This window comes from Bombina bombina, chromosome 6 (genome assembly GCF_027579735.1).
Source record: "Bombina bombina isolate aBomBom1 chromosome 6, aBomBom1.pri, whole genome shotgun sequence".
NCBI classification, from domain to species: domain Eukaryota; kingdom Metazoa; phylum Chordata; class Amphibia; order Anura; family Bombinatoridae; genus Bombina; species Bombina bombina.
In genome coordinates, this window is record NC_069504.1 from 381,044,019 (window position 1) to 381,116,107 (window position 72,089).

Sequence of the window (72,089 nt, forward strand, 5' to 3'; positions counted from 1 at the left end):
GCTCAACGGCGCAGAGAGTCAGACGTGGTGGGTGTCAGTCAAGTCTGCTCTCTCTTACTACTACACTACATTACTGAACGAAGTCAGTCAGCAACCGGAGCGTAGAACTTGAAGACTACTTCTTGTTGTTATCTATATTTGGCAATTGGCGCATCTTTTAGGTAGGTGTCAGTGGCGGTGGCGGGCCTCAGCCTGGCGGCAGTGTGAGACAGAGACAGACTGTCTGTAGTAGTTCTATTTAGTAGTACGCGTACTTTACTTGTAATGTAAGTTACAGTAAGTTGACTGTTCTGGTGTTGTTGTGTTCGATTGTGTTGTTAACAGACTACTGTTGATGACTTAAAAAAACAGGCGCTATAACTTTTATAGTGACTGAGCCTGCTGGGGCCCTGGGCCAATCTTTTATTTTAGGCGGCACTAAGTTGAAGTTAGATAACTTGAGTTGAAGTTGAACTTGATAATTTATTACAACGAACTTGCAGCCTCGCTGCCAAAATAGTCAAGTCACTCACTTCCCTTGACTATAGAGGCAGCGAGGCTGCAAGTTCGTTGTAATAAATGTATAACAAGTTCAACTTCAACTCAAGTTATCTAACTTCAACTTAGTGCCACTGCCGCCTAAAATAAAAGATTGGCCCAGGGCCCCAGCAGGCTCAGTCACACGACAAGGAAGTTGGTTTCTTATTCAAGCTGTTTCTTATTCGTGAAATTCTGTTTCTTATTCATGGAAGTTGGTTTCTTATTCATTTTTTTTGTCAGACTGCTTTAAATTTACTTTAAAATAAAAACATAGGTTTTATTAAAATAATAATATGATTCATATAAATGTAGTTACACAGAGGTGGAATCTCTTTATATAACAGATATACAAACTTGAAAAAAGGGCATACGTTGGCACCACTACAAATATTACTATTTTGAATAAATAACATATATTTTTAAAGGGTTAATAACCATTGGGCCACTGATTTCACTATGAATATATACAGGGTAGGTAGATCCCCCTCCATGCCATGCAATTGTTTTTAGCCTGGCCCAATGGTGTTTTTGACACAGAAATTGATGCCAACCCTGGCATAGGTGCTCTAAGTCTCATTTTTGAATAAGTAACATATATTTTCAAAGGGTTAATAGCCATTGGGCCACTGATTTTCACTATGAATATATACAAGGTAGATCCCCCTCCATGCCATGCAATTGTTTTTAGCCTGGCCCAATGGTGTTTTGGGCACAGAAATTGATGCCAACCCTGGCATAGGTGACATAATTCTCAATTTTGAATAAGTAACAGGTATTTTCAAAGGGTTAATAACCATTGGGCCACTGATTTCACTATGAATATCTACAGGGTAGATCCCCTCCATGCCATGCTATTGTTTTTAGCCTTGCCCAATGGTTATTAACCCTTTGAAAATATCTGTTACTTATTCAAAAATGAGAATTATGTCACCTATGCCAGGGTTGGCATCAATTTCTGTGCCCAAAACACCATTGGGCCAGGCTAAAAACAATTGCATGTCATGGAGGGAGATCTAACCTGTATATATTTATATTGAAATCAGTGGCCCAATGGTTATTAACCCTTTGAAAATATCTGTTACTTATTCAAAAATGAGAATTGTGTTACCTATGCCAGTGTTGGCATCAATTTCTGTGCCCAAAACACAATTGGGTCAGGCTAAAAACAATTGCATGTCATGGAAGGGGATCTGCCCTGTATATATTCATAGTGAAATCAGTGGCCCAATGGTTATTAACCCTTTGAAAGTATCTGTTACTTATTAAAAAATGAGAATTCTGTTATCTATGGCAGGGTTGCCATCAATTTCTGTGCCCAAAACACCATTGGGCCAGGCTAAAAACAATTGTAATATGTTTTCTTTCATGATTTAGAAAGAGCATGCAATTTTAAATAACTTTCCAATTTACATCTAATATCTGATTTTTTTTTCATTCTTTAAATATCCTTTGTTGAAAAGCATATCTAAATATGCTCATAAGCTACTGAGCATATTTAGATATGAATTTCAACAAAGGATATCTGGTTTTCTTCATTCTTTTGATATCCTTTGTTGAAAAGCATATCTAAATATGCTCGGTGGCTACTGAGCATATTTAGATATGATTTTCAGCAAAGGATATCTGGTTTTCTTCATTCTTTTTATATCCTTTGTTGAAAAGCATATCTAAATATGCTCAGTAGCTACTGAGCATATTTAGATATGAATTTCAACAAAGGATATCTGGTTTTCTTCATTCTTTTGATATCCTTTGTTGAAATTCATATCTAAATATGCTCAGTAGCTACTAAGCATATTTAGATATGCTTTCCAACAAAGGATATCAAAAGAATGAAGAAAATCAGATATCCTTTGTTGAAAATCATATCTAAATATGCTCATTAGCTACTGAGCATATTTAGATATGCTTTTCAACAAAGGATATCAAAAGAATGAAAGAAATCAGATATCCTTTGTTGAAATTCATATCTAAATATGCTCAGTAGCTACTGAGCATATTTAGATATGCTTTTCAACAAAGGATATAGAAAGAATGAAGAAAACCAGATATCCTTTGTTGAAAATCATATCTAAATATGCTCAGTAGATACTGAATGGTGGCTGCATATAGATATTGGCTCGCCCATGTGCAATTGCTATTTCTTCAACAAAGGATATCTAAAGAATGAAGGCGTATCCGATTCCTAGACACTGCCTCACCAGCCTCTGAAGTCACTGCACATCACTGTTATGTACTATGATGTGGAAACATATATATTGTTGGATTGTATTTGTAAAGTTTATTTTAATAAATGGATGATCTATTTTGATCTTTGTGGGGGAGATATTCTGTGGTTATAGCCCTTTAGAAACACTTATGACATGATTTATCTATCAATGCAGACAAAACGATTAGATTATGAACAACCTCAAAGTAAAATTATTCATATATATATATATATATATATATATATATATATATATAGAGAGAGAGAGAGAGAGAGAGAGAGAGAGAGAGAGAGAGAGAGAGAGAGAGAGAGAGAGAGAGAGAGAGAGAGAGAGAGAGAGAGAGAGAGAGAGAGAGAGAGAGAGAGAGAGGGAGAGGGAGAGAGTTTATTTCAAGATTATTTTAATAACAGTTTTCAGTGTAAGTTTATGTGCTTGAATTAGTTGGAACTGCAATCTAATAGTTCTTTTGTCTGGAACAAATGTCTTGCAATTGCTAATTAAATTGAGGAAATATTTTTGTTATACTAAGGGCCAAATTATGAGTGAAGTGCAAAATTGCGCTTTCGTGAACGCTATATTTGGGCTCCACTCGCATTGCTGGGACGCTTTGTACTCACAAGAGTGCACTTCCATAGGCTCCAATGGGAGCCTCGTTCTCATGCCATGAGACACGGCATGAGAACCTAACTCAGCGAAGGGGGTAAGTTGTGCGACAATGGGGAGCTAATTGAAATATATATGTATATGCTTATATACATATATATTTATCTGTTTATATGTGTGTAGGAGTAAAGCTTAATCGGAGAACTGTTAGGCTAATAAATTTATTAAGAATATCTTATCATATTGTCAGCGGGTAAAGCTTTAGAAGTAAAAGCCAACTTCGGTCGGTCCCAATAGAGAAAATCTATCAGGCAATAGTAGCAAATTTACTTTAAAGAAGTAGTTAGGCATTTAAAGAGCAACGAGTTATAAGGTTTTTACATAACTTGATGGACAAATACCTACTAAATAATACAATTTTAACACTTAAATTCGAAGAGTTAGAAAACCGGTGTAGAAGAAATAATTTAAGAATTTTAGGAATACTGGAAACAATCAAATAAGGAGAACTAGCGATATTTATAGAAACACAAATCCCTAATCTGTTAGGTATCAGTATGGAAAATGGCCCATTTCTAACAGAGAGAGCTTATAGGGGCCGAATTATCAAGCTCTGAATTGAGCTTGATGCCCCTGTTTCTGTGCGAGACTTCATGCTAGCCAGAAACAGCAGTTATAAAACAGCGGTCTAAAGGCTCCATAAGTGGGTCTGCAATCTGCTTGATCCTATACGATCGGGCTGATTGACACCCTCTGCTAGCGGCCGATTGGCTGCAAATCTACAGTGGGGGGCATTGCACAAGCAGTTCTGGTGAACTGCTTGTGCAATGTTAAATGCAGACAGCATATGCTGTCAGCATTCAGCAATGTCTGTCAGCATGATACGCTACAGCGTATCATGTCGGATAGACATTGATAAAACGTCCCCATAGAATCAACCTGAGGGATTATAACCCAAAGAGAGATAACCTTAGACCAGTAATAGTGACATTTTTAAACTATAGAGCAAAAGCAAATTTTTAAACTATAGAGCAAAAGATTTTTAATATTTACAAACTCTTTAATATTCTAAGGTAACAAGATCTCTATTTATCAGGATTACGCTGCTGAAACTGTTAAAGCAAGGAAAGAGCTCATTCCAGCTTGCAATGAATTGAATAATAAGGGCTTCAAAGCTTATCTTCAAAGCTTATCTTCCACTAAAGGAAGAAATATTTTAATTTCTTGACTCTGTTAAGATTTAGTGTTGCTTGAGTGGTGTCAGGGGGTGGAACGGAAGAATAATAAGGACCATAAGTATGCACAGTAGTTTTTCTCCCAGACTCTCTTTATTAACAGGAGAATAGACACGTCTCAACACTACACTGTTTTCTCACATTTTTCTAAGTAGAGTTAAATACAATAGATTAGTTTTTACACTATTTTAGTAAATAAGGATTCACACAATCATTCACTTTTTTTTCTCCATTACACTCTTGCAAGACTATACAACATATCACTTTTTTTTCTCTATTACACTCTTGCAAGACTATACAACATATCACTTTTTTTTCTCCATTACACTCTTGCAAGACTATACAACATATCACTTTTTTTTCTCCATTACACTCTTGCAAGACTATACAACATATCACTTTTTTTTCTCCATTACACTCTCACAAGACTATACAACATATCACTTTTTTTTCTCCATTACACTCTCACAAGACTATACAACATATCACTTTTTTTTCTCCATTACACTCTCACAAGACTATACAACATATCACTTTTTTTTCTCCATTACACTCTCACAAGACTATACAACATATCACTTTTTTTTTCTCCATTACACTCTCACAAGACTATACAACATATCACTTTTTTTTCTCCATTACACTCTCACAAGACTATACAACATATCACTTTTTTTTCTCCATTACACTCTCACAAGACTATACAACATATCACTTTTTTTTTCTCCATTACACTCTCACAAGACTATACAACATATCACTTTTTTTTCTCCATTACACTCTCACAAGACTATACAACATATCACTTTAATGTTGTTTTCACATCTTTCTAAGTAAATTTATTCTCTGATCTGACTTTACAATACCACTTAGTAGTAAAGAACATAAAGCATAGGGTGACCATATTGCCGCTTTAAAAAGGGACACATATGAAACATACATATGTCAGGGATGTTTTCAGGGCTGTTCAAAGAAATGTGGTGTATAAGAACCCTGATATATGCATTTTTCATATGTGTCCCTTTTTAAAGCGGCAATATAGTCACCCTAATCAAGCAACACATATATTTTTACACCTCTCAAGTTAACACAAAGCCACTTACCTTTTTTTTTCTTCTCCTTCCTTCCTCCTCTCTTCCATCCCTAAAAAAACCTTAGCCCTTTAATGCATTAATATTATATTGTTTTAATGGTAAACCTAATATCATGGAATGTGGGAGGGATAAACTCCCCTATTAAAAGGAAATCTATTCTTAATCATTTAAAGAAAAGCGGTAACCCTGAAATAGTATTTCTTCAGGATACGTACTTACTGGATATAGAACATGCAAAATTGAAAGGGAATGGGTTAAAGAGTGCATATTTGTATCATATAAAAAATCAAGCAGAGGTATCTCAATTTTATTTAATAAAAAATTAGAGTATCAAGTAAATAAAGTAATTTGCGATGCACATGGGAGGTTTCTTATTGTACAGATATTGTTAAATAAAGAGATATTAACATTATGTTATATAAATGGGCCAAATGAGCCTAGCAGAAATTTCTGGGAATCGCTGTTTAAAATATTAACCAAATTCTTAGATACAAAAATGATTATAGGTGGTGATTAAAAATTGTCACATTGATAGATCAGGCGCCCAGAAGGATATAAAAGTGAAATTTAAAAGAAAAAAAGGGCTAATGGAAAAAAAAATGTATCTCTTCATTTATGAACTCCTTGAATCTGGTTGACTAATGGAGATATAAGAACCCAGCAGTAAAATAATACACATTTTTTTCAGGGAAATACCGTTCCTTTTCGATAATAGATTTGTTTTTAATATAAAAAAAATTGTACATCAAATAGCAGAAGCAAAAATTGGAGACATTGTAATTTCAGATCATGCCCCTATCCAAATAACACTGTCTCTATCTAATAAAGCAAAAAGCTGCCCTAGTTTTAAATTCCCCAAATTTTTATACGGATCAAAAAAAGGGAAACTGTAATACGCAAACTATTTGGGAAGCAGGTAAAGCAGTTGTAATGGGAAACAGTATTGCATTTGTTTCTGATTATAATAAAGTTTTACAAAAACAGTTCAAACAGCTTGGTGTTAAATTAGGGAAGTCATATGCTGACTATCTGGGGAATCACTCTTCAGTTAATTTGAGAGAATATTTAGCAGATAAAAAATAGATGAACATTTATCTTAGCCAACAAGCCACAAGGGATAAAAGAAAAAAAGCAAGGGAAATTATATAGATTTGGTAATCAGGCTGGTAGATACTTGGCTAATATGGTTACATTTCAGAAATCAGCAAATCATATCTTAACTAAAGATTCAGATAAAGGTCTAAAAAGAAAAAATAGAGATAATTTAGAGGAATTGTATACGAATCTGTACACATCAGAAAAAAAAAATACTTGGAAACACAAGGCCGTTAAATATTTTCAATCATTGAACCTGCCTTAAATCTCAAAGTTACAACAAGAACGGTTAAATAAGGCAATTTCAATAGAATAAGTGAAACAAAGTGATAACAGTAATATCGGATTTAGTGATAGGTAAGGCAACGGGGCCAGATGGTATTCCAATTGAATGGTACAATACATTAGAAGTTCATTTGGCTAAAATTTTTACAGAACTTTTTAATGCATATCTATCTGGTGATATTCGACCCTCACAGACCTTTTCGTCTGCTAATATTATAGTACTACCCAAACCGGGCAAACCCACTAAAGATAGCATCATACAGACCCATCTCGCTTCTTAATCAAGATTACAATATTTTAACAAAAATATTAGCTAACAGATTAAAGGAATATCTTCCAAATCTAATTCATAAAGATCAAGCTGGATTTATTCAGGCAAGATCGCCGGCTAAAAACATGAGGAAAGTCTTACATATAGTTAACCACTACTGTATTGGTTACTGTTCAATTTAACACTGGAACCCCTAGCCTTCAAATTAAGAGAGATCCCGTTTGGGATTTGCATAAATAAAGTAAGACACAATTTGGCACTTTTCGCTGACAATATGCTGATTTTTATTTGTAAACCCGAGGTATATTTGGATTCTATTATGAAAACCATTAACTCATTTGGTAAATTAGCAGGATATAAAGTCAATATTAATAAGTCAGAGATATTGTTGCTTAATAGAAATAAAGAGAAAGATCTAACCGACTTACCACTTATTGTAGTAAAAAAATCACTTAAATTACGTAGGAATTAAAATATCAAGTAACCCAAAAAACTTTTATAGAATAATTTTTTCACAGATTTTGGATTCTATTATTATTATTATTATACTTTATTTATAAAGCACAAACATATTCTGCAGCGATAGTCATGGGTACAATTCATTTAGAAAAAACAATATTATAAAACTTGTAAGAGACAAACAAAATTTTACAAACACATAGAGGAGGAATTAAGGACCTTATTCCCATGGGAACTTACAATCTAGAAGGGTAGGAGGTTGAGAAGCAGGAGGTGAGGACTGCAAGATTGAAAAAGATGTTAATGCAGAGTTAGATGAGGGAAATTTTAGGTAAGTGAAATTAATTTATTGAGTTGGGTCATAGGCTTCTCTGAACAAAAAAGTCTTCAGGGGGCATTTAAAAGAAGAAAGATTTGGGGAAAGCCTGACAGGACAAGGGAGAGTGTTCCAGAGGGTAGGTGCTGCACGTCCTGCAGTCTAGCATAGGAAGAGGTGATAGTCGAAGATGCAAGGGGCAGGTCATTATTGGATCTTAGTGGGCGGGCTGGAGTATACTTGTTAATTATAGAGGATAGGTAGTGGGGAGCAGTGTTGGTGAGAGCTTTGTATGAAAGGGTGAGAATTTTGAATTTAATTCTGCTGTGAATGGGGAGCCAATGAAGGGACTCGCAGAGAGGTGCAGCAGATACAGAGCATCAGGAAAGGTGAATTAGCCTGGCAGAGGCATTTAGGATGGATTGAAGGGGGGAGAGGTGGGAAAGAGGAAGGCCAGTAAGTAGGTTATTGCAGTAGTCAAGTCGGGAAATAACAACGGTGTGGATTATTTGCTTTGTGGTGTTAGTGCTCAGAAAAGTGCGAATGTTGGAAATATTGCGTAGGTGATTGCAGCAGGATGAGGAAAGTGATTGGATGTGGGTGACGAAGAATAGATTTGAGTCAAGTGTAACTCCGAGGCAGGGGACTTGGGGCGATGGGGAGATTGTGATGCCGTTAACAGAGATAGAAAAGTCAGAAGTTGGCATAGAGCTTGAGGGGGGATTAGAAGGAGCTCAGTCTTGGACATGTTAATCTTTAGGTGGTGAGAGGCCATCCAGGAAGAAATACCAGATAAGCAGTCACTGACATGAGAAAGGACAGAGGGAGAGAGAGCAGGGGTGGAGAGGTAGATCTAGGTGTCATCAGCATAGAGGTGGTATTTGAAGCCATAACTCTTGATAAGTTTACCCAGTGAAGAAGTATAAATGGAGAAGAGTAGAAGACCCAGAACAGATCCTTGAGGTACTCCAAAAGACAGAGGCATTTGAGAGGAGGAGTTACCAGCAAATGACACAGAAAAAGACCTGTGAGAAAGATAAGCGTGAATCCAAGAAAGAGCAGTGTCACAGAGGCCAAAAAAAATCTAAGGGTCTATAGGAGGAGGGGGTGGTCAACTGTGTCAAAGGCAGCTGATAGGTAAAGTAAGATGAGTATGGAGTAGTGTCCATTACTTTTAGCAGAAAGAAGATTATTAGCAACCTTGGTAAGGGCAGTCTCTGTTGAGTGTTTGGGGCGGAATCCAGATTGCAGGGGGTCAAGCAAGGAGTTGGTTGACAGGAAGTGGGTTAGGCAATTGTAAACTAGTTTTTCAAGGAGTTTTTATGTTAGTGAAAGCAGTGATGGGGCTGTAGCTTTCAGGAGAGTTAGGGTCAAGGGAGGGTTTTTGAGTATGGGAGTGTCCTTTGCATGTTTGAAAGAAGATGGGAATAAAACGGTAGAGAGAGATAGGTTGAAGATGTGAGTGAGAGCAGGAGTGAGGGTGGAAGACAGGGTGGGTATTAGATGGGAAGGGATAGGGTTGAGCGGGCAAGTAGTGAGGCGTTAGGAAGATAGTGGCGAAGATACTTCATTCTCAGGGGCTGGATGGAAAATGCAGAGGGTGGCAGAGGGAGTAACTGGACCTGTTGTTGGAAGTTTGCAGGTTGTTGTTGGATGTTGTTTTGGGTTGGAATGTGTTTTGTTTAAAAAGTCTGCCAGGTCTTGAGCACTAAAGACAGATGAGGGTGGTGGAGCAGGTGGGTAGAGGAGAGAGTTAACGGTGGAGAAGAGTCATTTAGGGTTTGAGAAAAGAGTAGATATGAGTGAAGAGAAGTAGGTTTGCTTGGCTAAATGAAGGGCAGAAGTGTATGAATGAAGAACAAACTTATAGTGTATGAAATCAGGTTCAGAATGAGTTTTTCATCAGGCACGCTCAGCAGTATGGGAGCATTTTTGTACATAGTGTGTTTGCTGAGAGTGCCAGGGCTGTAACTGATGGCGTGATGTTTTGCACAGTTGGGGAGGGGTAAGTGTGTCTAGTGCCGAGGAGAGAATTTTGTTGTAGTGGTATGTAGCTAGATCAGGGCAGGTTATAGTGGAAGTGTGAAGGAGAAGATTTTGAATGATTTTTTAAAATTGGAGTCGATCTACAGTGTGTAGATTTCTACAGGTGCAGGGGCGGGATGGAGAAGTGGGTTTAGCTGTTGAATTAATATTATCGGTGACCAGGTGATGGTCTGAAATAGGAAAAGGGCGACAGGTTAGGTCAGATAAAGAGCAGAGATAGGAAAATACCAGGATGATGGAGTGTCCATCACGGTGAGTATAGAATAGGGTGGATTGTGAAAGACCGAAAGAGGATGTTAATGAAAGAGGTTTAGAAGCAGCAGGGGCAGATGGATTATCAATGGGATTGTTGAAGTCCACAAGGATTATGGTTGGTATACTTGCAGAGAGAAAGTGAGGAAGCCAGGCGACAAAGTTGTCAAGAAATTGTGAGGTTGGTCCAGGAGGGCGATACATGACTGCCACTCTGAGTGAGAGGGGGGAGAACAGACAAATACAGTGGACTTCAAAGGAGGAGAAGTAGAGAGATAGGATTGGATGCAGGAGGGGGAGAACAGGATCCAAACACCGCCGCCTTGTTTCTCACTTTGGCATTCTATTGACCAAAACTTTAAACGCTGGATGTCCTTACCCATTCCATTAATGAGAAAAGCCCATGTAATTAAATTGATGATTTTCCCTAAACTTCTTTAACCCATGAATATGCTTCCCCTCCTAATCCCTAAAACAGATATTGTAAGAATATACAAAACATTTAATTCCTTTGTATGGGGAGGGAGAAAGACCTGTATCAGACTCAAAAAACTACAGGTGGCATCAGAATTGGTAGGGTTCGGAGTCCCAGATATCCACTACTTTAACCCCTTAAGGACCACAGCACTTTTCCATTTTCTAACCATTTGGGACCAGGGCTATTTTTACATTTCTGTGGTGTTTGTGTTTAGCTGTAATTTTCCTCTTACTCATATACTGTACCCACACATATTAAATACCGTTTTTCTCGCCATTAAATGGACTTTCGAATGATACAATTATTTTCATCATATCTTATAATTTACTATAATCTGTTACACATCTACAACCACCAAAAAAACAACCACACTAAATAGTTTCTAAATTTTTAGAAATACCCAATGTTTACATGTTCTTTGCTTTTTTTGCAAGTGATAGGGCAATAAATACAAGTAGAATTTTGCTATTTCCAAACCATTTTTTTTTTTCAAAATTAGCGATAGTTGGACATTGGAACACTGATATCTGTCAGGAATCCCTGAATATTGCTTGACATGTATATATTTTTTTAGAAGCCAACCCAAAGCATTGATCTAGGCCCATTTTGTTATATTTCATGCCACCATTTCACCGACAAATGCGATCAAATAAAAAAAATCGTTCACTTTTTCACAAAGTTTGTTTACAACTTTAGGTTTCTCATTGAAATTATTTAAAAACAGCTTGTGCAATTATGGCACAAATGGTTGTAAATGCTTCTCTGGGACCCCCTTTGTTCAGAAATAGCAGACTTATATGACTTTAGCATTGCTTTTTGGTAATTAGAAGACCGCTAAATGACGCTGCGCACCACACGTGTATTATGCCCAGTAGTGAAGGGGTTAATTAGGGAACTTGTAGGGAGCTTGTAGCATTAATTTGAGCTTTAGTATAGTGTAGTAGACAACCCAAAGTATTGATCTATGCCCATTTTGGTATATTTCATGCCACCATTTCACTGCCAAATGCGATCAAATAATAAAAAACTTTACATTTTTCACAATTTTAGGTTTCTCACTGAAATTATTTACAAACAGCTTGTGCAATTATGGCACAAATGGTTGTAAATTCTTCTCTGGGATCCCCTTTGTTCAGAAATAGAAGACATATATGGCTATGGTGTTTTGGTAATTAGAAGGCCGCTAAACATCGCTGCACACCATACTTGTATTATGCCCAGCAGTGAAGGGGTTAATTAGGTATCTCGTAGGGAGCTTGCAGGGTTAATTTTAGCTTTAGTGTAGAGATCAGCTTCCCACCTGACACATCCCACGCCCTGATCCCTCCCAAACAGCTCTCTTCCCTCCCCACCCCACAATTGTCCCCACCATCTTAATTACTGGCAGAAAGACTGCCAGTACTAATATATATATATATATATATATATATATATATATATATATATATATATATATATATATATATATATATCTTCCTTCCAAGAACGTAGGCACTCACTGGTCTTGTGAAAAAAATCCAATTTATTAATCCATAGAAAAAGAATTACATGATGTTTTGGTACATTTCTGTACCTTTATCAAATGTAACACAATAAAACATTAAAACTTCCTGGAAGTTTTAATACTTTATTGTGTTACATTTGATAAAGGTACAGGAATGTACCGAAACGTCATGTAATTCTTTTTCTATGGATTAATAAATTGGATTTTTTTCACAAGACCAGTGAGTGCCTACATTCTTGGAAGGAAGATGTATTATGGTTTGTAGTGCACCTTGGCAGTTGGAGCAAGTAAGATTGTGCTGTCCTTAACTTGGATTGTATATATAAATATATATATACAACAAAGGGGTTTTTTGGTTAAGCACACCACAAAAGGACTGTTTAATCTTAGCACACATATTGTGTGAGTGCTACTGAAGTGACCAAAACAATTACAAAACAACAAAAACTATCAGTGCACATCCAACCACTTAAGTCCACTCTTTCATGGCATATTTGTATATGCTTCTGTCTGTCAAATATACTTACATAGCTTCTAATAAGATTGGGATCAACATCTCGCAATAATATTGGTTTATATTTGAGCTGCAAAAACAAATATACTTCTATTTGCTAAATATACTTACATAGTTCAAATAAAATTGGGATTAACATCTCGCAATAAAATTGACTATATTTATGCTGCAAAAAATTGCCTGTTAAATATGCCTTTAAATTTAAATAAAAACTTCTTTGTGCTAAATATACTTACATAGTTCAAATAAGATTGGGATTAACATCTCACAATAATATTGACTTATATTTATGCTGCAAAAAATTGCCTGTTTAAATTTAAATAAAATAGGGATCTTAGTCACACAATATGATCATATTCTGCTAAGCCAGTCACCACTTACAAGGTGTCCCATATTAGACTGGTCCTAACTAACCAGTTTCCACACTGCAGCAAGTCATGTCTACACAGTCTGAAGCTTTTTAGCTTATTAAGTATATCACAATGTATCTGGAACACACCTGGTCTGGGTGGCGTGCATTAACCAAAGGGGAGGGATTTGGTCAGCTGCCTATTCAAAGATACAACAAAGGGGTTTTTTGGTTAAGCACTCCACAAAAGTACTGTTTAATCTTAGCACACATATTGTGGGAGTGCTACTGAAGTGACCAAAACAATTACAAAACAACAAAAAGTATCAGTGCACATCCAACCACTTACGTCCACTCTTTCATGGCATATTTGTATATGCTTCTGTCTGTCAAATATACTTACATAGCTTCTAATAAGATTGGGATCAACATCTCACAATAATATTGGCTTATATTTGAGCTGCAAAAACAAATATACTTCTATCTGCTAAATATACTTACATAGTTCAAATAAAATTGGTATTACCATATATATATATTTAAATACATATTCTGCTGTGTAGGATCCCCCCTTTGCCCACAACCTCCCTGATCCCCCCCCCCAACCGCTCTCTAACCCTCCCTCCCCCTCTACCTTTTTGTGTGCCATCATTAAATATGGTATTTTTAAAAATTTAAAATATTTTTCTGTAGTGTAGCTTCCCCCCTGCAATAACCAACCCCCCACCCCTCCCAGATCCCTTAGATAAAAAATTCCCCCCTCCTCTCTGCCACCTTATCTAAGCAAATTGTGCCATAGTGTAGCATTCCCACCCTCTCCCGCCCCGTGCACATGCACCCGTGCATGCTCCCGGCGCCCCCGCACGTGATCCCATTCTCCTCTGATGCACATCCTCCCATCGATGGCTGCCCACTCGCCTCCCTGCAATGGCTTCCACCCACCAACGATCGTGACCATCGATGGCCGATGCAGAGAGGGCCACAGAGTGGCTCTCTCTCCATCGGATGGCTAAATTTTTTTATTGCAGGATGCCTCAATATTGAGGCATCACTGCAATAACACGAAAGTGGCTGGAAGCGATCAGGATCGCTTCCACCGCTTGAAAACACCAAGGACATACAGGGTATGTCCTTGGTCGTTAACGACCATTTTTTGTAGAAAGTACCCTGTATGTCATTGGTCGTTAAGGGGATAATCTAGCAGCACTCTCAAAGGTGGCTATTGACTGGTTATTAGATATGGAAAACTTTTATGAGAACTCAGTAGATAATCAACAGTTGGGTGACATTTCTAAAGTATGGTTACTTCATCAAGCTTGGAAAGGACATTCCCCAGATAGTTAACAATAATATTTTGTTTGAAGACATACTTAGAGCTTAGATCAAGATACATAAAATAATGGGGTTTACACATATGTTTACAACTTACCTACCTATTAGTGGAAACCTGGACTTTCCACCAGGCATGAATACAAGTAATTTTCAGACAAGGGGGGAGGCTAAAATAAAGGCTATAGGGGATCTTATTGATCCCATGAAAAGAACAGTAATTTCCTTTACAGAATTACAATTTAAAAATTTTAGTAGATTATTAGTATTACGCCTATATACAACTTGTGCACTACATTAAAGCGATATTAAAGAAAGCCCCTAATTTAAATGCTCTACACTGTTTAAACAAAATTATCAGGCTCTTCAAAAGAGGAAACTTTTAATATTCAGAAACCTATAAAGCTCTGATCAATTCAAATAGGGGCAAGCAAATGTTATCCATTATTGAGGGTTGGAAGAAAGAAGCAGGATATATATTAACAACAGAGGAGGTAAACAGAAGTCTTACTTTTGTTCGCCAAAACACCTGTGATGCATACTTTAGAGAATCCCAAATGAAAATCCTTCATAGATTTTATGTTACCCCTAGGCTGGTGTGTAAATGGCTCCAATGTAAAAATGAATGTATTAAATGTAGAAGGGGAAACCAAAGCCTAAAACATTATATGTGGGAATGCAAGGATTCATTAACCCCTTAATGACCACAGCACTTTTCCATTTTCTGACCGTTTGGGACCAAGGCTATTTTTACATTTCTGCAGTGTTTGTGTTTAGCTGTAATTTTACTCTTACTAATTTACTGTACCCACACATATTATATACCGTTTTTCTCCCCATTAAATGGACTTTCTAAAGATACCATTATTTTCATCATATCTTATAATTTACTATAATAAAAATATAAAATATGAGGAAAAAATGGAAAAAAACACACTTTTTCTAACTTTGACCCCCAAAATCTGTTACACATCTGCAACCACCAAAAAACACTCATGCTAAATAGTTTCCAAATTTTGTCCTGAGTTTAGAAATACCCAATGTTTACATGTTCTTTGCTTTTTTTTGCAAGTTATAGGGCAATAAATACAAGAAGCTATTTCCAAACCACTTTTTTTCAAACTTAGCGCTAGTTACATTGGAACACTGATATCTTCCAGGAATCCCTGAATATCCCTTGACATGTATATATTTTTTTTTAGAAGACATCCCAAAGTATTGATGTAGGCCCATTTTGGTATATTTCATGCCACCATTTCACCGCCAAATGCGATCAAATAAAAAAAATTGTTCACTTTTTCACACATTTTGTTACAAACTTTAGGTTTCTCACTGAATTTATTTACAAACAGCTCGTGCAATTATGGCACAAATGGTTGTAAATGCTTCTCTGGAATCCCCTTTTTTCATAAATAGCAGACATATATAGATTTGGTGTTGCTTTTTGGTAATTAGAAGGCCGCTAAATTCCACTGCGCACCACACGTGTATTATGCCCAGCAATGAAGGGGTTAATTAGGGAGCATGTAGGGAGCTTGTAGGGTTAATTTTAGCTTTATTGTAGTGTAGTAGACAACCCTAAGTATTGATCTAGGCCCATTTTGGTATATTTCATGCCACCATTTCAACGCCAAATGCGATTAAATAAAAAAAAAAGTAAAATTTTTCACAATTTTAGGTTTCTCACTGAAATCATTTACAAACAGCTTGTGCAATTATGGCACAAATGGTTGTAAATGCTTCTCTGGGATCCCCTTTGTTGAGAAATAGCAGACATACATGGCTTTGGCGTTGCTTTTTGGTAATTAGAAGGCCGCTAAATGCCGCTGCGCATCACACGTGTATTATGGCTAGCAGTGAAGGGGTTAATTAGTTAGCATGTAGGGAGCTTGCAGGGTTAATTTTAGTTTTAGTGTAGAGATCAGCCTCCCACCTGACACATTACACCCCCTGATCCCTCCCAAACAGCTCTCTTCCCTCCCCCACCCCACAATTGTCCCCGCCATGTTAAGTACTGGCAGAAAGTCTGCCAGTACTAAAAAAAAAAGCTATCCTTGATAAAAAATAAATTAAAAAAAGGCATATTTACATATGCTGCTCTGGAGGATCCCCCCTTAGCCCCCAACCTCCCTGATACCCCCCAAACAGCTGTTTACCCATCCCCCTCTAACTTATTAGTAGCCATCTTTGGTACTGACAGCTGTCTGCCAGTACCCAGTTTATAGTAAAACATGTTTTTATTATTTTTTTTAAATAATTTTCTGTAGTGTAGCTTGCCCCCCCCCCAAAAGACCAACCCACCACCCCTCCCAGATCTCTTAGATCGACATATATTTAAATATATTTGGCAATCACTGCCACTTTTCTCCCATCATTTTTCTGTAGTGTAGCGGTTCCCATCCGCTTCCTACCCCCGCACGCGCCCGTGCGCGCACCCTCGTGCACGCGCGCGCACCCGCGCACACACTCGCGCACGCACCCAGCGTTCCCGCCCACGATCCCGCCCCCCTCCACATCATACGGCCCATCGATGGCCGCCCACCCGCCTCCCAGACTGGCTCCCACCCACCAACGAAACCGGCCATCGATGTCCGGTACAGAGAGGGCCACAGAGTGGCTCTCTCTGCATCGGATGGCCAAGGGGGGTTATTGCAGGATGCCTCGATGTTGAGGCATCACTGCAATAACCGGAAAACAGCTGGAAGCGAGCAGGATCGCTTCCAGCTGCTTTCCAGACCAAAGACGTACGCCACACGTCCTCGGTCATTAACTGTATTTTTTTTGAGTACGTGCGGCGTACGTCCTTGGTCGTTAAGGGGTTAATTATGGGCAAAGATTAGTTATTGGCTAAAAAAGCTGCTGAAAATAAATTTACAAATTGAGTATGGACATACTATTTATCTGTTTGACAATCGAGTAGGGAAATAAAAAAAATAGCTTTTTGCAATGGTGACGAGAAAAAGTATTTTAAAGGATTGGCTTTCCCCTAGTGTGCCAGATATAAGAGAGATTAAGTTAGCTTTAAGAGATCAATTAATAATTTAAGTATTTGATGTCTTATATGAAAAAGATCTAAGAATAGAGAAATTTATTAAAAAACGGGGCATATTATTTATGGAGTCAGACTTCCTCACTCGGTGTGGATGGACACATGAGACTTCCTCTATGGGCGGAGCGTGTCTTTCGCACTCAGAGTAGAAGAGTCGGCATTGACCTGCTGGTCAAGGAAAAATCGAGCCCTACACTGCCAATCCCCGTGGCCCTGGATCTGTTCCCGGGAGTTTTTGTTGGGCATTTTAGTCGTTTGTGAGCCTAAGCGGTGGAGTCTCACAATCGGCTGGAAGCCAGCGGTTGTACTGCAACATCCAAGCAAGGAGATCTAGATCCACTTGGGAGTGAGATATTGGAGGTAGCCAGTAACAGCACCCCTGTGCCATTGCACAGCAGACCTACAGTGTGGGCCAGACAGAAGGCATGTGGTATCATTTAACATTTGCGGAGAACATTGCTGGTAGATTGGGGTTTAAGTTGCAGGAGGATTTTGGGTGGCTTCCCCGCGACTGAAAGAGCCTTCCTGGTGAAAACACAGCACCCGGCTCAGGAATATCACACTTACTTGTCACTGCTGTTTTTTTGTTGAGCCTGGGGGGGGGGCCCATTTATCAAGCTCCGTAAGGAGCTTGTGGGCCCATGTTTCTGGCGAGTCTTCAAACTCGCCAGAAACACCAGTTATGAAGCAGCGGTCTAAAGACTGCTGCTCCATATCCCTGTCCGCCTGCTCTGATGATCGAGTACGATCGGGTTGATTGACATCTCCCTGCTGGTGGCAGTCAGCAGGGCGCGGCGTTGCACCATCAGCTCTTGTGAGCTGCTGGTGCAATGTTAAATGCGGAGAGCGTATTGCTCTCCGCATTCAGTGAGGTCTTGCGGACCTGATCCACACTGTTGGATAAGGTCTGCAAGACCTTTAATAAATAGGCCCCTGGATCTTGACCTACAGCAGTGAAGCCTGGAATCCAGCATCTTATGGTCCTGTAAGTATTCTGTTAACTCAATCTACATCTCGTTTCACCTTGCTGTTTAAATGTATTTATCTTGGCAGAGATAGTGACATTTTGCTATTTGCCTTATTTTACCTGTATTTGAATCTAAGATGATAAAATAGGCTTAACAATAGTGATGTCGCAAACTTAAAATATTGGGTTCGCGAACGGTGAACGCGAACTTCCCCAACTGTTCGCGAACGGGCGAACCGCCATAGACTTCAATAGGCAGGCGAATTTTAAAACCCACTGGGACTCTTTCTGGCCACAATAGTGATGGAAAAGTTGTTTCTAGGGGACTAACACCTGGACTGTGGCATGCCAGAGGGGGATCCATGGCAAAACTCCCATGGAAAATTACATAGTTGATGCAGAGTCTGGTTTTAATCCATAAAGGGCATAAATCACCTAACATTCCTAAATTGTTTGGAATAACATGCTTTAAAACATCAGGTATGATGTTGTATTGATCAGGTAGTGTAAGGGTTACGCCCGCTTCACAGTGACAGACCAAACTCCCCGTTTAACGCACCGCAAACAACTGCAAACAGTCCATTTGCACAACCGCAAACTCCCCATTTGCACAAGGTTGGATACCAAGCTAGCCATGTCCCATTCCTTGTCCTCACTGATGTCATTGAAGGTCTCTTCCTCCACCCAGCCACGTACAACACCAAGGGTCCCCAAAAGGTGACAACAAGCCCCCTGGGACGCCTGCTGTGTTTGGTCTTCCACCTCCTCAAAGCCACCTTCCTCCTATGACTCCTCTTCTTCAGACTCCTCTCTCTGCATTGCCTCTCTCTGCGTTATTTTAAGGTGTGTTAAGTAGTACTATTCCTATCAGTTTAATCCCTGTTACGTCCCCTATCAGGGGACGTGTATATGGCATCGATTTTAGGAACCGGGAGATGGGAAAAGATGCTTGGTCGGTCCTCCTACTTCAAATTTGGGGCACTGCGCGTGCAATCTAATGTGCCACCAGATAGGAGTGGTGTGTTAAGTAGTACTATTCTTATCAGTTTAATCCCTGTTACGTCCCCTATCAGGGGACGTGTATATGGCATCGAATTTAGGAACCGGGAGATGGAAAAAGATGCTTGGTCGGTCCTCCTACTTCAAATTTGGGGTACTGTGCGTGCAATCTAATGTGCCACCAGATAGGAGTGGTGTGTTAAGTAGTTCTATTCTTATCAGTTTAATCCCTGTTACGTCCCCTATCAGGGGACGTGTATATGGCATCGATTTTAGGAACCGGGAGATGGAAAAAGATGCTTGGTCGGTCCTCCTACTTCAAATTTGGGGCACTGCGCATGCAATCTAATGTGCCACCAGATAGGAGTGGTGTGTTAATGTCATAATTCCACCTTAACTTCCATCTGTCCACCTTTATTGTTGCCCTATAAAACAATATCAGCAACACCTGGTTGTTGCTTGATTATTGAAGTTGTGATCTGGATTGTATCCCTGAACTCTCAGCTTATCCTAAATTCAAGCCTCTACCTACATATGCTGATATACCTATGTATATTTCAACCTGCACATCTAATCTGAATTATCAGTTTACTCTCATTCAACATTCTTATCAACGGATCTGAGCTCTCTTTTGGCCGTAGCTGGAATCCTGACGTCATCCCTCACCGACTCTCGTCTGAGTCACAACCAACTAACAGACGCCGCTCAGAGCTTACGCGGCACACACTTCCCTGCAACATCCAGTAGCGTCTCTGTCACAGAGCCAGACGCCGCTTCGGTAGAACACCCCACGCTACTCCACTGTTCAGTAACTGCAAGTATTAACTTGTTTGCACTCTTAACCTGAACTATTTCTCAAGTAAGTGCTATTATTAATCTGTGCATATTGTCTCTCAAGCCTGAATCACATTTGCCGTATGTAACAGAACTTCCTTGTTATTTCATCGACCTCAGTCTTATCCATAAATTATCTCTAGAGAGTTTTCGTGTCTGATTCACAAATCTGTTCCTCAATTAACCCTAGAGTATCAAGCTATAACTTGTGGGGTAACCTAATTCTCATAGCTACTAATATAAATCTGCTAAATACCTTATGCATCACTCATTTAAAGCTATATGAGCTGAATATAAGGTATCAGCTACAAACCAAATATTTAAACTGTTAGAAATTTGGTTCATGATAGTTAAGTAGTACTATTCTTATCAGTTTAATCCCTGTTACGTCCCCTATCAGGGGACGTGTATATGGCATCGATTTTAGGAACCGGGAGATGGAAAAAGATGCTTGGTCGGTCCTCCTACTTCAAGTTTGGGGCACTGCGTGTGCAATCTAATGTGCCACCAGATAGGAGTGGTGTGTTAAGTAGTACTATTCTTATAAGTTTAATCCCTGTTACGTCCCCTTTCAGGGGACGTGTACATGGCATCGATTTTAGGAAACGGGAGATGAAAAAGATGCTTGGTCGGTCCTACTACTTAAAATTTGGTGCACTGCACGTGCAATCTAATGTGACACCAGATAGGAGTGGTGTTTTAAGTAGTACTATTCTTATCAGTTTAATCCCTGTTACGTCCCCTATCAGTGTTGTTTTTTTTTTAAATGTACACTACTGTTACACCAGATAAGAGTTGCACTGGGGTGACACTGCGCCCTGGCAGGCAGGCACTGAAACGCACACGTGTGAAGGAAACTGACTGCTATTATTTAACACAGTCAAAAAAGTTTTTTTTTTTTTTTTAAATGTACACTACTGTTACAACAGATATGAGTTGCACTGGGGTGACACTGTGCCCTGGCAGGCACTGAAACGCACACGTGTGAAGGAAACTGACTGCTATTATTTAACACAGTCAAAAAAGTGTTTTTCTTTTTAAATGTACACTACTGTTACACCAGATATGAGTTGCACTGGGGTGACACTGTTCCCTGGCAGGCACTGAAACGCACACTTGTGAAGGAAACTGACTGCTATTATTTAACACAGTCAAAAAAGTGTTTTTTTTTTTAAATGTACACTACTGTTACACCAGATATGAGTTGCACTGTGGTGACACTGTGCCCTGGCAGGCACTGAAACGCACACGTGTGAAGGAAACTGACTGCTATTATTTAACACAGTCAAAAAAGTTTTTTTTTTTTTTTAAATGTACACTACTGTTACACCAGATATGAGTTTCACTGGGGTGATACTGTGCCCTGGCAGGCACTGAAACGCACACATGTGAAGGAAACTCACTGCTATTATTTAACACAGTCAAAAAAGTGTTGTTTTTTTTAAATGTACACTACTGTTACACCAGATATGAGTTGCACTGTGGTGACACTGTGCCCTGGCAGGCACTGAAACGCACACGTGTGAAGGAAACTGACTGCTATTATTTAACACAGTCAAAAAAGTGTTGTTTTTTTTAAAATGTACACTACTCTTACACCAGATATGAGTTGCACTGGGGTGACACTGTGCCCTGGCAGGCAGGCACTGAAACGCACACGTGTGAAGGAAACTGACTGCTATTATTTAACACAGTCAAAAAAGTGTTGTTTTTTTAAATGTACACTACTGTTACACCAGATATGAGTTGCACTGGAGTGACACTGTGCCCTGGCAGGCACTGAAACGCACACGTGTGAAGGAAACTGACTGCTCTTATTGAACACAGTCAAAAAAGTGTTGTTTTTTTAAATGTACACTACTGTTACACCAGATATTAGTTGCACTGGGGTGACACTGTGCCCTGGCAGGCAGGCACTGAAATGCACACGTGTGAAGGAAACTGACTGCTATTATTTAACACAGTCAAAAAGTGTTGTTTTTTTTTAAAAATGTACACTACTGTTACACCAGATATGAGTTGCACTGGGGTGACACTGTGCCCTGGCAGGCAGGCAGGCAGGCACTGAAACGCACACGTGTGAAGGAAACTGACTGCTATTATTTAACACAGTCAAAAAAGTGTTGTTTTTTTAAATGTACACTACTGTTACACCACATATGAGTTGCACTGGGGTGACACTGTGCCCTGGCAGGCACTGAAACGCACATGTGTGAAGGAAAATGACAGCTATTATTTAACACAGTCAAAAAAGTGTTTTTTTTTTTTAAATGTACACTACTGTTACATCAGATATAAGTTGCACTGGGGTGACACTGTGCCCTGGCAGACACTGAAACGCACACGTGTGAAGGAAACTGACTGCTATTATTTAACACAGTCAAAAAAGTGTTGTTTTTTTTTAAAATGTACACTATTGTTACACCAGATATGAGTTGCACTGGGGTGGCACTGTGCCCTGGCAGGCAGGCAGGCAGGCACTGAAACGCACACGTGTGATGGAAACTGACTGCTATTATTTAACACAGTCAAAAAAGTGTTGTTTTTTTAAATGTACACTACTGTTACACCACATATGAGTTGCACTGGGGTGACACTGTGCCCTGGCAGGCACTGAAACGCACACGTGTGAAGGAAACTGACTGCTATTATTTAACACAGTCAAAAAACTGTTGTTTTTTTTAAATGTACACCACTGTTACACCAGATATGAGTTGCACTGGGGTGACACTGTGCCCTGGCAGGCACTGAAACGCACACATGTGAAGGAAACTGACTGCTATTATTTAACACAGTCAAAAAAGTGTTGTTTTTTTAAATGTACACTACTGTTACACCAGATATGAGTTGCACTGGGGTGACACTGTGCCCTGGCAGGCAGGCACTGAAACGCACACGTGTGAAGGAAACTGACTGCTATTATTTAACACAGTCAAAAAAGTGTTTTTTTTTTTTTTAAATGTACACTATTGTTACACCAGATATGAGTTGCACTGTGGTGACACTGTGCCCTGGCAGGCACTGAAACGCACACGTGTGAAGGAAACTGACTGCTATTATTTAACACAGTCAAAAAAGTGTTGTTTTTTTTAAAATGTACACTACTCTTACACCAGATATGAGTTGCACTGGGGTGACACTGTGCCCTGGCAGGCAGGCACTGAAACGCACACGTGTGAAGGAAACTGACTGCTATTATTTAACACAGTCAAAAAAGTTTTTTTTTTTTTTAAATGTACACTACTGTTACACCAGATATGAGTTGCACTGGAGTGACACTGTGCCCTGGCAGGCACTGAAACGCACACGTGTGAAGGAAACTGACTGCTCTTATTGAACACAGTCAAAAAAGTGTTGTTTTTTTAAATGTACACTACTGTTACACCAGATATGAGTTGCACTGGGGTGACACTGTGCCCTGGCAGACACTGAAACGCACACGTGTGAAGGAAACTGACTGCTATTATTTAACACAGTCAAAAAAGTGTGTTTTTTTTTAAATGTACACTACTGTTACACCAGATATGAGTTGCACTGGGGTGACACTGTGCCCTGGCAGGCAGCCACTGAAACGCACACGTGTGAAGGAAACTGACTGCTATTATTTAACACAGTTAAAAAACTGTTTTTTTTTTTTAAATGTACACTACTGTTACACCAGATATGAGTTTCACTGGGGTGACAATGTGCCCTGGCAGGCAGGCAGGCAGGCACTGAAACGCACACGTGTGAAGGAAACTGACTGCTATTATTTAACACAGTCAAAAAGTGTTGTTTTTTTTTTTAAAATGTACACTACTGTTACACCAGATATGAGTTGCACTGGGGTGACACTGTGCCCTGGCAGGCAGGCAGGCAGGCACTGAAACGCACACGTGTGAAGGAAACTGACTGCTATTATTTAACACAGTCAAAAAAGTGTTGTTTTTTTAAATGTACACTACTGTTACACCACATATGAGTTGCACTGGGGTGACACTGTGCCCTGGCAGGCACTGAAACGCACACGTGTGAAGGAAACTGACTGCTATTATTTAACACAGTCAAAAAACTGTTGTTTTTTTTAAATGTACACTACTGTTACACCAGATATGAGTTGCACTGGGGTGACACTGTGCCCTGGCAGACACTGAAACGCACACATATGAAGGAAACTGACTGCTATTATTTAACACAGTCAAAAAAGTGTTGTTTTTTTTTAAATGTACACCAGATATGAGTTACACTGGGGTGACAATGTGCCCTGGCAGGCACTGAAACGCACATGTGTGAAGGAAAATGACAGCTATTATTTAACACAGTCAAAAAAGTGTTGTTTTTTTTTAAATGTACACTACTGTTACATCAGATATAAGTTGCACTGGGGTGACACTGTGCCCTGGCAGACACTGAAACGCACACGTGTGAAGGAAACTGACTGCTATTATTTAACACAGTCAAAAAAGTGTTGTTTTTTTTTAAAATGTACACTATTGTTACACCAGATATGAGTTGCACTGGGGTGGCACTGTGCCCTGGCAGGCAGGCAGGCAGGCACAGAAACGCACACGTGTGATGGAAACTGACTGCTATTATTTAACACAGTCAAAAAAGTGTTGTTTTTTTTAAATGTACACTACTGTTACACCACATATGAGTTGCACTGGGGTGACACTGTGCCCTGGCAGGCACTGAAACGCACACGTGTGAAGGAAACTGACTGCTATTATTTAACACAGTCAAAAAACTGTTGTTTTTTTTAAATGTACACCACTGTTACACCAGATATGAGTTGCACTGGGGTGACACTGTGCCCTGGCAGGCACTGAAACACACACGTGTGAAGGAAACTGACTGCTATTATTTAACACAGTCAAAAAAGTGTTGTTTTTTTAAATGTACACTACTGTTACACCAGATATGAGTTGCACTGGGGTGACACTGTGCCCTGGCAGGCAGGCACTGAAACGCACACGTGTGAAGGAAACTGACTGCTATTATTTAACACAGTCAAAAAAGTGTTTTTTTTTTTTTTAAATGTACACTACTGTTACACCAGATATGAGTTGCACTGGGGTGACACTGTGCCCTGGCAGGCACTGAAACGCACACGTGTGAAGGAAACTGACTGCTATTATTTAACACAGTCAAAAAAGTGTTTTTTTTTTTAAATGTACACTACTGTTACACCAGATATGAGTTGCATTGGGGTGACACTGTGCCCTGGCAGGCAGGCACTGAAACGCACACGTGTGAAGGAAACTGACTGCTATTATTTAACACAGTCAAAAAGTGTTGTTTTTTTTTTTAAAATGTACACTACTGTTACACCAGATATGAGTTGCACTGGGGTGACACTGTGCCCTGGCAGGCAGGCAGGCACTGAAACGCACACGTGTGAAGGAAACTGACTGCTATTATTTAACACAGTCAAAAAAGTGTTTTTTTTTAAATGTACACTACTGTTACACCACATATGAGTTGCACTGGGGTGACACTGTGCCCTGGCAGGCACTGAAACGCACACGTGTGAAGGAAACTGACTGCTATTATTTAACACAGTCAAAAAACCTGTTTTTTTTTTTTAAATGTACACTACTGTTACACCAGATATGAGTTGCACTGGGGTGACACTGTGCCCTGGCAGACACTGAAACGCACACGTATGAAGGAAACTGACTGCTATTATTTAACACAGTCAAAAAAGTGTTGTTTTTTTTAAATGTACACCAGATATGAGTTGCACTGGGGTGACACTGTGCCCTGGCAGGCACTGAAACGCACATGTTTGAAGGAAACTGACATCTATTATTTAACACAGTCAAAAAAGTGTTTTGTTTTTTAAATGTACACTACTGTTACACCAGATATAAGTTGCACTGGGGTGACACTGTGCCCTGGCAGACACTGAAACGCACACGTGTGAAGGAAACTAACTGCTATTATTTAACACAGTCAAAAAAGTGTTTTTTTTTTTTAAATGTACGCTACTGTTACACCAGATATGAGTTGCACTGGGGTGACACTGTGCCCTGGCAGGCAGGCACTGAAACGCACACGTGTGAAGGAAACTGACTGCTATTATTTAACACAGTCAAAAAACTGTTGCTTTTTTTAATGTACACTACTGTTACACCAGATATGAGTTGCACTGGGGTGACACTGTGCCCTGGCAGGCACTGAAACGCAAACGTGTGAAGGAAACTGACTGCTATTATTTAACACAGTCAAAAAAGTGTTGTTTTTTTTTAAATGTACACTACTGTTACACCAGATATGAGTTGCACTGGGGTGACACTGTGCCCTGGCAGGCAGGCACTGAAACGCACACGTGTGAAGGAAACTGACTGCTATTATTTAACACAGTCAAAAAACTGTTGCTTTTTTTAATGTACACTACTGTTACACCAGATATGAGTTGCACTGGGGTGACACTGTGCCCTGGCAGGCACTGAAACGCACACGTGTGAAGGAAACTGACTGCTATTATTTAACACAGTCAAAAAAGTGTTGTTTTTTTTTAAATGTACACTACTGTTACACCAGATATGAGTTGCACTGGGGTGACACTGTGCCCTGGCAGGCAGGCACTGAAACTCACACGTGTGAAGGAAACTGACTGCTATTATTTAACACAGTCAAAAAAGTGTTGTTTTTTTTAAATGTACACTACTGTTACACCAGATATGAGTTGCACTGGGGTGACAATGTGCCCTGGCAGACACTGAAACGCACACGTGTGAAGGAAACTGACTGCTATTATTTAACACAGTCAAAAAAGTGTTGTTTTTTTTTAAATGTAAACTACTGTTACACCAGATATGAGTTGCACTGGGGTGACACTGTGCCCTGGCAGGCACTGAAACGCACACGTGTGAAGGAAACTGACTGCTATTATTTAACACAGTCAAAAAAGTGTTGTTTTTTTTAAATGTACACTACTGTTACACCAGATATGAGTTGCACTGGGGTGACACTGTGCCCTGGCAGGCAGGCACTGAAACGCACACGTGTGAAGGAAACTGACTGCTATTATTTAACACAGTCAAAAAGTGTTGTTTTTTTTTTAAATGTACACTACTGTTACAACACATATGAGTTGCACTGGGGTGACACTGTGCCCTGGCAGGCACTGAAACGCACACGTGTGAAGGAAACTGACTGCTATTATTTAACACAGTCAAAAAACCTGTTGTTTTTTTTAAATGTACACTACTGTTACACCAGATATGAGTTGCACTGGGGTGACACTGTGCCCTGGCAGACACTGAAACGCACACGTATGAAGGAAACTGACTGCTATTATTTAACACAGTCAAAAAAGTGTTGTTTTTTTTAAATGTACACCAGATATGAGTTGCACTGGGGTGACACTGTGCCCTGGCAGGCACTGAAACGCACACGTGTGAAGGAAACTGACTGCTATTATTTAACACAGTCAAAAAAGTGTTTTTTTTTTTAAATGTACACTACTGTTACACCAGATATAAGTTGCACTGGGGTGACACTGTGCCCTGGCAGACACTGAAACGCACACGTGTGAAGGAAACTAACTGCTATTATTTAACACAGTCAAAAAAGTGTTTTTTTTTTTAAATGTACGCTACTGTTACACCAGATATGAGTTGCACTGGGGTGACACTGTGCCCTGGCAGGCAGGCACTGAAACGCACACGTGTGAAGGAAACTGACTGCTATTATTTAACACAGTCAAAAAACTGTTGCTTTTTTTAATGTACACTACTGTTACACCAGATATGAGTTGCACTGGGGTGACACTGTGCCCTGGCAGGCACTGAAACGCACATGTGTGAAGGAAACTGACTGCTATTATTTAACACAGTCAAAAAAGTGTTTTTTTTTTTAAATGTACACTACTGTTACACCAGATATGAGTTGCACTGGGGTGACACTGTGACCTGGCAGGCAGGCACTGAAACTCACACGTGTGAAGGAAACTGACTGCTATTATTTAACACAGTCAAAAAAGTGTTGTTTTTTTTAAATGTACACTACTGTTACACCAGATATGAGTTGCACTGGGGTGACAATGTGCCCTGGCAGACACTGAAACGCACAGGTGTGAAGGAAACTGACTGCTATTATTTAACACAGTCAAAAAAGTGTTGTTTTTTTTAAATGTACACTACTGTTACACCAGATATGAGTTGCACTGGGGTGACACTGTGCCCTGGCAGGCAGGCACTGAAACGCACATGTGTGAAGGAAACTGACTGCTATTATTAAACACATTTAAAAAACTGTTGTTTTTTTTTAAATGTACACTACTGTTACACCAGATATGAGTTGCACTGGGGTGACACTGTGCCCTGGCAGGCACTGAAATGCACACGTGTGAAGGAAACTGACTGCTATTATTTAACACAGTCAAAAAAGTGTTGCTTTTTTTAAATTTACACTACTGTTACACCAGATATGAGTTGCACTGGGGTGACACTGTGCCCTGGCAGGCAGGCACTGAAATGCACACGTGTGAAGGAAACTGACTGCTATTATTTAACACAGTCAAAAAACTGATGTTTTTTTTAAATGTACACTACTGTTACACCAGATATGAGTTGCACTGGGGTGACACTGTGCCCTGGCAGGCACTGAAACGCACATGTGTGAAGGAAACTGACTGCTATTATTTAACACAGTCAAAAAAGTGTTGTTTTTTTTTTTTAAATGTACACTACTCTTACACCAAATATGAGTTGCACTGGGGTGACACTGTGCCCTGGCAGGCAGGCACTGAAACGCACACGTGTGAAGGAAACTCACTGCTATTATTTAACACAGTCAAAAAAGTGTTGTTTTTTTTTAAATGTACACTACTGTTACACCAGATATGAGTTGCACTGGGGTGACACTGTGCCCTGGCAGGCAGGCACTGAAATGCACACGTGTGAAGGAAACTGACTGCTATTATTTAACACAGTCAAAAAACTGATGTTTTTTTTAAATGTACACTACTGTTACACCAGATATGAGTTGCACTGGGGTGACACTGTGCCCTGGCAGGCACTGAAACGCACATGTGTGAAGGAAACTGACTGCTATTATTTAACACAGTCAAAAAAGTGTTTTTTTTTTTTTTAAATGTACACTACTCTTACACCAAATATGAGTTGCACTGGGGTGACACTGTGCCCTGGCAGGCAGGCACTGAAACGCACACGTGTGAAGGAAACTCACTGCTATTATTTAACACAGTCAAAAAAGTGTTGTTTTTTTTTAAATGTACACTACTGTTTCACCAGATATGAGTTGCACTGGGGTGACACTGTGCCCTGGCAGGCACTGAAACGCACACGTGTGAAGGAAAATCACTGCTATTATTTAACACAGTCAAAAAAGTGTTTTTTTTTTTTTTAAATGTACACTACTGTTACACCAGATATGTGTTGCACTGGGGTGACACTGTGCCCTGGCAGGCAGGCACTGAAACGCACACGTGTGAAGGAAACTGACTGCTATTATTTAACACAGTCAAAAAAGTGTTGTTTTTTTAAATGTACACTACTGTTACACCAGATATGAGTTTCACTGGGGTGACACTGTGCCCTGGCAGGCAGACACTGAAACGCACACGTGTGAAGGAAACTGACTGCTATTATTTAACACAGTCAAAAAACTGTTTTTTTTTTTAAATGTACACTACAGTTACACCAGATATGAGTGGTGGCACTGGGCAAGTGGGCACAGTATATGCTGTGAGCCTGACACACACGCTGGCAGCAGGCAACTGCAATTAGATTATACAGGAAGAAAAAAAAAAGCAGACTGATGTTCTAGCCCTAAAAATGGCTTTTTGGGGTTCTGTCCTTACAGCAGAGATTAGATGAGTCCTTCAGGACTGTAGTGGACACTGAATACACTAGCCTAGCTATCAATTTCCCTATTAAATCAGCAGCAGCTACACTGTCCCTCCTCTCACTAAGAATGCGGCTTCCGAATGAATCTAAAATGGATGCTGTCCAGGAGATAGGAGGGTCTGGGAGGGAGGGTCTGCTGCTGATTCGCTGGAATGTGTCTGCTGACTGTGAGGTACAGGGTCAAAGTTTTACTCAATGATGACGAATAGGGGGTGGATCGAACATAGCATATGTTCGCCCGCCGTGGCGAAAGCGAACAAGCTATGTTCGCCGGGAACTATTCGCCGGCGAACTATTCGCGACATCACTACTTAGAAATATCTGCACATTCAAGTTGACTTTTCTCTCAAGGGAATCACTATTTTGCTAAGCCATTCTCAACTAACCTAACAGCTTGCTAGTTGGGGTTTGCTCCCTTAATAACCCTAACACTGTTTCTTTAAGGGAAAGCTGCTTAGTTTTGTATAAATACCACTGGATTGCAGCTATTTATTGCACATTCAAGTTAACTTTTTCTCTCAAGTGAATCACCATTTCCATATCACACATTTGTTTGCTAAGCTGTTTTCAACCAAGCTAACAGCTTGTTTGTTGGGTTTTGATCCCTTAATTACCCCAATGCTGTCTATTTAAGGTAAAGCTGCTTAGTTTTGTATAAACACCACTGGATTGCTGCTATTTATTATTTCCCTGAGTAGGATTCTAATCTTCTCTAAAATCTACAGGAGATAAGGTGGAGTAAAGAAAAACATGAAACAATAAAAGAAGGCATACAAAAAACACAGTGGCGTCACTAGGGGGGCGCGGGCCGCACCCGGGTGACACCCTCCAGGGGGTGACACCAAAAAAAAAAAAAAAATTTTTTTTTTTTTTTAAATTTTATTGAAATTCAAAGAAATACAATGTTGAGATGCATAGATTTTTTTTTTATTAGAGGGGCTGGCATTTGGGAACATTGGTGGGACTGGGGAAGTTGTAGACACACAATTGTTTGCTCCTTGAGCCAGTGCTGCAATTTCAACAAATAGTTTTCCCGGCTGCTTTTGCTTGTTTGTACTTTGCTTCTCCCCTGCCCAATTTCGCTATGAATGTTGTGGGCATGCCGTGGGGCTTGCAAAGTTGCGCTGCTAGCCTAAACCTGCCTGCCTATCTGTGCTCACTGCTCAGTGACATGTGAAGCAGTGGATTCACTCACTGCTGTGCTGTCTCTCTAAACGGGAACTGGCAAATCATGAGGGGATGCCTGGCACCTGACCGCATGACTGTTTGACACTGTCTTTAAAGTGAAGGAGCCACGTATGATGCCCACCAGACCATTACGGTTACGGTACACTAAGTGCACACTGAACAGGTAGGAGGGCGGGCGGGGGTCTGGGGGTGGGCAGAGAGCAGAGGTGATTGGCCATAAGAAGCGGTAGGCACGCGGCCCGGGGCTGTGCACTGACAGGCTTAGAACAGAGTCAGAGAGCAGAATTTTCATAGTTTGCGCCTAAACCTTTTCTTTAGTGATTTATTTTTAGAGTGCTCTGTTTATTTTTCATTTGATGCTCTGCTGAGCCAGGGAGCAGCTCTAGGCATGAGCTTCATAATTAATGCAGTGCAGTTTACATATTTTGTAAGTGTGTGTCTGAGTTTTTGTGTGTGTGTGTCTGAGTGTGTTTCCGAGTGTTTGTGTGTGCATCTGAGATAAGTGTGTCTGAGTGTTTGTATGTGTGTGTGCCTGTGTTTTTGTGTGTGTCTGCTTTCCGGGGGGGGGGGGGGGGGTGACACCATAACTTACCGCACCGGGTGACACCAACCCTAGTGACGCCACTGAAAAAACATTAAATTGGCACACTTGAACACAAATTCATACTCCTCTGGACTGTAAAAAATGGTCTATATTCCAATCTTTTCTATGATGCCTTTCTGTGACAAAGGCAAATAAGTTGCTTGTTAGTTCAGACTATGTTAATAACCAGGGGGTGAGCCCTGGAGACTTGATTCTTGATTTTTGTTTCTGTTGCTTTGAAATTCAGAGCGCATTTGTCCTATCAGATATAATTTGATTGTTTGCATAAGTATATACTGCAAAAGTTATTCACTCTTTTCTATTGCTACATTGTGCTGCAGACCTTAGCTTTTTTCACCAGAACATTTGTTCTGCTTCTCTACACAATATACACGCCTAGATTATGAGTTTTGCATTAGAGGCTGTGCGGTGCTAATGAGCAGTTTATGCTCACCGATCACTTACAGACAGCGCTGGTATTACAGGTTTTTACAAACCCGGCGTTAGCCACAAAAAAGTGAGCGTAGAGCAAAATTTTGCTCAACATCTTACCTCAATACCAGCGCTACTTACGTTAGCGGTGAGCTGTAAAACGTGCTTGTGCACAATTTCCCCATATAGGGATCAATGGGGGAGCGGCTGAAAAAAACCTAACACCTGCAAAAAAGCAGCGTAAAGCTCCTAACGCAACCCCATTGATTCCAATGGGGAAAATACATTTATGTCTAAACCTAACACCCTAACATGAACCCTGAGTCTAAACACCCCTAATCTTACACTTATTAACCCCTAATCTGCCACCCCCGACATAGCCAACACCTGCATTATATTATTAACCCCTAATCTGCCGCTACGGACACCGCCGCCACCTACATTATACTTATGAACTCCTAATCTGCCGCCCCCAACATCGCCGATACCTTAATTTTATTTATTAACCCCTACTCTGCCGCCCCCAATGTCGCTGCAACCTACCTACATTTATTAACCCCTAATCTGCCGCCCCCAACATCGCCGCCACTATAATAAAGTTATTAACCCCTAAACCTAAGTCTAACTCTAACCCTAACACCCCCTAACTTAAATGTAATTAAAATAAATCTAAATAAAATTACTACAATTAACTAAATTATTCCTATTTAAAACTAAATATGTACCTATAAAATAAACCCTAAGCTAGCTACAATATAACTAATAGTTACATTGTAGCTAGCTTAGTGTTTATTTTTATTTTACAGGCAACTTTGTATTTATTTTAATTAGGTAGAATAGTTATTAAATAGTTATTAACTATTTAATAACTACCTAAAGTAAAGACAAATTTACCTGTAAAATAAAACCTAACCTAAGTTACAATTACACCTAACACTACACTACAATTAAATTAATTACCTAAATGAAATACAATTAATTACAATTAAATAAAATTATCTAAAGTACAAAAAAACCACCAAATAAAGAAGATAATAAAGAAATTACAAGATATTTAAACTAATTACACCTAATGTAATCACCCTAACAAAATAAAAAAGCCCCCCCCCAAAAAAAGCCCTTTCAGCTCTTTTACCTGAAAAAAAAATACAATTCCCCCCCTCAACATTAAAACCCACCACCCACACAACCAACCCTACTCTAAAACCCACCCAATACCCCCTTAAAAAAACCTAACACTAACCCATTGAAGATCACCTTATCGGGAGACGCCTTCACCCAACCAATAGGATCAGCCAATAGGATTTTTTCTACCTTAATTCCGATTGGCTAATGGCCGTGGAAAAAAGAGGATGCTCTGCATCTAATGTCTTGAAGATGGACCTGCTCTACACAGGATGGATCAAGATAGAAGATGCCGTCTGGATGAAGACTTCTGCTCATCTGGAGGACCACTTCGCCTGACTTGGATGAAGACTTCTCCCGGCTTCGTTGATGACTTCGGCCCAGTTGGGTGAAGACGTCTCCCGGTAAGGTGATCTTCAGGGGGTTAGTGTTAGGTTTTTTAAGGTGGGATTGGGTAGGTTTCAAAGTAGGGTTGGTTGTGTAGGTGGTGGGTTTTAATATTGGGGGGATTGTAATTTTTTTCAGGTAAAATAGCTGATTACTTTGGGGCAATGCCCAGCAAAAGGCCCTTTTAAGGGCTATTTGTAATTTAGTGTAGGGTAGGGCTTTTTTATTTTGGGGAGGCTTTTTTATTTTGTTAGGGGGATTAGATTAGGTGTAATTAGTTTAAAAATCTTGTCATTTCTTTATTAATTTCTGTAATTTAGTGGGGGGGGGTTTGTACTTTAGATAATTTTATTTAATTGTTATTAATTGCATTTAATTTAGGTAATTAATTTAATTGTAGTGTAGTGTTAGGTGTAATTGTAACTTAGGTTAGGTTTTATTTTACAAGTAAATTTGTCTTTATTTTAACTAGGTAGTTATTAAATAGTTAATAACTATTTAATAACTATTCTACCTAGTTAAAATAAATACAAAGTTGCCTGTAAAATAAAAATAAACCCTAAGCTAGCTACAATGTAACTATTAGTTATATTGTAGCTATCTTAGGGTTTATTTTATAGGTAAGTATTTAGTTTTAAATAGGAATAATTGGTGCTCTGACAAAATGCAGAAAGACATTTGGCAGAAGGACATTTGGCAGACGGACATTTGGCCGACAGACATTTGGCTGACAGACAGAAAGCTAAAGAATGTTCCGATTTCGGCCGAGGGCAGATACGTTCCAGAGTGCTCTGTTCTAATCAGAGCCTCGGGCGCCGCAACTGCCTCTGGGAACCTTACCATGGGTCCTAGGCCGCACGTTTTGTAATTCTCTGTCTGGGAAACTATCTATCTATCAAATCTATCTATTTATCTATCAAATCTATCTATCTATCGTATCTATCAAATGTATCTATTGCATCTATTGATCTATCTATCTAATCTATGTATCTATCTATCAAATCTATCTATCTCGTGGCCGAACTGTTATGTGACAGCCACTTGTGTTTCGGCCAAATGTCCGTCGGCCAAGTGTCCCTCGGCCAAGTATCCGTCGGCCAAGTGTCCGTCGGCTAAAAGTCCAGCCACGGAATAATTTAGTTAATTGTAGTAATTTTATTTAGATTTATTTTAATTATATTTAAGTTAGGGGGTGTTAGGGTTAATAACTTTAATATAGTGGCGGCAACGTTGGGGGCGGCAGATTAGGGGTTAATAAATGTAGGTAGGTGGCGGCGATGTTAGGGACGGCAGATTAGGGGTTAATAATTTTTAACCAATGTTTGTGATGCAGGAGTGCGGCGGTTTAGGGGTTAATATGTTTATTATAGTGGCGGCGATGTCCGGTTCAGCAGATTAGGGGTTAAAATATTTATTTTAGTGTTTGTGATGTGGGGGGGCCTCGGTTTAGGGGTTAATAGGTAGTTTATGGGTGTTAGTGTACTTTTTAGCACTTTAGTTAAGAGTTTTATGCTACGGCGTTGTAGTGTAAAACTTTTAACTACTGACTTTAAAATGCGGTACGAGTTTTGACAGCAGAGGGTCTACCGCTCCTGTCAATCTAAGTCTAAGTCTAACCCTAACACCCCCTAATTTACATATAATTAAAATAAATCTAAATAAAATTACTGCAATTAACTAAATTAATCCTATTTAAAACTAAATACTTACCTGTAAAATAAACCCTAAGCTAGCTACAATATAACTAATAGTTACATTGTAGCTAGTTTAGGGTTTATTTTTATTTTACAGGCAACTTTGTATTTATTTTAACTAGGTAGAATAGGTATTAAATAGTTATTAACTATTTAATAACTACCTAGTTAAAATAAAGACAAATTTACCTGTAAAATAAAACCTAACCTGTTACAATTACACCTAACACTACCCTACAATTAAATTAATAGTAAATTTGTCTTTATTTTAACTAGGTAGTTATTAAATAGTTAATAACTATTTAATAACTATTCTACCTAGTTAAAATAAATACAAAGTTGCCTGTAAAATAAAAATAAACCCTAAGCTAGCTACAATGTAACTATTAGTTATATTGTAGCTATCTTAGGGTTTATTTTATAGGTAAGTATTTAGTTTTAAATAGGAATAATTGGTGCTCTGACAAAATGCAGAAAGACATTTGGCAGAAGGACATTTGGCAGACGGACATTTGGCCGACAGACATTTGGCTGACAGACAGAAAGCTAAAGAATGTTCCGATTTCGGCCGAGGGCAGATACGTTCCAGAGTGCTCTGTTCTAATCAGAGCCTCGGGCGCCGCAACTGCCTCTGGGAACCTTACCATGGGTCCTAGGCCGCACGTTTTGTAATTCTCTGTCTGGGAAACTATCTATCTATCAAATCTATCTATTTATCTATCAAATCTATCTATCTATCGTATCTATCAAATGTATCTATTGCATCTATTAATCTATCTATCTAATCTATGTATCTATCTATCAAATCTATCTATCTCGTGGCCGAACTGTTATGTGACAGCCACTTGTGTTTCGGCCAAATGTCCGTCGGCCAAGTGTCCCTCGGCCAAGTGTCCGTCGGCCAAGTGTCCGTCGGCTAAAAGTCCAGCCACGGAATAATTTAGTTAATTGTAGTAATTTTATTTAGATTTATTTTAATTATATTTAAGTTAGGGGGTGTTAGGGTTAATAACTTTAATATAGTGGCGGCAACGTTGGGGGCGGCAGATTAGGGGTTAATAAATGTAGGTAGGTGGCGGCGATGTTAGGGACGGCAGATTAGGGGTTAATAATTTTTAACCAATGTTTGTGATGCAGGAGTGCGGCGGTTTAGGGGTTAATATGTTTATTATAGTGGCGGCGATGTCCGGTTCAGCAGATTAGGGGTTAAAATATTTATTTTAGTGTTTGTGATGTGGGGGGGCCTCGGTTTAGGGGTTAATAGGTAGTTTATGGGTGTTAGTGTACTTTTTAGCACTTTAGTTAAGAGTTTTATGCTACGGCGTTGTAGTGTAAAACTTTTAACTACTGACTTTAAAATGCGGTACGAGTTTTGACAGCAGAGGGTCTACCGCTCCTGTCAATCTAAGTCTAAGTCTAACCCTAACACCCCCTAATTTACATATAATTAAAATAAATCTAAATAAAATTACTGCAATTAACTAAATTAATCCTATTTAAAACTAAATACTTACCTGTAAAATAAACCCTAAGCTAGCTACAATATAACTAATAGTTACATTGTAGCTAGTTTAGGGTTTATTTTTATTTTACAGGCAACTTTGTATTTATTTTAACTAGGTAGAATAGGTATTAAATAGTTATTAACTATTTAATAACTACCTAGTTAAAATAAAGACAAATTTACCTGTAAAATAAAACCTAACCTGTTACAATTACACCTAACACTACCCTACAATTAAATTAATTACCTAAATTAAATACAATTAATTACAATTAAATAAAAATGATCTAAAGTACAAAAACCCCCACTAAATTACAGAAAATAATAAAGAAATTACAAGATTTTTAAACTAATTAAATCTAATCTAATCCCCCTAACAAAATAAAAAAGCCCCCCCCAAAATAAAAAAAACCCCTACCCTACACTAAATTTAAAATAGCCCTTAAAAGGGTTTTTTTTTGCGGGGCATTGCCCCAAAGTAATCAGCTCTTTTACCTGAAAAGAAATTACAATTCCCCCCCAATATTAAAACCCACCAACCACACAACTAACCCTACTCTAAACCCCCCCCAATCCCCCCTTAAAAAAACCTAACACTAACCCCCTGAAGATCACCTTACTGGGAGATGTCTTCACCCAACCGGGCCGAAGTCATCAACGAAGCCAGGAGAAGTCTTCATCCAAGCCGGGCGAAGTGGTCCTCCAGATGGGCAGAAGTCTTCATCCAGACGGCATCTTCTATCTTCATCCATCCGGCGTGGAGCGGGTCCATCTTCAAGACATACGACGTGGAGCATTCTCTTCTTTCCATGACCGATGACTGAATGAAGGTTCCTTTAAATGACGTCATCCAAGATGGCGTCTCTTCAATTCCGATTGGCTGATCCAATCAGCCAATAGGATTGAGCTGGCATTCTATTGGCTGTTCCAATCAGCCAATAGAATGCCAGTTCAATCCTATTGGATGATTGCATCAGCCATTAGGATTTTTTCTACATTAATTCCGATTGGCTGATAGAATTCTATCAGCCAATCGGAATTGAAGGGACGCCATCTTGGATGATGTCATTTAAAGAACCTTCATTCAGTCGTCGGATGTGAAAAGAAGAGGATGCTCTGTGTTGGATGTCTTGAAGATGGACCCGCTCCGCGCCGGATGGATGAAGATAGAAGATGCCGTCTGGATGAAGACTTCTGCCCATCTGGAGGACCACTTCTGCCTCTTTGGATGAAGACTTCTGATTGTCTGGAGGACCACTTCTGCCCAGTTGGGTGAAGATGTCTCCTGGTAAGGTGATCTTCAAGGGGTTAGTGTTAGGTTTTTTTAAGGGGGGGATTGGGTGGGTTTTAGAGTAGGGTTGGTTGTGTGGGTGGTGAGTTTTAATGTTGGGGGGGAATTGAATTTTTTTTCTGGTAAAAGAGCTAATTACTTTGGGGCAATGCCCCGCAAAAGGCCCTTTTAAGGGCTATTTGTAATTTAGTGTAGGGTAGAGCTTTTTTGTTTCCGGGGGGGGGGGGCTTTTTATATTTTGCTAGAGGGATAAGATTAGGTGTAATTAGTTTAAAAATCTTGTAATTTCTTTATTATCGTCTGTAATTTAGTTTTTTTTTGTACTTTAGATAATTTTATTTAATTGTAATTAATTGTATTTAATTTAGGTAATTAATTTAATTGTAGTGTAGTGTTAGATGTAATTGTAACTTAGGTTAGGTTTCAGTTTACAGGTAAATTTGTCTTTATTTTAACTAGGTAGTTATTAAATAGTTAATAACTATTTAATAACTATTCTACCTAGTTAAAATAAATTCAAAGTTGCCTGTAAAATAAATATAAACACTAAGCTAGCTACAATGCAACTATTAGTTATATTGTAGCTAGGCCAGGGTTTATTTTATAGGTAAGTATTTAGTTTTAAATAGGAATACAATATATTTTAATTATATTTAATTTAGGGGGTGTTAGGGTTAGGGTTAGACTTTTAGGGGTTAATAACTTTATTATAGTGGCAGTGACATTGGGGGTGGCAGATTAGGGGTTAATAAATAAAATGTAGGTGTTGGCGATGTTGGGGGCTGCAGATTAGAGGTTCATAAGTATAATGTAGGTGGCGGAGGTGTCTGCAGTGGCAGATTAGGGGTTAATAATATAATGCAGGTGTCGGCGATGTCGGGGGCGGCAGATTAGGGGTTAATAAGTGTAAGATTAGGGGTGCTTAGACTCCATAGGAATCAATGGGGCTGCGTTAGGAGCTTTACGCAGCTTTTTTGCAGGTGTTAGGTTTTTTTTCAGCCGGCTCTCCCCCATTGATTCCTATGGGGAAATTGTGCACGAGCACGTTTTACCAGCTCACCGCTAACGTAAGCAGCGCTGGTATTGAGGTGAGATGTGGAGCAAAATTTTGCTCTACGATTACTTTTTTGCGGCTATCACTGGGTTTGTAAAAACCAGTAATACCAGCGCTGTCTGTAAGTGAGCGGTGAGCATAAACCGCTCGTTAGCACCACACCGCCTCTAATGCAAAACTCGTAATCTAGGCGACAGTATTTATTGGAAAGATTTATTTCACATACAAAACACAATTCCTCCACAATGCCTGCCAAGTTGAAGGATAAAAAAACTAGGGCAACTGATATCAGTCTTGAGTTTAGCATGCATTCGCCTCTACCCAGACCTGATACGCAATCACTCATGTCCCAACTTGCTGATTTTTTTCGCCTCAATTTAATTTAATTTATAACTACTTAGTTAACATCTCTGTCCTCAGAAGTACATCAGTTTGCATCTAGAATTCTTGAGGCAGAGACTAGAATCTCTGATTTAGAAGATATATTACATATCCAAGAAACTATTACGCAGAAACAGGAGGCCAAAATAAATATTTTACAGCTTCTTCTGGACGACCTTGAGGACCGTTACAGACGAAACAAAATTAGGATAGTGGGATTACCAGAGACCACCCAATATGAAGACCTCATTAAATTTGTATCTACCTCTCTCCCATTAGCCCTTGGAATTTCCTCGCAACAAATTCCATTAAGAGTAGAAAGGGCACACAGATTGGACGCTAGAAAATCTAATTCCAATGGTACACCTAATCACAGAGTCTGTATCTTTAAATTGCTAAACTTCCAGGATTAGGTAGAGTTATTTAAACTATACAGAAAGCTTGATATTTTTACTTATGATAACAACAGACTCCTGTTATTTCAAGATTTTTCTACTGAAACATCTGCTAAATGGAGACAAATGCCCCCTATATGCACCCAACTCATAAATAAAGGGACTAAAGCATGCTTATTATATCCTGCTAAAATCCTTATACAAGAAAATGGTAATAAAATATCGTTGAATAATCTTAAAGAAGCAGAAGAGTTTATGGCTACTAAATAAAGAAATTTACAGGGATCAAATGTGAAACAAGAAGTGTAACAGATGCTGATATTGGGTTACATTTTTTATGTATTTGTATTTTTTTCTTGTATGTTTTTGTATTTTTTTATTCCAAGATCTCCTTACCGAACATTGTTTTTAAGGTTTTTTTTTCTCTCTCCATCCCTCTCCTCCCTGGCACTGCTTTGAATTATATAAATGGCAGTTAAAATAGAAAACCTAAATATACTCTCCTGGAATGTTGGGGGCATTTCCTCACTCACTAAATGTAAGTTAATTATTAAGCATCTTGCCAAATTTAATCCTGATATTGTGTTAATCCAGGAAACACACCTTAAAGATTTAGAGACTGCTAAATTAAAATCTAAATGGGTGGGTGAGGTTGTCTCTCCTCCTAGTGTAACACGGAAATGCGGGATGGCGATTCTGATCCATAAAGATTAAAATTATAAGATTTTAAACATTGATGTTGATCAAGATTCTATATATATTGTGATGCAAATAGAAATCAACAACACCATATTTATCATATGCAATGTATATGGCCCTAACATGTGATTGAACTCCAAGTATCATGGAATGTGTAATGATGATATAATTCACTGTAGTCACATACATCAGCATTATTATATGCAAGCTCAGGATGTAATTAAATAAGTGAATATTTAATTAGATTACATTACCACTATGAACAAGAATATGTTCAATCCCTAATATCATATTATGTGATTCAATTTGACTATCTTCGCTATTGATAGTAAACAAGTTATAAGCCTCGATTTACCGCTACTACACTTAGTATGAGTATGAATCAGCAAATATTATTCAATGTGTGATTATACAAATAACAATAAATCCTAACACAGTTATTTTTATCTGAGATGACACCTAACAGAAGTGTACACACGTATCGTAATGGCAATGTAACCTCTATTCTTATTAGATTGATACTCAGTTGTATATGTGTGTTATCATTTTAAATATAGTATAATCAAACTAAGATACATTATCACCGGAAGAGTTCATACATACGTAATGATGAATATTGACACACTACATCATTGTTATGATGGATAGTAGACAGGCACTACATGATTTTTATATTAATTACAATATTTATTATAATAGGAGTGTGTTTGCACAACAATATTGTTGCAAACCGCAAAACTATTTAAAATAATTGAATCATTAAGGTGTTGTTTAATAATAAAGTAACACTAGCTGTCTGTCATAATTCAATTAATAAGAATGTTCATGAAGAACTCTATGTTGGAAAGATTGTTGTACTTAGTTCCAATCATCACACTGAGATGATCTGATATAATAAAGTCTTCTAGTGACATTACATATTTAAGAGCACTTGGGAATTAATGAGTAATAATCTTCTAAGATACATCATAGATGTGTTTTATGATAAAGTATTAATGTCAGATACATATCTATGAAATTATGCATAACCTAGTAATGGGTAAGCACACCTGAAAAGCCAGTTCAAGGGAATCGTACGTCCGTTATCATGCATAAAACAGAGTGTCATAGATACGAACAATGTACTTGTACCTTTCATGAATACAATAGATAGGACACTGTTTATGACATCAATAGCAATGTTGGCAATAAGTGATAAAGCGTAGAACGGAACGTTAGTGTAGAACTTTTCTATATTATCGTACCGCGTGGAACTAGCTTTTACAGAGATTTGATATAGTAGGCTGATGTGGCCCCTATGTGATCAAGATGGCGATACACACCCATACTTTCTGACCAATCAGAAGTGAGGGGAGGTCACAGGACTGATATATATACACATACGGCATCTAAGATTATGCGGTAGTAATCGAGCATAACAACGTCTGCATCAATATACTAATGGCAATCTCAGTACCTATCAATAGAGAGTAAGAAGGGATAAAAAGTGAACACATTTACGATGGGAGACGAAACCGATCCTTGACATAACATACAAAATTCTAACCAATGGGCAGGCACCTATGCACACTCCCACTGAATAACCAATGAGCAAGTAAAAGGGATGTGACAGTTGTGTGCTTGACGAATTAGAATCGGTAAACTGACGATACGTCATGGGAGTCTCTGATTGGTACATAACCACGTTTGAGGGCTATTTAAACGCAGTCCATAAAGGGCTCAGTTTGTCTGTCAAATAAAACTTTAGGAGCATTGAGAAAGGCGTGAGAATCGCTGAAACACGTTTGCTTGTTGGTTTTAATATATGGTTGTGCACCTCTGTCACCTGATGCCAGCGTATGCTGTTACTGGCCAGGAAACAGGGAGGTGTTTGACCTAGTATGAATGTTGTGTGCAAGGGGACCTTATATACAGGTTTATTCCTGTTTAATTTTTAACTACAAATATTAAAAGTTATATTTTATAATTACTTTTTATCAGAGGGTGAGTGCTACAAATCCTATCTTTTTATCACTTATCTTAGTGATTAATTGGCTAAGCATTTATTATAGGGTAGCATCGGTCCCTTCCTGACTGTTGGGATCTTTCCTCTGAATTTATTCTTCACAGTGCCAATACATTTATTTGTTTTCCTAACATGTTCTCACCACCCTTCTGGGATAAAATTAAACTTAAATTATTCTCTTTCATCTCAGAGAATCTTATTGTTTGTGGAGATTTCAATATGACTTTATCCCCAGAGCTTGAAAGATTATCTAGAAGAAATATAAAGGAATATAACAAGGCAGCAAGATGTTTAAAAAAATTCTAATAATTAAAATTGACAGATGCCTGGAGGATTAAGAACCCTGATTTTCGTGCTTATACCTGTGAGTCTAAGGGGCCTTCAGGCTCACCGGAAACACAAGTTATAAAGCAGCAGTCTAAAAACTGCTTCTCCATAACCTGTCAGCCTGCTCTGAGGCGGCAGACAGACATCGCCAGAAATCAACCCGATCGAATGCGATCGGGTTGATTGACACCCCCTGATAGCAGCCGATTGGTCGCAAATCTGCAGGGGACAGCATTGCACTAGCAGTTCACAAGAACTGCTGGTGCAATGATAAATGCCAAGAGCATATGCTGTCGGCATTTATTGATGTGCAGTGGACATGATCCACAATATCGGATCATGTCCGCTCGCACAATGATAATTCGGACCCTAAATCTTGTAAAACTTTTTCACAAATTGATTATCTCTTCATCTCTGAAAAACTCTCTATTACAAAATTTAAGGTAGAAATAAGAGCTATTGTGATATCAGATCATGCAGTTATATCAATCAGGTTTTCCTCTCTTTCTAAACAGGGAAGAAAAATCAGACATTCTTTTTTTCCACTATTTTTTTTAAATAATCCCAGCGTCACATATTGGCTAAAGCAAAAATGGAGAGACTTCTGTACTTTTAACATATCATATTATAACAAAATAGAAATTTTCAGGGAATTCCTCAAACAGTTCTGTGTGCAGAAATAAAATCTTACATATCTGCCTGGAATAAGAAATCTATTGCATATGAAGTGCAATTAGCTGTCGGCTAGATTTAGAGTTTTGTCGGTAACGACCCGCGTAGCTAACGCATGCTTTTTTTTCCCCGCACCGTTTAAATACCGCTGGTATTTAGAGTTCACAGAATGGCTGCGTTTTCAGTGCGTTAGGCTCCAAAAAAGGAGCGTAGAGCATAATTTACCGCCACTGAAACTCTCGATACCAGCGGTGCTTACGGACGCGGCCAGCTTCAAAAACGTGCTCATGCACGATTCCCCCATAGGAAACAATGGGGCAGTTTGAGCTGAAAAAAAAACCTAACACCTGCAAAAAAGCAGCGTTAAGCTCCTAACGCAGCCCCATTGTTTCCTATGGGGAAACACTTTCTAAGTCTGCACCTTACACCCTAACATGTACCCCGAGTCTAAACACCCCTAACCTTACACTTATTAACCTCTAATCTGCTGCCCCCGCTATCGCTGACCCCTGCATAATATTATTAACCCCTAATCTGCCGCTCCGTACATGCCGCAACCTACATTATCCCTATGTACCCCTAATCTGCTGCCCATGACACTGCCGACCCCTATATTATATTTATTAACCCCTAATCTGCCCCCCACAACATCGCCTCCACCTACCTACAATTATTAACCCCTAATCTGCCGACCGGACCTCACCGCTACTATAATAAATGTATTAACCCCTAATCCGCCTCACTAACCCTATAATAAATAGTATTAACCCCTAATCAGCCAATCAGATTCAAGTTCAATCCAATTGGCTGATCCAATCAGCAAATCAGATTGAGCTTGCATTCTATTGGCTGATCGGAACAGCCAATAGGATGCAAGCTCAATCTGATTGGCTGATTCAATCAGCCAATCAGATTTTCCCTACCTTAATTCCGATTGGCTGATAGAATCCTATCAGCCAATTGGAATTTGAGGGATGCCATCTTGGATGACGTCATTTAAAGGAACCTTCATTCGGACTTAGGATGTCGCAAGAAGATGATGGATCCGCGCCGGAGGTCTTCAACATGGAGCCGCTTGTCACCGCTTGGAAGAAGATGGTTGCCGGTCCGGATCTACTCTTCTGCCCGGATAGCATGAAGACTTTGGAGCCTCTTCTGGTCCTCTTCAGCCGTCGCTTGATAGAAGACTTCAGCCGGATGATGTATCTCCAGCCCCCGCTTGGGCTTGGATGAAGATTTCGGAGCCTGGAGCGATCGGTGATACATGGCATGGTGAAGACAAGGTAGGAAGATCTTCAGGGGCTTAGTGTTAGGTTTATTTAAGGGGGGTTTGGGTTAGATTAGGGGTATGTGGGTGGTGGGTTGTAATGTTGGGGGGGGGGTATTGTATGTTTTTTTTTACAGGCAAAAGAGCTGAATTCTTTGGGGTATGCCCCGCAAAAGGCCCTTTTAAGGGCTAGTAAGGTAAAAGAGCTTTTCTATTTTAATTTTAGAATAGGGTAGGGCATTTTTTTATTTTGGGGGGCTTTGTTATTTTATTAGGGGGCTTAGAATAGGTGTAATTAGCTTAAAATTGTTGTAATATTTTTATTATGTTTGTAATTAATTTTTTTCTTTTTTGTAACTTAGCTTTTTTTATTTTTTGTATTTTAGTTAGTTTATTTAATTGTATTTATTTGTAGGTATTGTATTTAATTTATTTATTCATAGTGTAGTGTTAGGTTTAATTGTAGATAATTGTAGGTAGTTTATTTATTTAATTTATTGATAGTGTAGTGTTAGGTTTAATTGTAACTTAGGTTTGGCTTTATTTTACAGGTAATTTTGTAATTATTTTAACTAGGTAGCTATTAAATAGTTCTTAACTATTTAATAGCTATTGTACCTGGTTAAAATAAATACAAAGTATGTAGCTATATAAGGGTTTATTTTACAGTTAAGTATTTAGCTTTAAATAGGAATAATTTATTTAATAAGAGTTAATTTATTTAGTTAGATTTAAATTATATTTAACTTAGGGGGGTGTTAGGGTTAGGTTTAGACTTAGCTTTAGGGGTTAATAAATTTATTAGAGTAGCGGTGAGGTCCGGTCGACAGATTAGGGGTTAATACTTGAAGTTAGTTGTCGGCGATGTTAGGGAGGGCAGATTAGGCGTTAATTCTATTTATTATAGGGTTATTGAGGCGGGAGTGAGGCGGATTAGGGGTTAATACATTTATTATAGTAGCTGTGAGGTCCGGTCGGCAGATTAGGGGTTAATAATTGTAGGTAGGTGGAGGCGACGTTGGGGGAAGCAGATTAGGGGTTAATAAATATAATATAGGGGTCGGCGGTGTTAGGGGCAGCAGATTAGGGGTACATAGGGATAATGTAGGTGGCGGCGGTGTGCGGTCGGCAGATTAGGGGTTAAAAAAATTTAATAGGCTGGCGGTGATGTGGGGGGACCTCGGTTTAGGGGTACATAGGTAGTTTATGGGTGTTAGTGTACTTTAGAGCTCAGTAGTTAAGAGCTTTATGAACCGGCATTAGCCCAGAAAGCTCTTAACTCCTGACTTTTTTCTGCGGCTGGAGTTTTTCACTTCAGCCACGACTCTAAATACCGGCATTAGAAAGATCCCATTGAAAAAATAGGATACGCAATTGACGTAAGGGGATCTGCGGTATGGAAAAGTCGCGGCTGGAAAGTGAGCGTTAGACCCTTTCCTGACTGACTCCAAATACCAGCAGGCGGTAAAAACCAGCGTTAGGAGCCTCTAATGCTGTTTTTTTTTTTTAAATATTTTTATTGAGGCATATAATAAAACAGTACAGATCATAGTAACCACATACATAGGCCCTTAACCCGTAAGGGCAATTGTCAAAAGTATATAACGCTGCCAATACAGTAAGCATGACATGCCATATTTTGAATCAGTAATGAAAACTTACATTTCAAAAACACTGGGTGTTATAGAACAAAAAGTCAAAGATAATATATAAAATTGGAATGCTTCCTGTGTGGTTAAAAAACAGAATAAGTGGCCTCAAGTTTTTTAAATAAGCAGCATATAGGGCCCTTTTTGGGTCCTCCAGACTATAAACATATACATATATTATAAAAAAAGTTTATCAACCATGACTATAATGAAGAACTCTTATATAGTTGTTAGGGGGTCATCGATGGGATCTGTGTCCCTTAGCTAAATAAATAAGCTCCAAAAGGGGGGGCGGAGCCTAGCAATATAGAAACAAACTGAAAGCGAAAAGTATAATATGGTAGAGTTGGACCTGGACTAGTACTAGGAGTGTATGTGTGGCTGGGTGGATTTCTCTAACCTTAACATATAGGAATTACCAGCAGCAAGAAAGTTATAAAGGATCAGCTGCCCCGGCCGTCGGCAGCTTCATAGTTAACAATATGGAATCATCTTTGCTGCAAAATTGTTGTGCCTACTGGTTAAGTCTTGGGTTTTTATATACTATGGATTAACTTCAGTGCAGTAACAGAACACACTACCTGAGTATGGGCCCTATACCCAAGCAGCATGCCAGCCACAATGCGTAAGTAGTATTGCCAAATACAGGAAACAATAAAGCAGTGCCAGAAACTGCACACGTTACACTGCAGTAATTGCTGTAGACCTGGATACTCAAACCTATGTAACATACACATTCTCATATAACTATACTATATCCCTGACCAACTTTAGGTAAACCATAGATATTTTACAGGGGAATTCTGGTTTGAATATATCAAGAGCAGGTATATGGTTGTAAATTAATGGAGCAAAATACAATACGATAGGGCTATAACATATCATAGTCTGGCCATGTAGTGTCATCCTAATAGCATAAGGTTTGGGAGATGATGATATCAAGAGTTAATCTCTAAACAAAATTTATGAGAGTTAAGCTTAAACCAGTGCTAGGTATGTAAAGAAAAATATACAGTTATCTCTATAGCGTAATAATAATAATCACCAACATGAGGAAAAAATAGCTTATGTCAGTGTGCTATACCCTAAATACAGTGAATAGTATAAAACATGCTATCTCCAGGACTATAACAACATTGCTAACATTGAGTATTATACGTTAAGTTATAAGTCTCAGAGCAGTATCTGTAGGCAAGTGAGAGAACCAGAAAGTCGCATTTTATACCTAGGGAAAAACTGGTGATATTGAACTTGCCCTAAAGAAATCTGTACAGTAAAAGAAAAAGTTTGCAATGTACGTAACAACAAGAATAACAAAATCCGTTGTAGCCCTTAACCATGGGCAGTGAAAAAAAAGTCTCTGTAATAAAAGTTTAGGTAGTATGAACTTATGTAAATGTATTATGTCCCAAGATGGCGCAGCAACGTCTCTCAGCCTGTCCAGCTGGGCAACCGAAAGGCGGTAAGCATTCAACCTATTCCTGCTCTAGAGTATGTGACCAAAGTTACAGACTTAATCTCGCAGGCAAAACTCCAGAGCAGGGACATGTCTTCATCAACTAGGTTATTTCCAGGGATGACAGTAAAAGTCTTAATAGAAAAAAAGCTCATCCTCCAGTTTACCTCAGAAGCACAGTCCTGTCCAGATGTGAGCCGAACCTTCTCCCCTATCACTGGCAGCAAGAGGCCCCGCTCTGGAGGCATATGAGAAGCCTCTCCACTTGTTGAAATCACTTGGCCCCACAACTCCCAGCAGGGAAGGGAGATAGGTTTTAGCCGGATGTCTCTCAATTGCCGGTTTGTACTGGGGTATGGCAGCGCTACGTATCTATTAGGTTGCTGCGGCTGTTGATTGCAGTGCCCCCCATTGTGAATCATGCATATATCTAAGGGGACAGTCGCTGTATCCAGTAGCAGGGCACTTCTTATATAGGGGCCCCTGTCAGATCGCAGCTTAGTCGCTTCGTCATAGCTGGCCTCAGTAAAGTGAGAGATAGAATGGATGTGAAGATTATCCTCACTAGATCCCGGTAGCCTCCCCGGGCATGCAAAGTGTGTGTTAGATGGAAGTCCCGTCTCAAACACTGCTTGAATTATCTGCTTAAACTGTAAGAAGTAGTTGTCTATTAAGCTTGTGAGTTCTTCGTCCCACGAGGACTCCGCCATCTTGAATATCAGAAAGCTGTACCGGCCTCAGTGTGTTAGTTTTATCAAGAAAAAAATCAGGTGTTAGGACTCCAGTGAGCTCTCAAACTCGGTCTTGAGGTAGCTTATATTTCAGGGACACGTCCCTAGTCTGGTTAAGGATGCAGGAAAAGTTATTTAGGTCCCTCTCAAGTTGTCTGTAGCCGGGAGCTCCATAAAATGTGACCATCCAGATCGGCAGTTAGCTCCGCCCCCCTCTAACGCTGGTTTTGACGGCTAACGCCAAACTCTAAATCTAGGCGTCAATCTAGGCGACTGTAAGGAATATTTATAGAAACGTTCTGGCAAACCCCTCTCCAACCTACTTGAAAAAATATGCAGAGGCTAGAAAGGAGATGGATTTATTTTTGAAAAAGAAAATCATATACAGAAAAATTTAGGATTACAACTATTATAGGGGTTATCACATATTCTCAGCTAAACATTTGGCCAAATTGATCAAAAAATAGAAAAAGCAGAAATGTTATTCCTGCCGTGAAAGTAAATAATATAAAATATACAGAGACCGAGGATATTAACTAGGGTTGCACCGATACCATTTTTGTATGACTGAGTACAAGTACCGATACTTGTTTAAGTACCGATACTTGTTTTCAAATACTCGCTAATACCAATTACCGATACTTTTTTTTATGTCATGTGACAGTTTACCAAGCACAATACATACTAATTATTTAAGATTCCTTCTCTAAAATTATAAAGGACTGTAATTCAAAAGACATTATGAAATAATAAAAAAAGTTCACTGAACATGTTTATCAATAAAAAATATTACAATAGGGGACGGAGCTAACCGTCAAACAGGAGAGACGCACTTAGCAAGAGCTCTCTCTCAACTTTGTAATTTAGAACAAAATTCTGGCATATAAAATATTCTACAAAGGTTATCTGCCATACTATATAACCTATACATGTCAGGAGCACAGGAGCAGTGACAAACTGGAAGCCTCTTCTAACGCTGAACTACAGAAAATAGAGACTACCCGCACCAGCCTGACTAAGCTGCCTAAGAGAATTTGAGAAGTCGCCAGTGAGTCCGGTGGATAGCGCTACACCTCCGCCTGCTGATTCAGCCTGTGCTAGTCCTCAGCTGCTCTCCTGGACCCGTAACTTTGCTGCCCGGAAGGTCGGGGCCCCGCTCCGGTGCAACAGCACTGCAACATCTGCGTGTCCCGGGAGGCAGTGTAGCGCTGTAGGCATTTATAATACACTTTGAGGAGACCCGGTGTTCTTACCTTGGCTGCGGGCGGTATCTGTGGAAGTTCCGGTTGCGGCTGTGGCCTGTCTGGGCTGTGTAGCTGGCGTGGGGGTCCCCTGGGAGCTAGGCCACTCTGAAAGAAAAGAAAATTGGTGCGAATTCTCGCCATCTTGCGGCCTGGGAAACCACATCACTGCTGCATAGACTACAGCTCCTCAGCAACACGAACCTGCTTCAGCATATATCCATCACTGTGAAGAAGGGGAAAACTGAGGAGAGGTAAGGAAGTAAATAGTAATCCTATCTAATAGGTATACTTTTATACAAACTATATGAGCTTGGCTGTGTAAGTGAGAAATTACTCAAAAACCTCTGCCCCACTTACAGCAATATGTTAATGGACTATGATGAACACTGCTGTTGATAGTTTTCAAGATTAAATCTTCCCAATTATCATAACTATAGCAGAGTTGGGTTGCATAACACCCTTATTCTTCACAAACCTGTGTCCACAAATACACACATATCCAGAAAAGCAATTATATGTTGCGCCAGCCACAGCGCTCCTTCACTATGTAAATTTGCTGAACTCTGAAGCTGACAGAAATACAGGTACAGGTTTACCCCTGGTAGATCTCCTAATTTACAGCTGCACATACCAGCATAATAAGGGTGGACATTTAGCTATTTTTTGCTTTACATAAAAGAATTTCTTACAGTTTAAAACTCTCTCACGGAGCCATTGCTGCAGCTCACATCTAAAGCACTTTCAAACAAAGATAGAATATTCAGGAGTCTGCAGAGTAGAACCCCCAGAGGCAATAACAATTTTTCTAAACATTGCTACTCCCTGAGACAACACACCAACTGGGTCAAATCTATCTTTGCCTTCAGACAAAATTTATTGGCACACAGTAAGCTCATTTCCTCCTCTCCTTGCTGATCCCTGAGGTAATAGGATATCTCTTCTGCTTGAGGATATATAATACCAGGTGAAGGTACTTTCCCCTTTTGTATCCCCTCTGCTACAAATCCCAAGAAACAGCAAAGTGACAATTTTAATATTGGACCAGTAAAGAGACTTCCTCACTACATTTTTTTTTATAAATATACCAGAAGTACGCTCTTCTCCTCCCTTTCCTACTGTCTGTTGTGGCAGTAGGTCATAACCCAACCTCCTTTTTCCGTGATCGCCCTGTGAGGGCAATTTCCCTGAGGAGAAGCGTACAAAAGATATCTCTCAGTCTCTCTAGCCCCTGAGGAACCATTTTAATAACTCTTTGTCAACGTTAAGACATTAAAGCAAAGAACATGTCTCATTCTAACAGGAAAAAACCCATCAACAAGCATAATGAAGGCCCTAAAAAGAACTGTGGTGGATCACTTCCACAGAAAATTTCTAGTGGAGAGGGATTTATCAGATGAGGACTCCAGAGACTCCCCGTCTGGCCAAGGAGAAGAAGAGCTACACCCCTCTGGAAAACACTCTAATTTTAATACAGAGACCTCCTCTCTCAAAGAACTTATAAACTCGCTATCAGCCAAGATGGACTCCCATCACACTTCATTAAAGCAGGAAATCGGAACCTCAGTAGCTGACCTCAAAAGGGAAATATCTACGCTAGGGGATAGAACTGACACTCTAGAACATAAACATGAGGACCTGGCAACAGATCATTCCAATCTCCTTGCATATTCCCAGTCATTGGCAGAAATGATTTCAGATCTTGAAGTGAAACTAGCAGACCTGGAAGATAGGTCCAGGCGCAACAATGTGCGTCTTAAAGGCATTCCTGAAAGTGTTGCAAATACCGATCTTCTTAAATATCTGAAAGAGTTGTTTGAAGTGTTAGTTGACTCCACACAGGATCAAGAAGCAAAAATTGATAGAGCTCATAGAGCCATCAGACCAAGAAATTCAAATCAGGCGCAGCCCAGGGATGTTATTGTGAAACTACATCATTATACTTTCAAAGAAAAAATCCTTAAGGCAGCCTTTATGAAGAAGGACTTACCGGACCCCTATAAAGAATTACAGTTCTTCCACGACTTATCATCTCACACGTTGTCAAAGAGGAGATCATTCCAGCCAATCACCTATTGCCTTCGCAAACATTCTATTAAATATAGATGGGGATTCCCAGTACGACTATTTTTTCAACTTGATGGACTCTCTTATACTGTTTCTAGCCTAAAACAAGGAATGGAGATTCTTAACAAACTAAACCTTCTACAGAACTCCCAAGCTGCACCTCCTACAAGCTCAGAGCCAAATTCTACCCGAAATGACTCCTCTACTACTAGCTCCACAAATTTGTAACCCACCCCCTTACGGGTAGATGCATCAGAATGGAGCCCCAAACCAAGAAGATCCTCACCTGCTTCTAAGAGGCGGAATACTACCCAACAAGACTTGTGAATGTTATTGCTGAACGGTACACTCTGTGCAGAGTTAAAAGTTAATGTGTATTGAGTATATATTATTAAAATCATATACTACAATAACAGAGGACAACCCTCACAACATGTGATCCCGAATTCTATCCAGACATCCTGAATGTAAAGTTCTTTTTACTAATGTTATTCTTTCCTTACAGGGCTAACCTTATGTCTAAATAGAGACTAAACATTATATACTATAATAATGAAAGATTGACTGCAAAACACTAGGTTATGTATTTACTTTATCTAATCTGGGTATAAGGTTTCTCACTAATGTTGTTCCTTCCATATAGGGTAGTACTCCACATGACCTATGGGTCGTATATAATTGAATAACCCCATCGAATTTATCTACTTTCAAGCAGGTTGATATATATATGAACGCTTCAATCAGTGATTCACCTTAATGTTTAGAATCATGCTTTCATATATGACTTTTCACATTTATTTCCCGCTTGAATAAAGAGGTTGAATAGAAAGTAGTTTATGAGAATAGATGGACACTAATAAATAACTCACCCTGTGGCCAGTTTTGAATCTGGGTTCTTATGCAGACCTGTCCTATAATAAGACCTTAGTAAACCATTCTTGATGCTCTGGAGTAATTCATAGAGTTTCACTATAGATACCTACTACTACCCAGGCGTTCAAACTTTTACATTTGTATACCCCCCTAACCCCTCTAATGTACAAATGATATACACTTAATTGGGTAGTTAAAATAGGTCCTCTACAATATACACTTAAGCTAATATTAGTATCAACCACATGCAGAGAGGATATACCTATAATTAGAATCTCCTGAGAATGGCTTGAGAAAAGTTAGAAGGAGAGTTGATTGACAATGTTTTATTTCCATCTTAAATGACTGAATGTTCTTGTTTTGTTTTACAGTAAGCTCTTCTGTCTTCTCAAATTATGTACTTATAACACACTCTTAATTAGATTCCAGATCTTCATGAGACAAGGTATGGATTAATATTTATAAGGTTTCACTTTAGCTGGTTGAGTTAGATCCGGAAATAAACCGGATTTGTGTTTATTGATGTTTAAGTTATAATTTAAAGTTTAATTGCCTATTAGTTATACAAATTGGTTGCCCCGCCCCCCCCCCCTTATTTTAGGTGGTAACCATTGTTTTAGCATTGTAGCATATAAAGTTAAGCATCACTATATCAAAATCCCTTACTCATAGCGATGCTTACCCGCTGAATATCCCCCAATACCCCCCAAACTACTATCTATTGTCTTTTGGCCTCCAGTGTGCCTTGAATCTATAGGAATACATACTTAGGCCTTATTTGGGTTCATTGTGTTTATCTACTCAAATTTCACCTACTCCCTTTCTGATAGTGTGAATTTAGTAACTGACCCATACATATAAACTGTAGCCAGGCTATTTCATACAATTCCATATAGCTGTGCCTATCCCTCCCCCCTATATCCTCTTCACTACCCCCCTCTCCCCCCCCTTTTTTTTTTTCTCTCAGCATGGAACTAAATGTGATCACCCATAATGTCCAAGGCCTTAATTCTCTGACCAAGAGAAGCCTCCTACTTGCCAATATTAGAAAACTTAAAGCTAATGTCATTTTTCTGCAGGAGACCCACTGGATCAGATCTCCAGGTATCCCCTTTTCCTTCAAAAATTTCTCAACTAAATTAGAGGCCTCCTACTCCACTAAGTCTAGGGGAGTGGCCATCCTCTTTAAAGATAATCTACAAGTGGAAAAGATATACGTTGAAGTAGACTCTGAAGCTAGGTTTATTATTTTTATATGTAAAATAAATGAACAAAAATACACTCTAGTAAATCTCTACGCCCCGAACTCTAGGCAAATACCTTTCTTAAAACATATCCTTAAGCTTATTGCCACACTTAAACAGGGAACGTTAATAATCGGAGGAGATTTCAATCTTGTTTTTGACCCTCTTAAAGACAAAAAAGGGACTTCAAGATTGGTTCAAGATCGCTCAACTAGTTCACTATCAGCTGCATTTAGAAATCTTATGGCTCAATACAGCCTGTATGATGTATGGAGAGCTATGCATGCCTCAGACAATAATTTCACTTTTTATTCTAGTGCCCATAAGAAGTTCTCGAGAATTGATTATATCTTCGTCGAGGCACACACTCTTAATGAAATACATTCTTCCAAAATAGAAGCAATTGCTTGATCTGATCACGACCCTGTGATTGTTTCCTTCTCCACTCCCCAAGCAACATCATTTAAAAAATGGAGGTATGAGGATTGGTTGATATCAAACCCCCACACATTGCAGGAAATTAGAAATAGCCTGCAAGAGTTTATTCAAATTAATGATAAAGAACAGACAGATGTACAGTATGTATGGGCCTCCCTTAAGGCTTATCTTAAGCCTTACTGTCTTTAAGAAAAATAGAGCTACTGTCTTTAAGAAAAATCAGGGTAGATCGCTGGCTGAACTAACGTGCAAATTTAGGTGGCAGACCTCTCTGCTAAAGTCAAACCCGTCTGTGCAAGGTGCGAAGCAGCTTGAGCTTTGAAAGAGGAACTCAATAAGCTTGAACTCATTAGGGTTCAAAAAACCCTCTTTAGGCTTAAGCAAACCTACTATTATCATAGTAACAAAGCCAACACATTGCTAGCATCTAAACTTAGACTAAGGCAAGCGCAACAAGCCATATCCTCCATTACACTGGAAGGCAAAACAGTAACATCTCCTGGAGATATTGGAGAGGCGTTTCAAGCCTTTTACACTAAATGATATAGCTTGACAGGCGAGACTTCTACTGAAGTCTATTCTACAGAAGAAATAAGTGCTCTCTTAAGTACATTGCATTTACCTGAAATAAATGAAGAGGCAACAGTTATGTTAAGTTCTCCGATCTCCCTGGCAGAATTAAAAACCGCTATCGCTCAACTTAAAAGAAACAAAGCCCCGGGCCCAGATGGATTCACGGGTCACTTTTACAAAATTTTTAGTGAAACCATAGAACCAATACTACTAAGAACTTTCAATTCTTTTATGAACACCGGGTTATGCCTAAGTGAATTCTTAGAAGCAGACATCATCACTATATTGAAACCGGGAAAAGACTCTAGTTTATGTCAGAATTACAGACCAATCTCTCTGATAAACTCAGATATAAAGTTATATTCTAAAATTCTTTCTAACAGACTAGCAAAGGTTGTGTGTAAATTAGTCCACCCAGACCAAGTGGGCTTTATCCCAAGTAGAGAGGGTCCAGACAATACCCGAAGGTTATTCGACATATTATATGGAGCTGAGAATGAGAAGGTTTCCCTCCTGGCCCTGTCTCTTGTCGCTGAGAAGGCGTTTGACAGGGTCAGGCGGGATTATCTTTGGTGTACCCTAGAAGCTTTTCATATACCTCCTCAATTTATTAGGGCGTCAAGGTTCTATACTCAGCCCCTACAGCAAGGATTAGTTGAGTCGGTTTCCAATCTGCTCCTTTTGACATCTTGAATGGAACCATACAGGGATGTCCTTTGTCTCCGATGCTATTTGCATTGGCTATTGAGCCTTTGGCTCAGTTGCTAAGAGACGACCCTGATATATTGGGCATCAATTTTGGGGGTTCAGACGATGTTACCCTACTACTCACATCTCCATCCACATCTTTGCCAGCTGTTTTTAACTACCTGGATGTATTCTCTAAATGTAGTTTTTATAAACTGAACTACACTAAAACTGAAGTGCTACACATTAATATCCCAGAACCAGAGCTGAAACTCCTGCAAAGAAAATATGATTTCCAATGGTATGCTACTTCTGTCAAACATTTAGGTATTCACCTGATCCCAGAACCTGAAGTTATGATCCAGAAAAATTTCACTGATCGTGAAAAATGTCATCTGATCCCGGAATTTAAGAAGCTTCTTGAAAGCTGTGAATTCGGAGAATTCTCGTGGGCAGGGCGAATTGCTGCAGTCAAAATGTCGCTTCTTCCTAAAATCACATACCTTTTTTTAGGTGCATAACTCTGACGGTCCCGAGACCTATACTAAATAAGCTACAGAGTCTAATTTCGAGATATGTTTGGAAGGGAGGAAGAGCCAGAATTGCCACTACGATGATTCAACAACCTATAGATAGAGGGGGGCTAGCCTACCCTAGCGTTTTGATATATCATGATGCCGCACTTCTGGCCCATCTTATGAGTTGGAGCCTAATAATCGACCAGCCCAGATGGTACGAGGTGGAACAGTCTCTCCTCCCTGGGGCTGTTCTACTGCCTGACCTCCCTTGGATTCCAGTACATGTCCGTAAGACTTTACAGATTGAACACTCCCTCATTCTGAATACTCTGCTGCACTGGGATTCCAGAAAAAACATGGAATCTGTTGCCCCACACCCCTCCCCCCTTTATAGAATAAGAAATATTCTGATTTCTATGCTCGAAACGCACGTAGGCAATTGGTCTGAGGCTGCTAATGAACTTGTTGCATCTCTATATAAAAAAGATTCCCTCTTGTCATTCTAAACTTTGAATTTATTAGACTTGCGAGTATCCTCAAGGCTTGGGGACTTTCAGGGCAGCCCACAAGACCTCTTACCAGATGGGAGCAAAGATGGAACTTAGGCAAACTGAAATTAGGCAAACTACTCAAAGGCTCTCTTTCTTTTCACTATAACCTATTGGTAGCGCCTTTGCATCCAAATCCATTCATTTTGATTGATTAATTATACACTGAAACAAGTATGACTTGAACCCAATCCGAGGAGATGATCACTTTGTCTGGGACGCACTGGTTGTTCAGAGGTTAAGATACAAGTTTGTTGTCTGATTCTATATTTCTTCACATATGAATGTATCTTATATAAATGCAAAAAGAAAAATGAGGAATTAATACATGTGTACATATTCTCACTCCGTAATAAACGGTACTTTGTTTCTCTATATTGTGCCAAATATGCTATTATAATTGTTATATGCCGTTACAAAAATCATATGAACAGATTTTTGTTGTACGATTGTTCAAATTGTGTAACTCCTACACTTATGTTTTGTCTTTTCTGTTAAATTTATATTGTTCCTCAATAAAAAACTATTTAAAAAAAAAATATTACAATAAAATATTAAATTTAAAGGGGTGATACAATTGGGTTGTAGGGCTGTTATATAACATCAATCTGACATTTGTATGGAGGTTCAACTCTAAGTTGAACAGTCTTTCACTTTCCACAATACTGCATGGGGCAGAAAGATATTTTTGGACCATTTTAGCCAGACCTGGAAATCTGTTTATTAACTGCCCAGTACTTCAGGGGTTTGTCTGAACAAGGTACAGTGATCTCTCCTACAATAATACATATAACAGGAATTTGTACTGTCAGAACAGTAGTAAACAATTTTTAGTTTAGTCTCCACTCCAGTTTAAAATGAAATGAGAACATGCAGTTTGATAAAACGCCACAAGATAGCATATGGGTAGGAAGTGGAGGTATCGGTTTAAGTATTGGTGCATTTGCACGAGTACAAGTACTCATGCAAATACTTGGTATCGGTACCGATACCGATACTAGTATCGGTATCAGTGCATCCCTAATATTAACAGAGCTTTTTTTGTAGTACAAGCAAATCTATACAAAGACTAATCATAATCTTACCAATCAAGAAGTATTCTGGTCAAAATGTAAAACTCCATCAATCTCTGAAATTAATTTGGAGACCCTTAATGCCCCTATTTTGGCTGAAAAAGTAGATAAAGCATTAGAAAATTAAACTGGGTAAAGCTGCTAGTTCTGATTTCCTCCTGATCAAATTTTACAGAATACTATCTGAAGAGATTAAGGACATTCTGATCTAGCTATTTAATAGTTAGTATTTGACCAATAATACAGTCTTCTTATTTTTTCTGCTGCAAATACTGTATATCCTTAATCCAAGAGCTGAAGAGCTCTCTGCATATAGACCAATTTCAGTTTAGAATGCAGATTACAAACTCTTAACAGCAATTATAGCAGCTAGACTCAATCCTCTTATGGAATCAATTATACATCCAGATCAAACGGGTTTCTTTCAGGGAAGAAATATATCTAAGAACCTCCGTTTAGTACAGGTTTTTTTAGATTATGCATGGAGCATAAGGTTAGGAATAGCTTAAAGTGAGACTCTGCAATTCTTACCCTAGACACCGAAAAGGCATTCAATTTCATTTGCTGAGGGCATCTTTTTTCGGCCTTAGAGAAGTTTGGTTTAAAAAAACAATTGATGCAGTTTATACAAAATGTTTATGATAAACCTCTCCTATTTACTTGTTAATGGTGCGCTCTCCCCTCCAATTACTCAAAGAGGATTGTTTACCGCTATAATATATCCCTCAGAGATATGTTAAAAGGGGTCTCATTTGGAAAGCACATTATTGAAATGTTGTTATATGCATACAATCTATTAATCTTCATAGAAAATACCTTATCTATGATTCCCTGTATTTTAATACTTTTTATAAATTTTGTTTCTTTCTCCGGTTATAAGATTTATTTTGAGAAGAGTGAGTTATTATGGGTATCCAAACTTTGAGATAGTTTCTTTGATCATCCATTTAAATTTGTAGATTCTTTCAGATATCTATGCATTCTTCTGCATAAAAATCCAGGAATGTAATTATATAACTTGTATTATAAAGAGTTGGTTGCTCCCCCTAAGACATTCACAATGGTGCACGTGTCATTGATTCCGAAGCCTGGGAGGGACTCCGGTCTCCCTGAGTCCTATCGTCCCATCTCCCTACTTAATTCGGACTAGAAAATACTAATGAAGATCTTGGCAGACAGGCTAAAAGTAATATTGACAGACATCATTCATCCGGATCAAACCGGATTTATGTGCCATAGGACGTCTGTGACATATGCAGAGGGTGCTGCATACTCTAGCGCACTTTGAGACTGAGCCTGAAGCCCCAGGAGCACAAGAGAAATCTGAGGCCTTCCTGCTATCCCTGGATGCAGAGAAGGCCTACGATAGAGTAGAATGGGGCCATCTTCTAGATGCCCTGCGGCGCTTTGGCTTCTCAGGATCGTTTCTTCACTATATCGGTAATATACTGTATATGCAGCTCCATGGATTCATATCATGGCTAATGGCTTATTCTTGCCACATATTATTTTACAGAGGGGCACTCGTCAAGGGTGCCCTTTTTCTCCCCTCCTTTTTAACTTGGCCTTAGAGCCCCTGGCCATAAAACTACGTAAAGTATACCCGGGCATGGTGCTGGGAAAAGAGAGACTGCATCTCGCACTCTATGCGGATGACATGCTCCTATTTGTAGAGCATCCAGCAAAACATATCCCAAAAATTCTGGCGACAATCGAAGCCTTCGGGTCCTTCTCGGGCTACAGAATAAACGAAACCAAGTTGGAAATCCTGTGGCTTCCGAAACGCAAGACTCAGTCCTTCTCCTACCCTTTTTAAGAGGCTAAGTCCACCCTGACCTATCTGGGCATTCAATTGTCCACCAGCAGCCAAACCTTATACAATAATAACATCACGCAGGTGTGTCGTGATATTGCATGAACTCTGGAGGGATGGAGGAACCTACCTGTCTACCTTACAGGATGTGTTAATTTAGCAAAAATGGTAATTTTACCGTGGATTCTGTATCCTCTTCTGATGTTACCTTTTCTGATTACTAAGAAGGACATGGCGCTATATATTCGGGCTCTCTCAAAGTTCTTGTGGAAGGGGGGTAGACCCAGAGTAGCACTCACAAAACTGTATGCGCACCCCTCATGTGGTGGCTTGGGTCTTCCCAATCTGAAACTGTACAACTGGGCAGCACTCAATCACCTAATGCTAGATTGGCAATTAAAAACAAGGCACTTCTTTTCACATGAATTAGAAAGCCATGCCCTGGGGGGGCTTGATTTTTCATTCCTATCCTATGCTTTGACTAACAACATCCCTGCTGAGGTTAGGGATAGCTTTCTTTACAAGGATGTACTGAGTGCTTGGCGACTAACCCTTGGGCACGTTGGTCGTCGTTGTGTGTCTTCCAGAATGATCCCATTGCGAAACAACACCTGCTTCTCCCCTGGGATTGACACCTCTCCGTTTGTTATATGGGAAGCCGAGGGACTGTGCTCTGTGGGAGACGCTCTGGATCTCTCTAGAAAGTGTATTAGGTCTTTTGCCGAACTGCAAACTCAATTTGGGCTGCCGAGGGTCTACTTTATGCCTACCTCCAGATGAGGCATTACACTGACCAGCTAATTAGGGATGACCCACAGTTCTGGCATGCATTAGGTGCATCAGTGACCTCATTTAAATTGGGCAATTTCACAATCTCAGGGATATACAAAGCATTATTAAGTCATATTGAATCTAAAAACTTAATCTTGCTGGAGAAAAAGTGGAATAGGAGTATGGAGAGGGAGGACCTACCAGAGCTAATTCAACAGAGCGTAGAGAATGTTAAAAGAGCAACATTATAAATGACCCTAAGAGAATCTCAGATTAGAATGTTACATAAAGAATATATTACCCCACGAAGGTTATCTAAATGGAGCACCGGGGTGGTAAACGAGTGTAACAAATGCAAAATTGGTGACACAAATTTTCTCCATTATTTCTTTACTTGCCCACGGGTTAAGCAGTTCTGGGGTAAGATTGCCTTTTGGATCACTAATGTCATTAAACTCAGGGTCCAGATACAAGTGGAACAAGTCTGCTTTCTGTAATGGAGGGAGCAGAGCCCCACGCATATCCCTCTACTTACTACTATACTTTTGATCGCTAGAAAGGTCATTCTAAGGGTCTGGACAGAGAGTGCTGCTCCCGCCTTCAACACATTTAAACATAACTTACACAAACAACTGCTCATTGAGCAATTGGACACTAAGATGGACACTAATAAAAGACTTAAACACTTCATAAATAAATGGCGGGACTACATAGGGACACTGAGTCTGGACTCACAAAGACAAATACTAGTTCCTTTCGCACAGACTGAATACATGCTGACAGCCTCTTTGAGGGGTGATACCAGATACAACACGACGGGGGGGGAGGGTAGAGAGAGTATTGCTATATAGTGAATAGAACCTGCCTACCTGTTCAATTTCCTCCCCCTCCCTTCTTTTCCTTTTTTTTTCTTTTCCACAGCCCACAAAGCATGAACCAAGGTTGTTACACTCTACTATAATAGACCAGCCATCATATGGTTGAATAGTTTCTTGAGGTTAGTTAAATTATGTTTGAGTTATTAATGTTAGTATATTTTGATATTCCATAAGAAATGGAAGGAAATTGAAGCAAACGAAAAGGGGACCCGAGAACTGGATTTATGGCACTATTATTATTTCCATTTTGGATGTACAAATGTTAATTTTATATGATTGTGCTTTCTTAGATGTGTTGCTGCAAACATACCTGTAAACTTTCTCTTGTCCTCAATAAAAACAGTATTTAAAAAAAAAAAAAACAGGAATGTGATATAAATTAAATTTTCTTCCCCTTTGGCAAAAGATTAAAACAGATTTAAGAATCTAGTCCATTTTTCCGTTATCTATTTCCGCTCGGGTTAATGTTATAAAAAAAAACAAAATTTATGCTTACCTGATAAATGTCTTTCTTTCCAGATATGGTGAGCCCATGGCTTGAGTAATTACTGTGGGAAATATCACTCCTGGCCAGCAGGAGGAGGCAAAGAGCACCACAGTTAACCTGCTAAGTATCACTCCCTTACCCACAACCCCCAGTTATTTCACTGAAGGAAAATGGAGAACAAGGAGTAACACAAGCTGTAGAGGTGCCTGAGATTATAGTCAAAAGAACAACTGTCTTAAAATAGAGGGTGGGGCCGTGGACTCATGATATCCAGAAATAAAGAAATTTATCAGGTAAGCATAAATTTAGTTTTTTTTTCCTAAGATATTGTGAGTCCCCAGCTTCAGTAATTAACCAAGCTAGGGGACATGGATAAATAGGGAGGAACAAGACAGGCAATCCTAAACATGTAGAGAAGACCAAGTTGCAGCCTTGCAAATTTGTTCCACAGAAGCATAATTTTTGAAAGCCCAAGAAGAGGAAACAGCTCTTATGGAATGAGCCATAATTCTCTCAGGAGGCTGCTGTCCAGCAGTCTCATAAGCCAAACAAATTATTCTTCGTAACCAAAAAGAAAGATTTGTAGCAGTAGCTTTCTGACCTTTACATTTCCCAGAGAAACAATAAAAGAGGGCAGAGGACTGGCGAAAATCCTTAGTCACCTGCAAGTAGAATTTAAGAGCATGTGCAACATCCAAATTGTGTAACAAACGTTCTTTGGAAGAAGAAGGATTAGGATACAGAGAGGGAACAAGAATTTCCTGATTGATATTTCTATTAGAAACAACCTTAGGAAGGAAACCTAACTTAGTACGAAGAACCACCTTAATGGCATGAAAAATAAGATAAGGGGCATCACACCGCAGAGCTAAGAGTTTTGAGACTCTTTGAGCAGAAGAGATAACAACTTAATATCTATGGAATGCAACAGCTTAAACTGAGACAGCTGTAAAACTTTAAGAACAAGGTTAAGGCTTCGAGGAGGAGCAACAGACTTAATTTTGACCAAGGCCTGACAAAAAGATTGCACATCTGGCACATCCACCAAATGTTTATGTAGTAAAACTGATAAAGCAGAAATCTGACCCTTCAGGGTACTGACTGACAAACCCTTCTCCAGGCCTTCCTGAAGAAAAGATAAAATTCTAGGAATTCTAATTCTACTCCAAGAGTAACCCTTGGATTCACACCAATAAAGATATTTACCCCATATCTTATGATAAATCTTTCTAGTAACAGACTTGTGAGCCTTAATCAGAAAAACCATGCTTAGACAGAATTATGTGTTCAATCTCCAAGCAGTCAGCTTCAGAGAAACTAGATTTGGATAAAGGAAGGGACCCTGAATCAGGAGATCCTTCCTCAGAGGTAGTCTCCAAGGTGGGAGAGATGACATCTTCTTCACTAGGTCTGCAAACCAGATCCTGCAAGGCCATGCAGGGGCTATTAGAATCAGTGACATCCTCTCCTGTTTTATACGAGCAATGACTCGTGGAAAGAGAGCAAACGGAGGAAACAGATATGCCAACCTGAAAACCCAAGGAACCACCAGAACATCTATCAGAACAGCCTGCAGATCTTTTGACCTTGAACCATACCATGGAAGCTTAGCATTCTGACGGGATACCATCAGATCTAAATCCAGCAGCCCCCATTTGAGGACTAAGCTGGAAAACACCTCCGGATGGAGTTCCCACTCCCTGGGATGAAAAGTCTGTCTGCTCAGAAAATCCACTTCCCAGTTGTCTACTCCTGGAATGTGGAAGGAAGATAGACAACAATTGTGGGTCTCTGCCCACTGAAGAATCCGAGTAACCTCCTTCATGGCTAAGGAACTCTGAGTTCCTCCTTGGTGATTGATGTAAGCCAGAGAGGTTATGTTGTCTGACTGGAACCTGATAAACTGGGCTGAGGACAACTGAGGCCAAGCCAATAGAGCATTGTAAATCACCCTCAACTCCAAAATGTTGCTGGGAAGATCAGATTCCCCCGAGTCCAAAGGCCCTGAGCTTTTAACAAGTTCCAGACTGCTCCCCAGCCCAGCAGGCTGGCGTCCGTGGTCACAATCACCCAGGAAGGTCTCCAAAAGCTTGTTCCGTGAGACAGATGTTCCTGAGAAATCCACCTCTGGAGAGAGACCCTTGATGACTGATCTAACTCTATTCTCTGAGATATATCCACATTATTGCCATTCCATTGTCTGAGCATGCACAACTACAGAGCTCTCAAATGGAATCGAGCAAAAGGAATGATGTCCATGGAAGCCACCATCAGACCGATTACCTCAATACATTGAGCCACTGAAGTATAAGCAGTAGCCTGAAGAAAGAGGCAAGAGGAAATAATTTTGTTTTTCCTGTCTTCTAAGAACACTACTCTTGTAGCAGGGGAAAGGGAGCTTTTTTCCAGAATCACATTCCATCCACGTGTACAAGTACGGAACATTATTGTCCTTGCCTTCACGCATCTTATCCTTAAAAACTGGAAGGCACATTCTGCTCCATCTTTTTCTCTCTTTGTCAAAGAAATTCAAAGTCAAATTATCTTTGAAGTAGCACATTTAGACATATTGGGGGAGAAACAAATTTTAAAAAAGTTCAAGACTGGTTAGTGGTTAGTGATTAAAACATATTCTATCCCAACTCAAAAACAGATGATATACCCCTTTAGAAATACTGATAGCTTTGCAGACTTGATTTTAACTGAAGTGTTCCCTGCTAATTGGTTTATAAATTTAAGAGACATCTAATCTACTGTGGATAAGAAGTATCATTTATTTTTTCAAATATGAGTTCAAAGCAGTGAATTTGTAGCTTCAAAAGCGATGATACAGTAGTTTGAGTTTCAGGGTTGGGAGGGATAGGACGGTGCTTATCATTTTTTTTGTTGTTTTTTTTCTTTCAATTCATTTGGATTTTTTTGGGTTATATTCGTTAGAAAATTATGTTAATCACCAAATCAGGGACAATAGGAATAATGTTAATATTGTGATGCCAGATAATCACTTAAATTATCTTGTTTTTTAACACAGAAAATGTTACAGTTTGAAAACAACCGATTCTTGTTTAATTTATCAAATTCCTTATTGTTGATGCTGATTGTACTATTTGTAAACGTTTGTTATCATGTTGTGACATACATGCTTTTCTTTTTTTAAGTGTACCTGGATGTGGTTTATAAATACATGGAAAAAAAAATAAGACTTACTTTTGTTCGCCAAACCACCTGTGATGCATACTTTAGAGAATCCCAAAGGAAAATCCTTCAAAAATTTTATGTTACCCCTATGCTGCTGTGTAAATGGCTCCAATGTAGAAACAAATGTATTAAATATAACCAAAGCCTAAAACATTCTCGGCTAGATTACGAGTCTTGCGTTAGCCTTAAACAGCAGCGTTGAGAGGTCCCAAAGCTGCTTTTTAACGCCCGCTAGTATTACGAGTCTTGCAGGTACAGGTGTACCGCTCACTTTTTTGGCCAGATTAAAAAATACCGCAAATCCACTTACGTCAATTGCGTATCCTATTTTTTCAATGGGACTTGCATAGCGCTGGTATTACTAGTCTTCCAAAAAGTGAGCGGTAGACCCTCTCCTGTCAAGCCTGGTACCGCATTTAAAAGTCAGTAGTTAAGAGTTGTATGGTCTAACGCCGTAGCATAACTCTTAACTAAAGTGCTAAAAAGTACAGTAACACCCATAAACTACATATTAACCCCTAAAACGAGGCCCCCCACATAGCAAACTCTATAATAAATATTTTAACCCCTAATCTGCCGAACCGGACATCACCGCCACTATAATAAATATATTAATCCCTAAACCACCGCACTCCCACCTCGCAAACATTAGTTAAATTATATTAACCCCTAATCTTCCATCCCTAACATCCCCGCATCTTACCTAATTTATTAACCCAATAATAGCAAAAAAACAGCAGCATCTTATTAATGCATCAAGATATCTTTATTTGTGAGACATCACAGCTTACAAAAAAACGACGTTTCGGTCAATCAATGACCTTAATCATGTTGTCATTTTGTCTAATTTATTAACCCCTAATCTGCAGCCCCCAACTTCGCCACTATATTAAATGTATTAACCCCTAAACCTAAGTCTAACCCTAAACCTAACACCACCTAACTTAAATATAATTTAAATAAATCTAAATAAAATTACTACAATTAACTAAATTATTCCTATTTAAAACTAAATACTTACCTCTAAAATAAACCCTAAGATAGCTACAATATAACTAATAGTTACATTTTAGCTAGCTTAGGATTTATTTTTATTTTACAAGCAGGTTTGTATATATTTTAACTAGGTACAATAGTTATTAAATAGTTATTAACAATTTAATAGCTACCTAGTTAAAATAAAGACAAATTTACCTGTAAAATAAAACCTAACCTAAGTTACAATAAGACCTAACACTACACTACAATTAAATTCATTCCCTAAATTAACTACAATTAAATACAATTAAATAAAATTATCTAAAGTACGAAAAAAACCCCACTAAATTACAGAAAATAATAAAATAATTACAAGTTTTTTAAACTAATTACACTTAATCTAATCCCCCTAATAAAATAAAAAAGCCGCCCAAAATAATAGAATACCCCCCAACAATAAAACCCACCACCCACACACCCAAAGCTACTCTAAAACCCACCCAATCCCCCCTTAATAAAACCTAACACTAATCCCTTGAAGATCACCCTACCTTGAGAAGTCTTCACCCAACCGGGCCGAAGTGCTCAATGAAGCCGGGTGAAGTGGTCCTCCAGATGGGCAGAAGTCTTCATCCAAGTCGGGAAAAAGAGGTCCTCTAGACGGGCAGAAGTCTTCATCCAGGCGGCATCTTCTATCTTCATCCATCCGGTGCGGAGCGGGTCCATCTTCAAGATATCCGACATGGAGCATCCTTCCTGGCCGATGACTACCCAAAGAATGAAGGTTCCTTTAAGTGACGTCATCCAAGATGGCATCCCTTCAATTCCTATTGGCTGATAGAATTCTATCAACCAATCGGAATTAAGGTAGAAAAAATCCAATTGGCTGATGCAATCAGCCAATAGGATTGAACTTCAATCCTATTGGCTGATTAGAACAGCCAATAGGTTTGAGCTCACATTCTATTGGCTGTTCCAATCAGAGTAGGGGTTAATAAATAAATGTAGGGTTCGGCGATGCTGGGGGCAGCAGATTAGGGGTTAATACATATAATGTAGGTGGCGGCGGTGTCCGGAGCGGCAGATTAGGGATTACTAATATAATGTAGTTGGCGGCGATGTTGGGGGCAGCAGATTAGGGGTTAATAAGTGTAAGATTAGAGGTGTTTAGACCCGGGGTTCATGTTAGGGTGTTAGGTATAGACATAACTTTTATTTCCCCATAGGAATCAATGGGGCTGCGTTAGGAACTTTACACTGCTTTTTTGCAGGTGTTAGGTTTTTTTTTCAGGCGGCTCTCCCCCATTGATTCCTAAGTGGAAATCGTGCACAAGCACGTTTAGCCAGCTCACCGCTACCGTAAGGAGCGCTGGTATTGAGGTGAGATGTGGAGCTAAATTTTGCTCTCCACTCACTTTTCTGCGGCTAACACCAGGTTTGTAAAAACCCGTAATGCCAGCGTTGTCTGCAAGTGAGCAGTGAGCATAAAATGCTCGTTAGCACCGCACCCCTGTTAATGCAAAACTCGTAATCTAGGTGTCTATTTGGGAATGACCAAGGATTAACCAATTATGGGCAAATAATTGACACCGAAAAGGCATTCAATTTCATTTGCTGAGGGCATCTTTTTTCAGCCTTAGAGAAGTTTGGTTTCAAAAAAACAATTGATGTAGTTTATACAAAATGTTTATGATAAGCCTCTCCTTTTTACTTGTTAATGGTGCGCTCTCCCCTCCAATTACTCAAAGAGGCACTAGTCAGGGATGTCCTCTATCACCGTATTGTTTACCGCTATAAAATATCCCTCAGAGATGGTTAAAATGCTTTTCGGTTCTACAGGGCATGGGTATTGGGCTTCCCAGGCTAGCTGACTCAGCCCTCCTTCACTTAAATCTACACTCACTACCTAAAAACCATGCGTATATTTGTATTTACTTATTCATGACTATAAAGTACTCTGTTGCATGCTCCTGGAAGAAGGAACGAGCCCCAAGTTGGGCGATGATCTGTAATAATATGGCATACCTTTATACAATGGAAAAGGATATCTTCCATAAATTAAATAAATCTGACCTGATTGAGATGATTTGGGCTGACTGGAAGGAGTCTCAAAATACAGACTGGAGGCCTAACGCAACTGCCCAAGATACATAGCTCCACGCCCATATCCCCCTTACGATAGTAGCCTATCTAACATAAACACATTCTTTACTGGACGGCCCTCAATCCCCTCCCCATACTCTTCTTCATACCACTTCCCCCTCCCCTCCTGCCATACCTTTTCTCCTCCACCCTCCTCTCTCCCTCTTAGAAAATCTGTTGTACGATCAGCCCTTAAGACCCCCCCCCGATCTCAGACTTGTCAGCCATGAATCAAGGCTCGACAGGTCGTATCTGTTCTCAGTACTTTGTAAGTGTTGAAATTATGTTTCTATTTATTAGACGCAGACCCCCACTTGTCATTCTTGTAAACTTTATATTGTCGGATTGGAGCTGCGTCTCCTTGGTTTCTGTATATTTCTTTTGTTCCTACCAATAAAAATTTGTTAAACCGAAAAAAAAAAAAAAAAAATCAGTCAGAGATATATTAAAAGGTGTCTCATTTGGAAAGCACATTATTGTAATGTTGTTATATGCAGACAATCTATTAATCTTCATAGAAAATACCTTATCTATGATTCCCTGTATTTTAAAACTTTTTAATAATTTTGTTTCTTTCTCCAGTTATAAGATTTATTTTGAAAAGAGTGAGTTATTATGGGTATCCGAACTTAGAGATAGTTTCTTTGATCATCCATTTAAAACTGTAGATTCCTTCAGATATCTATGCATTCTTCTGCATAAAAATCCCGGAATGTGATATAAATTAAATTTTCTTCCCCTTTGGCAAAAGATTTAAGAATCTAGTCCATTTTTCCATTATCTATTTCCGCTCGGGTTAATGTTATAAAAAAAAACAAAATTTATGCTTACCTGATCAAATTCTTTCTTTCCAGATATGGTGAGTCCATGGCTTGAGTAATTACTGTGGGAAATATCACTCCTGGCCAGCAGGAGGAGGCAAAGAGCACCACAGTTAAACTGCTAAGTATCACTCCCTTACCCACAACCCCCAGTCATTTGACCGAAGGGAAATGGAAAAAAAGGAGTAACACAAGATGTAGAGGTACCAGAGGTTATAGTCAGAAGAACAACTGTCTTAAAATAGAGGGTGTGGCCGTGAACTCACAATATCCAGAAATAAAGAAATTTATCAGGTAAGCATAAATTTAGTTTTTCTTTCCAAAGATATGGTGAGTCCCCAGCTTCAGTAATTACCCAAGCTAGGGGACATGGATAAATAAGGAGGGACAAGACAGGCAATCCTAAACATGTAGAGAAGACCAAGTTGCAGCCTTGCAAATTTGTTCCACAGAAGCATAATTTTTGAAAGCCCAAGAAGAGGAAACAGCTCTTGTGGAAAGAGCCGTAATTCTCTCAGGAGGCTGCTGTCCAGCAGTCTCATAAGCCAAACAAATTATTCTTCATAACCAAAAAGAAAGAGTTGTAGCAGTAGCTTTCTGACCTTTTAATTTCCTAGAGAAACAAACAAAGAGAGCAGAGGACTGGCGAAAATCCTTAGTCGTCTGTAAGTAGAATTTAAGAGCATGTGCACTATCCAAATTGTGTAACAAACATCCTTTGGAAGAAGAAGGATTAGGATACAGAGAGGGAACAAGAATTTCCTGATTGATATTTCTATTAGAAACAACCTTAGGAAGGAAACCTAACTTAGTACGAAGAACCACCTTAATGGCATTAAAAATAAGATAAGGGGAATCACACCACAGAGCTAAGAGTTCCGAGACTCTTCGAGCAGAAGAGATAACAACTTAATATCTATGGAATGCAACGACTTAAACTGAGTCAGCTGTAAAACTTTAAGAACAAGGTTAAGGCTCAGAGGAGGAGCAACACACTTAAAGACAGGCCTGATTTTGACCAAGGCCTGACAAAAAGATTGCACATCTGGCACATCCGCCAAATGTTTATGTAGTAAAACTGATAAAGCAGAAATCTGACCCTTCAGGGTACTGACTGACAACCCTTTCTCCAGGCCTTCCTGAAGAAAAGATAAAATTCTAGGAATTCTAATTCTACTCCAAGAGTAACTCTTGGATTCACACCAATAAAAATATTTACCCCATATCTTATGATAAATCTTTCTAGTAAAAGACTTGTGAGCCTTAATCAGAAAAAACATTCTTAGACAGAATTAAGAGTTCAATCTCCAAGCAGTCAGCTTCAGAGAAACTAGATTTGGATAAAGGAAGGGACCCTGAATCAGGAGATCCTTCCTCAGAGGTAGTCTCCAAGGTGGGAGAGATGATATCTTCTTCACTAGGTCTGCAAACCAGATCCTGCAAGGCCATGCAGGGGCTATTAGAATCAGTGACGTCCTCTCCTGTTTGATATGAGCAATGACTCGTGGAAAGAGAGCACACGAAGGAAACAGATATGCCAACCTGAAAACCCAAGGAACCACCGGATCATCTATCAGAACAGCCTGCAGATCTTTTGACCTTGAACCATACCATGGAAGCTTAGCATTCTGACGTGATACCATCAGATCTAACTCCAGCAGCCCCCATTTGAGGACTAAGCTGGAAAACACCTCCAGATGGAGTTCCCACTTCCTAGGATGAAAAGTCTGTCTGTTCAGAAATTCAACTTCCCAGTTGTCTACTCTGGGAATGTGGATGGAAGATAGACAGCAATTGTGGGTCTCTGCCCATTGAAGAATCCGAGTAACCTCCTTCATGGGTAGGGAACTCTGAGTTCCTCCTTGGTGATTGATGTAAGCCAGAGAGGTAATGTTGTCTGACTGGAACCTGATAAACTGGGCTGAGGACAACTGAGGCCAAGCCAATAGAGCATTGTAAATCGCCCTCAACTCCAAGATGTTGCTGTAAGATCAGATTTCCCCGAGTCCAAAGGCCCTGAGCTTTAACAAGTTCCAGACTGCTCCCCAGCCCAGCAGGCTGGCGTCCATGGTCACGATCACCCAGGAAAGTCTCCAAAAGCTTGTGCTGTGAAACAGATGTTCCTGAGAAATCCACCACGGGAGAGAGACCCTTGATGACTGATCTAACTCTATTCTCTGAGATATATCCACATTATTGCCATTCCATTGTCTGAGCATGCACAACTGGAGAGCTCTCAAATGGAATCAAGCAAAAGGAATGATGTCCATGGAAGCCACCATAAGACCAATTACCTCAATATATTGAGCCACTGAAGTATAAGCAGTAGCCTGAAGAGAGAGGCAAGAGGAAATAAGTTTGTTTTTCCTGACCTCTGTCAGAAAAATCTTTATCAATAGAGAATCTATTATGGTCCCTAAGAACACTACTCTTGTAGCAGGGGAAAGGGAGTTTTTTTTCAGATTCACATTCCATCCACGTGTACGAGTACGGAACATTATTGTCCTTGCCTTCAGGCATCTTATCCTTAAAAACTGGAAGGCACATTCTGCTCCATCTTTTTCTCTCTTTGTCAATGAAATTCAAAGTCAAATTATCTTTGAAGTAGCACATTTAGACATATTGGGGGAGAAA